The sequence below is a fragment of the Pomacea canaliculata genome, linkage group LG9 (assembly GCF_003073045.1).
Source record: "Pomacea canaliculata isolate SZHN2017 linkage group LG9, ASM307304v1, whole genome shotgun sequence".
Classification (NCBI taxonomy): Eukaryota; Metazoa; Mollusca; class Gastropoda; order Architaenioglossa; family Ampullariidae; genus Pomacea; species Pomacea canaliculata.
Genome location: NC_037598.1, coordinates 26550751 through 26622653, shown reverse-complemented (window position 1 = coordinate 26622653; position 71903 = coordinate 26550751). Strand labels below are relative to the sequence as shown.

Sequence of the window (71903 nt, the reverse complement as noted above, 5' to 3'; positions counted from 1 at the left end):
CTGGCTACACCAACTCAAGGCTCAATGAACCTTGTTCGGCACATCGTGACTCATGAAAGATTGGATTCAGGCATGTGGTATTTTTATGACTAATTTCCTTGCAAATGTAACCTTATGCCCTTGTGTGAATTTTTGTTTCAAAAGACCACCTTATTTCATAAAAAAGTTGTGTTAGTAAAGTTTACGGTGAAACTTTTTGAAGTGTTATTTCATCAGAACAGTGATTAATAAAATAAAGCTTTAAGGAGTATTATCTGTCTTAGAAAATAGGTATTATGGTGAAGTTTGTTATTTTCAAATAGATGTGCAAACATTTAGAATAAAGAGATTATATTTTGTTTTTGATCAGGGAAAGCTGCTGGTAATAAACACAACAGCTTTCAGTCTGTGAGTGCAGCCAGCCTCATCAAGCAACACAAGCAGGAGATGCAGGAGAAGATCCACCAGCGTAGATTACAGGCTGAGTGTGGCCTTCAAGCAGAAGGCAAGAGAGACCTCAAACCAAGACCTGATGAAGATAGCGGGAACACCTGCCAGTTGAAAGAGAGGCAGTTGAAAGGAAACAGGTCTGCAAAAAATCGTCATGCTGGTCAGTCAGCAAATGGTTCACTTGGAAAGAAACCAAGAACTGACCACACAAAATCTGATGGTACTCAGAACGATTTTGAGGTGAAACATGTTTCAGATTACAGCCAGCAAGAATTCCAGAATGATGCCAGTCAGCATCTACAATCACAGGTGTGTACTAAAGCAAGTGGAAACAAGCATGCACAAAGTGTCTCTGAAAACAGGACAGAGCAAGATAAGGTGCACAGTAGCCAATTTGAGAACACGTCCCCCAGTTTCAGCACCACACATACAGCGAAGGCTCCATCGAACAATCAACTTCATGGTGGGCTTCCTGTGCTTGGTAAAGGCTTTGCTCCAGGCCAGGATATCAGCATTTGCTTTGAGAAACCCTCGTCGTTACTTCTTTCCTCCTCAGCTAGTGCAGCTAAGGTGAGCAGTATGTGAAAAGTTATGCTAATTCTGGCATATTGTCTGGATGGCAAGCAGGTAATGGCAATGTGGACCGGTGCCTATATGTTTCCGTGGTGATGTGGACTGGTGCCTGTATGTACCTGTGGCACATGTAAAAAGAAGATGGATAAGGGGACATTTTCCTTGCTCCCATATGGGAAAAGTGTTCAACAAAATGAATTTTGAGGTCTGCCTCTGGGAAACAAAATTACTAGCATTTTTATAGACATCTTTGTTATTTTATTTTTTTATTTTCTGCATGCTCTAGCCAAATTTTTAACACTAAACCACAATTTGTTAAAGTCACTTTTATACACATTTCAACTTATTTTTAAAATCGTTATTTATTAAAATATGCTTCATGCAAGGCCTCTGTGCATGAGAAAAAGAAAAGTGCGTAGCATAAAGTGTAACCTTATCTAATTAGAGTAGAAAGTTATTATTCAGTTGTCGTGCATTTACTTCCCTTGATGGGCATTCTCCATTATGTATTTGAACATTATAATTTACCTACACAATCTTCTGCACTATAATCTACCTACGATAAGATTATGACTCTATACATAAAAATCCACCTGTATATAATTAAAATTAAATCTGTGTAATGTTTTGAGAAATTATCTGAAAAGCCATTTTTAAATTTGCTGAACTCAAAGATAAAAATTTAGTGGTCTATTTCTTGCTATTAGATATATGGTTCTGTGCTATACCTGCTGTTCAGAATTGAAGCCTTGTATGTGTGCTGTCATGAGAGAAAAATTCTGCATTATTAAAAGCTCTTTCACTTGCAGTAGTAGATAACTTTTCTAGTGATACTGACAGGGGCTTGCTGCATATTTTGGGTCTTTTTCTTAGGTATTGCTAATGTAAGCATACTGAAAGCAAGCCTTTAGTTGTGATACATAGATTGCTTAACATTTTCTTTAACTTTGATTCAGATTTCTCATCTTTTTTATTTCTTGAGAGATTCCGCTGTGTACTGCCTAAAATTCAGTTGGGTCAAAGTAGTAATGCGCAAGACTTGGAAGTTTTGTTCTTAGCACAAAAAAGAGGGATTGGGGAGGGAGTTTACATTTTTATTCACCTTTTCCTTTCTACCCTTTTTGAGTGAATTATAATGTAGTCACTGTTTTGCAGCTGAAAGCTATTAAGACAATCAGATCCAGTGGTGGGATTGACAAAGTTGACCCAAACTGCACCAAGAAGCCACCATCACTAGTTAAAGAGAATGTCAGGAAACGTCTTCTAGAAACTGAGGGTGTGTACACCATTATCAAGAGCATTTCTTTTACCGCTCACACTACAGCTACCAACGCAAGTAGACGGACTCATATTGGAGTATTAGCAGACAAGGAACTAGATGCAGCTGATGACTTTGAAAGATTTCGTTGCCCTCATTTCAGTAAAAAATTTACATTGTAATCTCTTAAAACAGTATTCTCCCAGTTTCTACCTGGTTGAGACAAAGGTTCGTTCTTAATTAAAGCCAATCATGAACTGGTTTCCATTTTTTAATGTGCCAAATTTGCCCTATAGTTGATGCATCAAAGATGGCTGCTTCCATCCAATGATGTTGCCGACAACTTTGTACTTGCCTTTCTTCTGACTTTAGTAGTAAAACAAATGGAAAAGTCCCCCTGCTGTATGTCTTCTACAGATATGGGCATGGGGCTTTCCATGTGTGCTACTACTCATTTATTTCATTTGATTGTCTATATTTGATTGCTTTAGTTACAGTGTCTGATGCAGTGGAGACAGTATCAGGAAGCAGAGGAGAGGAACCAAAGAAGAAAAAACCTCGTCTTTTAGGTGGTGTTGATTTAAATTCAGAAGAAGTTCAACGTCTGCTTAAAGCTAAGTCATCCCACAAGGGAGCATTATCTGAGGTTAGTACAATATGATGTCTGCAATTGTCAGAATTATTTGACAGGCTTATTCCATGAAAGAGATGAAGTATGGTTGATTCCTATCAGTAACTTTAATGCACACTTGAACAGTTTTGATTCTTGTGTGCTTGATCTTTTTAGTGAAAGTCAGGTACACAAGGAAAATAGCATGAAAGGGTCTAATACAATATGCTGTCATAAACTAGAAGTATTACATTCAACACTTGACAGAAATAACATTAAAACCTGCTAAATTTTGTGAAATACAGTCTTCACTTTTAATCTTTCTGCCCCATCTTTTTCTGTTCTTTCACTGTGCTGTCTGCACTGGAGAGTGGGGTTACCAGACTCATGACTCCTGATACTAGGAATCTTCTTTTGGCAAGGCCTAAAGATACTGGGTTCTTTATTATATTTGTATGTTTGCATCATGTGAAGACACAATGAGAATATTTATTCTAAGAGCTGTATTATAGATCTACATGTTTGTATTAGGTCGATTTAGAATGAGAAATCTTTATGTGTATCTATATCGGGCAAAGGCAAAATAAGCAGATAAGTGTTCATATTTTGTGAACTGTATACGTAACAGTAACAGCCTCCAGAACATTATATTCCCAGAACCATGTGCTTTACATACAAGAACAGACATACTTCTCATAGACTCATACATTCACACGGACATTCATATATATATATGTCGGTATGAGAGGAATAAGAAGATAAGTATTTTTATAAACTATATGTTAGTGTTTTAGATACAGTGATACCTCGGTTCTCGAACATAATTCGTTCCGGGAAGACGGTCGAGAACCAAATTGTTCGAGAACCGAAGCAATGAAACCCATAGGAAATAATGGAAACTGGATTAATTCGTTCCAAGCCCCAGAAAATGCCTATTTACTGGACTAATTTGTATATAATATGTAGAAAAACATGAGTCTCAACAAGAAATAAGAAATAAAAGTGTATTTATTAAAACAAAAAAAACAAAACAAACAAAAAAATGTACAGTACAGTAAATTGTCATTTACTGTACCTGTACCAAACTTTATGGCAGGAGGGAATGAATGTGGAGGAGGAGGGAAGGGGATGGTTATTTGTTTTGAAGGGGGTCTCTTCAATAAAAACAGAGGGTATATATATATAACTGCTCTTCGGGTGTTTCTGTGTTCTGTATCTTTTGCTGAGGAGAATCAGAATCTTGCTCTTCAGTTGCTTGTCTGATTTCTTTACGGAAGAATTTGTCAATTGTTTGCTGTTTTTTTCTCCTTTGCAAAATTTTGCGGAAAGTGGACATAACATTGTCATTAAAAATGTTAACTGCTCTATTTGCTACCACTTTATCAGGGTGATGTTGTTCAACAAAATTTGCGATTTCTGCCCATTTTGCACACATTTCATGACTCTCTCCACAAAAACGTCACTCTCTCTCTGCACTCAAACTGATGACGCAAGCAAGGCGCGCTGGGCTGAATGAACGCCATTCGGCTCAACTCGGACGTTCGGATGTTCGAGTTCCAAATATTTGTTCGGATTCCAAGACAAAATTTTCTCTAATTTCCTGGTCGAATACCGATTTGGTCGAAAGTCAAGGCGTTCGAGAACCGAGGTATCACTGTATATATATATTTGAATTAGTGAAATAAAATACTTGTGTGTCATAAAAATATACACGTCTTTATTAGGCAGAATCATATCTGTGCTGCATGCCTATGTGTCAGCGTCAGATATGTGCTATATGTGTGTATATCATCATTTGACAGAGGTAGCATTTCCATTAGCTGTATTATGCATGTGTGCGCATGTCTACATTAGATGTCGGCATCAGGCTGAGGCAGAATGAAAAGAAATATTTTCATGAGCTTTATTGTGTGTGTGTGTGTGTCTCTACATTATATATGAATATATTGTTACCAGGCTGAGGCAGAACGAGAAGATAAATATTTTCATGAGCTGCAGAAAAAGGAGGCCATGGAAGAAAAGATGCAAAGTATCACTTCTCTAGAAGTGACGGTTTTTACCTGTGACCAAGTGAGTGTCAGATAATTTATGAACTAAAGTATACTGGTAGTAGTGAATGGGTTTTTTTTTTTTTTTTTTCTGTTTTAGTTTATTCACTTATGTCCATTATCCACATTGTAATGTATATAGCATTCAGTTTCATGGTCTTAGAAACTTGTTTTTATTCTACCGACTTTGTGTTGCTATTTTGAGATTATAATATATAAGAACAAACCTGCAACACTTTAATTCGTTTAACTGTTTGGTATTTTATTTGTTGAATGTAAGCATGTTAATCTTTTGATTATGTGTAACTTGAGGAGAAAAAAATGAGAATCTACCATTTTTTACTGACAGTTATTAAATAATCAGTTATTTACAACATACAATACAATACATCTTTATTGTCTATGTCTGGTCGCAACAGAGATAGAAATTTTCCTTTGTTGCTGGGAGCTCCCACAATCAACTGAGAAAAATATACTGTACATAATAAACTGAAGAGATTACTCGGGCAGTTATACTCATGCTTAACCCTCTCATATGACAATTTTCAGATACACTTCCTCTTCCTCTCTTACACACACACACACATTTTCAGACTAGGTACATTTGGGAGATCTGTTTAAGAGTGCTATTGCGGTCGGTAAAAATGACTTGGCAAAGGCACTCTTCTTGGCGACCACTTGCTTCCATCTACGGCCGGAGGGTAGCATTTGAAAATGGCGTTGTAGTGGGTGAGAAGGGTCTGTGATGATGCTGACCGCTTTTAACCTCACAGCCCTGATGTGTAGTTCACCTGAAGGTCTTTGTGGAGAACCAATGATTTACTGGCACTCTTGACCACCCTCGTCAAACAAGCTTTATCTTTGACAGAGAGAACGCCAAACCACATCGGTATATTGAATGTTATGATGCTTTCGATGAGGCTGCGATATACTAACTCGAGGACAGGGCTACTGACACCAAAATTCCCTTCACTATTTAACTATTATGATCCAGGGCCGAGATAAACACTGTGATTAAGTCATAGAATTTATCTTCTTCTTTCTTTCATTCTCTTCGTGCATCAGGTTGCACATAAGGCCTCGACCAGCCACCGATGTCGATCGGCTGAAACCCGCTCTAGGTGACCCCATGTCCAGCCCTTTCCTTTCATCTCCCTTTCCACTGTTCGTCTCCAAGTTTCCTTTGGGCGGCCTCGTTTTCTTCGGCCGTCTGGAGTCCATCGTAGGGCGACTCTGGAGAGGTCTGCTGTCTGCTGGCATAGGATTTATGATTAGTTCAAAACAAAATCTCTTAAAAGTATTAAATAAATTGATGATACCAGTTGAGGTACATTGAGAATTGAGATAGCTGTGCACATTTTGCTGCAGAGATCTGTAATTTGGTGTCATCAGATGGGTGACACATTTTTATAATAATGCTTAAAGTGAAGTTTATGAAGTAATTGAAAATTGAACAGTCAGCCACATAATAAAAGCTCTCTGTATGCGTGTTCCTATGTGTGAATTTCAGAAGAGCTGTTGATGATTTATTATGTCACTAAGAGTTATTGATGTTTGATTATAAGTCTAGTAATAATAAATGAAGATTTATATAGTGCATATTCACACTCCTATGGAGCATACTCTTAGTGCTTATAACAGGAATGAGACATGGACAGCATACGAGGGATGGAAGAATAAACAACAATACTGAAAATAAATAGAAGACAAGTATAGAAAACACACAGAATAACCAAGTAACAAGAACTGAGAAAATCGCGATTTTGTAGAGGAAGACAAATAGGAAACTATCAAAAGCATCATGTGGCCTGCATTAGGAATAATGTAGGAAGGAAGTGCGTTTTCAGTGCAGATTTGAAGGATTCAGTTTTAGGTAGGTGGCGGATGTGGAAAGGGAGAGAGTTCCATTGTTTTACTGCACAGTAACTAAACGTCCTGTGACCATATGTTGTCCTGGTGACAGGAATAGTTAGGATATGGCCATCAGACAAAGAGTGTAGCTGTCTTGCAAGGACATAAGTGAAGAGAAGTTCAGAGAAATAGTCAGGGAAGGAGCCAGCAAAGAAATTAAAACACAGCACAGATATTTTGTACTGAATGCGAGAACGGATGGGAAGCCAGTGTAGAAAACTAAAGAAAAGAGTGACATCGTTACATTTCCTAGCTGTAAGCACCAGATGTGCAGTGGAGTTCTGTTCCTTATGAAGTCTCTGAATGAGGTATAAGGGGCAGCCTGAGAGCAGGGAGTTGCAGTAATCAAGCTAAGAAAGAACAAACGCACAGACAAAAGTGTTGGCGGTGTGTCTAGAGAGATTGTCGGATGGTGCTGATCCTATGTAACTCATAATAGGCAGACTGACAAGACAGCTGTAACTTATCAAGAGTCATGCCTGCAGTGAAAATAAATCCCAGATTCCTGACGGATGATGTAATGGTGATGTTGGTTTTTCCCACTTTGATGTGGTTTGGCAGACTGACAAGCGAATGTTGATTTCATCTTCTACAGTATAGGAGGGCTTCCACTTTATCATTATTTAGTTTAAGCTTATCCTGTCCTTGATGTTGCCAATGCAGGCTTCTATAGTGCTAGTAGCAGAGTGAGACTCAGCCAGTGGAGTGGAGCAGTACGGTTTCGTGTCATCAGCATATGATTGGTGAGAAACAAGGTGAGACTGGATGCACAATGAAAGTGGCTTGGTGTACAGAGTAAACAGAACTGGCGATGTTGCTGACCTCATAAATGTTCACAGTTGTTATACACAGTCCAATGTTCACAAATCACTTTTTTGCTTACATCAATACTATAACTTCACCCTGTCGTAGACTTCCAATATACTATACATTCATTAAGTCCAGCAAACAACTTTCTTACATCTCCTTGAGACAGACCTCCACTCGCCAGCATGCAAACTCGTAAAGTGAAGATTCCTAAATAGTTGAGGCCGACTTGCCTCTCCCTACACGTGGGGCGTCCCTGGTCACCCTCTGATCTTGGAGCCATTCAGGGAAGCCCACAGGCACTAAACTTATCCACCCCGCTGCCTTGTGTTTAGGCTAGCGGGTCCCGTGTCACTGGTCAGATTTATGGCCCAACCTTGACCATCCTGTCCTTTCATTAGCTGGAGTGGTGCCAACTTGACCAGTTTACGGTTGGTGGTCTAAACTCTAATTAAACTTTGTTAAAAGTAGAAAATACATTTTCTACATGGATCAAGTACTGGTCCTTGGGGGACCCCACCGTAAAGTGGAGCAGTGTGAGATGTTTGACCATCAATGAACACACGCTATCAGTGAGGTAGGAGTTGAACTGTGACAGTGCAAGACCAGATTTTTTTGTAGAGGGTGTGGAGTCTTGAAGGAGCAAAGAGTGGTCTAATAGAGTTGAGACAGGTCTAATAGAGTTGAGGTAGAAACCTTACCAATGTCAAGGGCAGATACTATGTCTGTTGTTACTATGCTGTTGTGCTGACGAGACAAACTGAGCATTGAATAGCCCAACATGGAGGCAAGTGTTCCATTGTCATGTTGGGAAAACTTGATAATCTCCTCTTCTCAGATTACCATGTTGATTTGGTTGCCAACATGTAAAGTTGTTCAACACAGTTGTCGTGTTGCCAGCTGGTGCTACAGATTGATGACATCAATTGGTTCATTTTGATCACACTGATGCTGGTGTTGCCGACAACCACCATGGTACAGGTGGTGTTTTCTTTAAGAAGTATTACAGTGGCTGTGAATGTTCAGAGTATGAAGCACTCTGCGAAGCACTGATGAATGATCAGAAATCTTAGGTTTTAGGGATAAAAGTTTGTGCCTACCATAGGTAGTTTTCTTGGATGATAATGCGCTATAATGAAAGCATCATCTTGTCTGGTGCACCGGGAGCATCAAAACAAATGCCACGAGAGAGAATCGGTAGCCATGTTGGAGCAGGTGGTGTAGTAGGCAGAAGAAGGTACAAAAAAATACTTTGAAAACTTCCTTCTTCCATAGGCAAACAATCTAAAAACATTCCAGAGTAAATGTTGTCTCACAAGGAAGCAGAAAATGCAGAACACATAAGAAAAGAATCAGTCAATCACTGAGAAATACAAATAAATTGTAAGACTGCCCCTTCAAGCACGAGGCAATAAGGGCAGGTAACTACTAAGAGAGGAGAAGAACAAAAAGGAATGGAAATGTCTTACAAACCTACTGAATACTTGGACTGTATCTACTGTATTACTAATTGTACTGTTTTGCATGTACAAACCTACTTACTATTTGTACTGTATTACTACCTGAACTTACTATTGCACTATATTCTGTAGTGCAAGTACACAGCACTTGCTCCTGGTGAAAACTGTAAACAAGAAAATCATGCAGTTCGTCGACATAAAGGAAAGAAACACTTTTTCAAGTGTAAAAGTTGCAGCCATCGCACTGTTACACTTCATCGCTATCCTACCTTGCCTTGCAGGTAAGTACATCTTCTCCTTTGAGTAAACAGGTTCATATATATCAGGGTTTGAGGGTCTTTTCTGGTCTTTACAAGTCTTTATATTCATATTGTTTCAAGTAAGACCACGCAAGTGCTTACATTTGCCCTGCTATCCTTACGTCATTACTCAAAACATTACAAGGCCATTTTTGTAGGCCAATCTAAAATGTCAAGCAAAGGCAGGCTTTGAGAAATGATTAAGCAGTGCAAATCACAAGGATATAAAGCAACATGAATGAGGATGACATTGGCTATAGTTTTAATTTTTGAATTAGTTTGCGCGAGGATAAGAAGTGCAAATGGGGCTGGATAAAACACACCGTGCACAAACCAGCTGACACCATTGCCAAGCAGGCACTTGAGTGGAACCCACAGGGGAAGACAAGAGTTGGGAAGCCAAAACAGACTTGGAGAAGATCAATAGAGAGAGAGTCAAAGGATGCCAGAACCACATGGCTCTGAGATAAACTTGTGCAATGATGACATTGGCTGTAGTTTGAATTGTTTTCAATTTGCTCAAAGCATTAGCACTTGCAATTGTTACCATCCTGACAACATGAAGGAGCAGTATTATGTCATTGGCCTGTTAGTGTAAGTCAACCCAAGTATGGAGCGCATGCAGTTTTCAGAGACTGATGCAGAAGTGTACTGACTGCTGTAGAAGTGCATTGAGAAATGTTTTATTTTTGTTGCAGCAAATGTGGAGATGAAAGGTTTGAAAAGACGTCAATGTGGAAGGTCAGTGGCAGTTTTCTCCTTAATGTTTCATTATTTTTCTTAATTTTGAGTTGACAGTCATCACCTGATAAATGTATGTGCATACATCCTCCTGTTCCTGCATGTGTGAATGCACACATCCACGCAAGACTGGGAGAGGGGTAGTTATGGATGTCTGTGTCTACAGTTTGGGTGCCCATATGTCTTACACTATCCTACTCTATGGTTGTCTTTATCTTGCATTATCCTGCTTTTGGGGTGTCTACATCTGTCATGCATTTATAATATGTGGGTGTCTATCTTGTGTTAAATGTCTATGTTTTGCATTATTCTACTTTATGAATGTCTGTGTTTTGTGCTATCCTACTTTATGGATGACTTTGTGGGTGTCTTGCATTATTCTACTTTATCACACTTACTGATTTCGCTCTTTGTCAGTTCCTTTCTCACTCCTAGCCCTATTACCAATATAAACCTAGCTGCAATTGATCTGAATACATACTTTCATATAGCAGTTAAGTTTATTTGTTTCTTATAGGTTAGGGTTACTTATTGCATTCACAGCAGTTTTACTATGATGGTACACTTACAGTGTTTGAACAGCTTCCATATAGCCATAGCTTATCACAAGGTCACCTTCAGTGTCTTGATACTTTTTGTAATATTGTCTGCCATCTTGCATGACCTTTGTTTGATTCTGATCTTCCATCGTCTGAAATCATTTAAAATTCGTTCATGCTGGCTTATTTCATTACTATTATGATAATTGTGCAGTCAACAAGACAACATTTAATCTGAAAAAAATTAAACCATATTTGCTTACAAAAAAGATTTCAGATATTTGTGTTGGAATGTGGGTTTTTTGTGTTTTTAGATTTTTTTTCTTTCTGGAAATCATAGTATCCAGGATTGATTGCATTCAGTTTACTTTGTATTCTAATGTTATAATATGCAGTGTGGCTTTATATTTTTTAAGTGTATTTGTTGTATTTTGCTCCTATAGGAAAAGTCTGGACCTAAACTAGATTCAGAGGTGCTATGTCTACGTGGGGATGAAGTTAAATTCCTGAATTCTCTGCATTCCAAAACGTTTGTGAATATATAGCATCTATTGTTGCACTGTATCTGATAGAAAAGTGTAGTTATGTCAGTGTTGTTGTGATTTAAGTGATTCAGACTTGTTGTGAAACATTGAAGATTGTTTCCTTTTCTACTATATTATGAGTCTACCAAGTAATTGTCCTTTGACATCACTGGTCTGATGCCTGCTGTTTTCAGTTTATTAAATTGTTCTTTTTTAACAGACTTATCTGTGAATCTCATGAAATTTTAATGGGCTTATTGTATCTGATACCATACTAATTTATGTTGTGCTTCGAGTGGAAGTTGAGAGAGCTTGATTTAGTTTAGGAAGGAGTCAGATAACAGGAAGTGTTTGCAGAATTTGTTTCTGTTCCACAAAATGTAAAGAGGAAATAACCATAAATATTTTTAAAATAGAAATTAAGAAATACCTCATCATGTAAAACAAAAATTGAGTTTGAAATAATTAACAATACAATGGAGGAATACTTTACACTAGTCACTTTATGTGAACAATTAAATGCTTGTTACAAAAATGGTTCTTTTTAAGAATGTTTGAGTCTGTAATATCATTCTTGTGTAGATGACTGAGTGTTTGACTGACAGTGTGAAATGAGCACATGATGGCTGTAGTTGTCAGGGATTTCATGAGGTATAAATTAATGGAGTTTTAGTTGAATAGTTTCTGGAAGACATGTTAAACTCACACACTTGCATCATATTACTTGCACACAGTCAAAATGCAATAATTTGTAAATTGAGGTATCTGGAAATGATATCCACAATGTAAAAGTTAATGATAAATGTGAAAAACAAACCTGAATTTGTGTTATGTCTGAAGCTCAGTTTTAATACCCCTAGAATCTGTTCAAACTTATTTATCTTTTGTGTTTAGATGGGCAATGGTTAACTATTTTTAATAGGATAAAGTCAGTTAAAAATATTTGTACTAAACCTGGTGGTAATTTGTAATTAATAAAGACCTCCAAACAATCACATTTAAAGGAAATACAACTTGGGAACAGACTTTTATGCTCGGTTATTTATGGCAACAAACTATCCTGCTCCTACATTGAATGGGTTTTGACTCTTAGTCAGGGACATTAAGCATTTGTTTCAGAAATTAAAAAAACTATAATAGGAGAATTGTGTGTGCATTGTCTTTGTGTTTTAGTGTTGGTCTTGCATTTCCCAGCCTCTAACAGTCCCCTCAAAGCTTATTAAACCCATTTGCACCAATCATTATGACCTGTTTTTAAGAACATTTGGCTGAAAAAACTTGGACAGTGTTTATTGCAAGCTGCAGAAAATTCTCTGATGTAGCGGGAACTCTTAATACTAATATCGGTTTCTCACCCCTTGATGCTCCAAGAAGGTCCATCACTATCAGACAAGCAGAAACGGAACTGTGATCAACGACTTGTCTCCCCAAGACTCCTGTTCCGTGAACCACCACATACTGGATGGTGTTTCTTGGTCCGTGAACCACCACATACAGCAGATGCTGGATGGCATTTCCTGGTCTGTTGATGGGAATGGGGGTAGGGGTGGCTAAATGAAAACGGTTTCCATCACATCATCATCTGCACGATAATTCGGCCACGAATTAAGTGAATTTTGGTGAAACATCCGTTCTCAGTTGACCTACGCACGTAATCATGCTTTCTCTTCGGTTGTGTGTATGGAGATTTATAAAAGAATATATTTGACTGTAATTTCAATTGTGTAGTTTTATGGATCATGTGAAGGTGTACTAAACAGGAGGATGCACAAAGACCAAGAGGTAACAGTAACGAAAAGCTTTAAAAAAAATAAATAAAAGGACATGGTCAGAACAGACTAATCAAGAGAGAGAAAAAAAAATGGGTTGGTAGTAATAAAGAGTAGTGCTGACAGTAAAGATGTGTTTTTAATGCATGTGTAAAAGACAGCAGTAGGGAAGTAGATGATATAAAAGAGAAAGGATTTCTGCCATTTGCTGCACAACAGCTGAAAAACCAAAAAGAGTACATAATTGTTTTGGTGACAGGAATAGCGTGCACAAAAGGCACAGTTTTGTGGTTGGAGTGCACGGGAAGAGAAGCAGGCAGAAAGCAAAGCATTGGAAACTAGCAGTGAACGCCAGCACGTGCACAGAAAGGACAGCGACATGGGCCCGTGTCTGCTTTGAACATCAGACATGCATCAGAGGCCTATACTAACCCTGACGTGCATCAGAGCTCTGTGCTGTCAAAGTCTGTGAATGAATTGTACAGGGCAGCCCAAGAGCAAGAAATCACAATAACCAACACACAGACAAGAGTGTTTGCAGCTTGTCGAGCAAGAACATGGCGGATGGCACAAATCTTGATGAACCCGTATTAGACTGACCAGCAGCTGCAAGGGTGAGAAGGACGACGCCAAGAGAATTTGGGTCTCATCAGCCGTCTATGACAGTTCAGCTGTGTGTCGTCAGCATGGTAGTGATAAACAGATTGACACTAAATACAGAAAGACAGTGGTTTTGTATGTGGGGCCAAGACTCGTTCCAGAGGGGGTTCAAAGATAACCTTGGCGCCCTTTCTGACTGCAGGTCACCTTGACTAACAGCTGCAAACCTGCCAAACCCTAACACCTTATGTCTCTAGCACAAAAAGGGTTCATATTTGCTTTCTTAATATAAACACATTCTTCGTGTAAATACATTTCTCATAAACCCTTTCCTCAGAAAGCGTATATCAGCTGTTCTCAACCTTTTACTTGTGACACCCCCCTGACGAACAAAGGTACGTCCGCGCCCCCCTTGTGCAATGTAAGCTAATTGCGCGAGCAATGTAAGCTAATTTCACTAATACCAGTATAAGAAACTTAAAAAATGACCACCTTCGCGCCCCACCGTTTGAGAACCGCGGGCGTATGCAATGCCGCCAGCTTCTGTGCCTTCTTGCTTTTATATAGGTATGCTTATATATAGGTGTACTTGTGTGTAGGTATGCTTGTATATATATATATGTAGGATCAGAGGCGGCGTTAGGAACACGCGGGGCCTGGGGCCGACCATCCGCGCAGGGCCATCCTGTACGTGTATCAACATCCCTATTGATATGATGCCTGAAGCACTGATTTATATACAGTTAGATAGGCTGGATCAATGTCGCGAAATAAGGCACGAATTTAGTGTTTTATTGTTCGTAATCTTTCCCACCGTTTGTGACAGTAGCGGTTTTTTCTTAAAGCGAAATAATATGGTGACAATAGCTTAATAAACTGCTTGTTATTATTGTTGGGCTTAACGTGAAGACATGGGTTCAATAATTTGCTTAATTAGAACTTAGAAGTGTTTTCTGAACGTCAGTTTTTTTTCACAACTTATTTAACACAGCTAGCAATAAGTCAGAAAGATGACCTCGGGGCTGAAGCGCGGGGCCACCCCAAACCGCTGGGTAGGATGCAAAGTAGTATGGCGTTCATTTTCACCAAAATGCTGAAAACAAAATTCCCTACTCCGATAAACCCTCGCGACTCGGCATGTTCAGTGATTTCTGTTGATTTATATGAATGGTTTTTTTTTCTTTTCAAAGGGTACTACTGACAGTACAGTACTCCCAAAAAGTTTTGGCAGTAGTGTGATTAAATTGAAACCATTGCCACTTTGTTATCGTCGTTGTGTGCAGTGATACGACATATTGCAGTAGCCTGGGATGCTGGATATATTTCACTTATACAGACATCATGATATGGAGATCTGCTTCTGGCGTGAAAGCTGAAGCACAACCAATGACTGCAGGTTGCGACGAATTTGTCACAAAAGCTACGAAGGAACAAAATATTTGCTGTAATATACTTACTGTATACTCCTTATGTCAACTATATATATATACAATACCAATCTGTCAACTGCTGTAATATATAATATACTACTGTCTACCATCAATTATGTATACTATTAAACTGTGAACTATGTATACTACGAATCTGTCAACTGCTGTTTTATATAGATACTACTGTCTACTATCAGTTATGTAACTAATCTCTCAACCCGTCAGTAGGTGTGTGTGTGGACAGTGCCGGACATCACCAAACTTGTGTGAGGATAGTGCTGAACGTCAGTCAGCGTGTGTGGACGGTTTAGCAGGCCGATAGGACCAACAACGTTTGCTATGAAGAGAAATTGTTAATGTACCCCAAGTGAGGCTGAAGATTTATTGTTCAATCGAAAGACTGCCTCTGGAATTCCCAGTCTGACGTGGCGTGGGCGTGTTCCGAGGGTGGTGGCAGAGAAGAGAACACACGATCTCCTGTCCCCTCCCTGCACACTTCATGCTGTTCACTTGGCGGCCTGCAATATCTATGCAGGCGGCACATCAAAGACAGCACCAGCGGCCTGTTTGATGCACGTGCTAAAGACGACGCTGGCAAGATTCCGGGTGTTTTTCACATCACTGTCGCCTCCCCCGCACGGCACTCGGTAATCTCCAGGCCAGTTTCGCCTCCCAGTGTCACATGCCAGTGTGCCGCCGCATACGTGTCTCCCAAAACATTAAAAAAAGAGAGATGGTGGTTCTGTTGTAGACGCATGACAGAAACAAAGGGCGATGGGTGGAGGGTAACGAGTGGCGACCACAAGATAAGGTGGCGAGGACGTGTCCGCTCATAACGCACGGCAGTTGGCTCTCAGACCAAGGTCAAGGCTGGGCAATGGGAGGAATATGCTGTCCAGCTGTAAACCCCACCAATTCACCAAGGAATGAAAATAATTGTGTCGGTGCTAAAGAGAGGGACGCCATTGAGGCTATGTCATAAAAGCCATGGTAAGATAGTGTGACTAACCTGTCAGGAGTATATATGGTGCGCACCCTGAGCGCCTGGGGCAGTAATGAAGTGTGGACAAGGCGGAGAACTCAAGACCCCGCAGATGTTTACTCAAGAGTCGTAGTTACAGAGTGGTGGCAAAGATGCCCTTAGGGTAAAGACAGGAAATAGTGTGAACAGGATCTAGCCTGAAACTACAAAAACAAGATGCTTTTCCTTGAATTCCCGTCTTTGCCCTGGGGAAACTTGTTCTAGCTTCGTAACTACGACCCATGGAGTGTAAACAAATCTTGATGGGGAAATCTAAAGACATACTCTTCATCAAAGTATATGTCTTTTTCCTTCTACACCTATACAAAGTATATGTCTTTTTCCTTTTACACCTACGTACTGTAAAGCTTTAGACATGGTGTGAAGCGATTCCTGCTATGTCGCTACCAATACAATATTTTTGGCATGATAAAGAGTTACATTTTAGTCGACTAGGTCTATTTCTCATAGACATTATTCATGTGACCATTGCTTTAAAAAGTCGTTTGATGTGCAGAAATGCATTCCACAGCATACATGAGACTCATACTGTCATTTTCAAAATATTTCTTTTATTTCACATGACAGTGAACGCAGCTCGCAAGGCCTGACGCCTCACACTCGCACGCTGCTCCGTTTGCCGAAGAAGCGAAGTGAGGAAGTGAGGCGGTGAGGGGTGTGGGCCAGCCTCAGGAAGCGCACGTGAGGGCACACGTTGTATTCCTGCGCCAGGCCACCCAGTTGCCGGCAAATGTCCGACAGCTTGGGCCACGTCAGCGCCGTGATGATGCTGTAGCGGTCGTAGGCGTTGTCGTGCGCCACGTGCCTGGTGTTGGACAGCACACCCACCACCTTCATGCCCTCTTTTGGTTCGTTGGTGAAAACCGCCGCCCCCGAGTTGCCCACTGCCGCATCGCATCTGAAACATGGGTTTGTATCTCAGTCTGCAAGCAGGGGAGGAAAACACTTGTACTTCTTGCAATGACTGTGATAGTAGTCAGGAGGTGCGCGTAGTGGCCACAGTAGCCAAGTGTCATGTCATCAAATAAAGTAAACAAGCGTCGTCTCCTCAAGTCTCAGTGGACAAGCGTGTCATCAAATCACAGTAGACAAGCATCGTGTCAACGGAATCACAATGTCATCAAATCGGTAAGTGAAATCAGCTGGGGTCGTAGTTACAAAGCAGTGGTAAGTTATTTAAACACTTAAAATTTATATACAGAACTGTAACTGCCCATGATGTATCATGATTTGAATGTGTAACACTAGATCACAGGTAAGATTGCGATTACGTGACATGCGAGTGACCCAATGTAAGGTCCATCTTTCTGGCAACTATAGAAAACACTCGTCTATACTCATGCTTAGTATATCTAAGTGTAGCGATGTCCATGAGAGCTGAATGTTACCTGGTGAGAATGAGGTTGCCGTCCAGTCCTGCCATGTGCGATGAAGCATGACACACCGACTGCCACAGGCCGTGCTCGTACTCTGGGAAGGCTAGGAAGTGGATGTTGAGGGTCAGCACGTCGGCGCGTGGTACAGCCAGCGGCAGGAAGCGCGTGCGGCCAGACACGGGCAGCTTGAGGCGCACCACAGCATAGTCGTAGGCCGCATGTTGGCTGGGGTCAGGCCGCCCCTTGTAGCTCTCGTTGCTGACCTCTCGCAGCCAGCCCTGCGGCACGCTGATCTTGTGGGCGTAGTACACGCGGAAGCCCATGGTGTCCGGGATCTCCAGCTTGAGCGTGTGCAGGTTGGAGTGGAAACTCAGGCCCGTGTGCACGCAGTGTGCGGCTGTCAGCACGTGACGGGGCGTGACCAGCGTGCCCGTGCAGCCCGTGGACAGGCGCGCGATGTTGGAGAAGGGGAACTTGCGCATCTGGGAAAGGAAGACACGCAGACGGTCGTCAGGGCCGTCCACAAACACCTTCTTGTCCATCGCTCCACCATGGCGCTTTTCAAAGACTTTCTTGTTTTCCGAATCGACCATGTAGTTGTCTGTATCTTCACCCAGTCGTTGGTATTCTGTCATGTCGTCTTCTACCGCCGCCTCTTTCTCTTGTTGTATAACGTCGCTGGAATCTTCATTTTTTGTCTCATGCAACCACTCATCTTTCATCGTTTGCGACTGTTCATCATCTATCATTTGCGACTGTTCGTCATCCATGACTTGCGACTGTGTATCATCCAGCTGAGCATCATGCAGATCAAGCCACTTGGAGTCGGTGTTGTCCCCCGGGAATAGGCCAAGGTCAAGAGGCTGCTCTGCCCACCTGACTAACTCGTCAGGGTCATCTTGTCTCTGCCCGTAGTCTTTATTCCACATCAGCCAAACCGCAGAGGGACTATGGAGGCCAGTAAAAGCTTGACTCCAGTCTCGCAAACTTTCAGTGTCCTGCTCATCTTCGTACCGTCTGACCTCACTAGCTTCCCAGTGGTCTAGGCGGCTTTGGGGGTCAAGGCCACTTAAAGGTTGAGAAAGACTATGTACATCCCACTGTACGGCACTATGGCTGTGTGGGTGACCTACACTGCTGGCAAGCTTCATCTTCTTTTTAGCATCGACAGGCAAAGTGTCGGCGCTGACTGGCCAGTCTCTGTGGCCCCGGGCATCAAGTAAGTCACTGATGTGCAGGTCCCTTGTTCCCTCCTGCCTGCTGGGTGCCTCCTGATGTCTAGGATTACCCTCAACTTCCGACACCGTCCGGTACTGAAGGAAGGTCGCCGCCATCTTGTTGGCGTTGGCAATGCTACGATGGTCATGTTGGTGCATGAAAAAAGTTGCAGCTGGCGAAACGAGGCCCAATAGAACAAGGAGCTGCACGGAGGGGCTGTATTTCATGACTAGTCTTCCTTGCAACATCCAGGGTCCCTTATTTTCCTTTCTTGGAGTAGGACATACTTTGGTGGACAGTCTAAACGATTTACTGCTGTCTCAAGGCCACGTCCTGGAGAGCAGTCTATCTTCAAACAGGTGAATGGCTGAGTGTTGATCAACCCTTAATTTAATTCTGTTGGTGAATGGTTATCTTTGGCCCCCAGTGCGACTGAAGGCACTCATTGAATCCTGCCGCCTCTCCATAAACTAGCGTTACAGACGATGGCTCTGACTTGTAGGATATGGAGGGTATCTTTTAGCAGTTCCCAGGAAAGAACGAAGTCTTCTGACTTGGACTTCACGGCTTACAACGACATGCATTCCTTATGGATGGCCATCCAGTTGTCCGCTTTCACCTGTAACATGTGTAATGCATCAGACCTCAGTTCCAGTCAACAGTGAGCTTTGAGTTTTATATGAAAGGTGTATTACAGTAAGTCCTTTAGATGTCAGTTAACGAAGTAACAAAGATGCCGTGCACAAACAATAATGCTGAAAAACTTAAATGTGTAAATAAGAAACTTGTGGCGGAATTTCAAACTGTGCAGCAGGTGGTGGGTTAGTTCACATCTCTGGCGCTTGATGGCGGCGAGCAGAGCTTGTTATTGTTTATTAAGTTTTAGTCAAGCACATGCTTTATTTCTATAACACATTTGTGATGGCGATAACTCTAACCTAACCTTCTGTGTTAATATTGCTTTGTTAATCAACAAGTGATTGTGTTAGCAGCTGTGTACCTTCTTGTATTAACACGGCGCTTCGTTGAAGCTAAGATTATGGGATAATAATATTCTCATAATATAATAATAATCTCTTTCACCGTTCCTTTGGGTGTCTTCTGCGTCTCGGATAACATTAGAGGCGTAGATCCCACATTCCACATTATTCCACATCAGCCAATGATAGCAGGATGTCACCTCGCGGTTTGACATGCGCATTCGTTCACGAGACACAACGAAAACAAATTATTTGTGGGGAGAGGCTTCCCGCCCAGCGCCACATCAATGTATTTTAAAGAATTGTTAGTTGTTACAAGACATAAAGACAGTCCTTTATCATCTAAATCAGGGGTGGGCAATTAATTTTCCCAAGGGGCCGCATGAGAAATTGGGGTGGTTTTAGAGGGCCGGACTAATATAGTTAACTCAGTTTTACCCAATACTGTATGTATAGTATATATACTATCCTTCGCCAGCGGGCGGGCCGGTCAGAGACAGGAGGCGGGCCGGATCCGGCCCGCGGGCCGGCCTTTGCCCAAGTCTGATCTAAATCGATTGTTGTCCATCTGTGCCTTATTTATCTTTCCTCCTGGCTGTCGGTCAGTTGGTCCATGGACGTGTATTGATGGACTGATGTCTATACGCCGAGACTCACTCTTGGCCTCTTGCGAAGTGATCCGCTATTTGTCTCGGCGAGCCGTAACAAAGAATGTTAATAAACCGGAAGCTATGTCGTCTAATTCCTCGCTTTAGCAGTTAACTGGAAAAAATCGTCTGCCACCAGTCAAGGGATATTAGTTCGTAGTTGGTTGGTCTGCGTTCCGTGTCCGCGGAGTCGTTATCTCAAAGAAATCCGTATGCAAAGTTCACGCTAGCCCCGTGCACTAACCGCAACCCTACATACACTAACTCTGTACACACGCTAAATCTACCTACTCACACTAACCCAATACACTCCAGTGCCAAAAACTTTCGCAACTCACCGAGATTGTCTGCTAGTCTCGCGCACTTCTCGTGTTTACGATATCAGAAACACTACGATCACAGCTAGGTTCAACCATATATTTTGCTGCAAGCAGCTGTGAGTGCACTAGTTATAAACATCTCTTACGACATTCATAGCTATCCAGAATTTATACAACATGCAGGTTTCCAAATGAGTTTTAACAGCAGTTATTGAAAACGTGTTGTAACAGTAGTAACATCATTCACTGTTACCTATAATTACGTGCAGCTAATATGTAAATAAATTAGAAACAGCTAAAGTGTTTATATGCTAGAAATAATGATAATGACAATGACCAACTTTATTAATCCGTTGGGATTATACTCTGCAATGTGTAGTCAGTTACAAAAATAATGAGAGAACCAGGTAAGACAAGTGATTCATCATACAAAACTTAAAAACATGCAGTTGACATCTACACCATTGATATAGTAACCTATTCCCTCAATAAAGCCAACGAGAGACAGAGGTCAGGGTGCAACGTGTGTCGACTGCCGAGTTCCTCCTCCTACTGCTACAGTCACGTGGCTATACCGTCTGGGGGAAGCCAACACCCCTTGTGACGTCACGGCGACGGACAATGAGGTGTAGCGTTACAGGTTTCCACGTCATCCTCTCTGTACAGTGGGCGGCAGGAAGTGGTTCATTTGTCTTATTCATCAGCTGCCTTCCCCCTGATGGTGTCGCTCTTACCACGGCAGCACGCGGCTGCGTATTCACCTGGTCTTCTATCATATTGTTAGTTATATCTCTTGGTATCTGCCAGCCATTTACCTCATCTAAAACAGGCTCTCTGTCTCTCTCTCTCTCTGTCTCTCTCTCACTCACACACATGCACACGCCATTCACCACACCACTCACTTGTAGCATATCACCTTCGTGGTCACATGACACATGCTCACAAAACGCACAACTAATGTCATAAAACAGGTTAGGGTTAGTGAAAGAGGGCGGGTAGACACTTTACCACATCACTGTTACATGGTTTAGCGTTGACTAAGCACTCTTACATAAGTTAGGGTTAACTAAGAACTCTTAGATGAGTTAGGGTTACCTGTAGAACTCTTAGATGGATGAGGGTTACTTGTAGAACTCTTAGATGGATGAGGGTTACCTGTAGAACTCTTAGATGGATGAGGGTTACCTATAGAACTCTTAGATGGCGGGAGGTTAAACACTTCATCACGACACTCTTAAATCAATGCTAATTAACTGACATTGTTCAGTTTCAGGATAGCTATAATGGTATTTGTCTTTTGATTATTTTTAACATCTTTGTCATTTAATTTTTACATTAAGATTCCCATACCAAGCTATGTATAGTAGTGTTCTTCATATTTGTCAAAGTAAATCTCAGATGAAAGGTAATGTGGTCAGCTGTTTTCAACTACTTTTTTTCTAAAACAAAATCAGAAAAACAATCTCATTAAGTTAGAAAATGATACTAAATACGCCCTGCTGGACAAGGGTTCTCAACACCATCAGAAGTCCTACGAAATGGTTCACGTAGATATGTGATGAGATTTACCAGATAAACAATGCTGCCCTCCTCCCATATCTCATTCAGTCATTGTTCATCAGTTAGGAAACTGAGTTTATTTTGAGAATTTTCTATTTTATTTGGATGGAGGAAGAAAGAGAATATTTTAAACATGCATTAGCGGCCTTAGTAAGCGCGAGAGAAAAGAGAATAATGGGAAGGAAGGGGCGATAATCAGCGGAAATAAGGCCGCTAGGGTGCGGAAGGGGTTGACGTGACATTCCAGTCATATCAGTAAATGGAATTACACTGGTCCCGAAATAACTTTTATTTTCACGCAAATGGCAGTTATACAGGCGCCACTTGCAGCTCACCACAGTCATCTCATGCACTGGAGAGGACACAGATGGTGAGAGCAACTTCAATCTCTGGCACTTCTACAGCAAGAATGTCGACACCTTGATGACAGTGTCATCTACCACAAGCTCTACAGCAAGAATGTCGACACCTTGATGACAGTGTCATCTACCACAAGCTCTACAGCAAGAATGTCGACACCTTGATGACAGTGTCATCTACCTCAAGTTCTACACCAAGAATGTCGACACATTGATGACAGTGTCATCTACCTCACGCTCTACAGCAAGAATGTCGACACCTTGATGACAGTGTCATCTACCTCACGCTCTACAGCAAGAATGTCGACACCTTGATGACAGTCCCAGTACTTCTCAGCGTCAGCACTCCTACTCAGTATAGTAGGTGTTTTGAAAGAGATGTGTTTAAGTCCAGATTGGAAGGCATGTAGCGACTCCGCTGTACGGAGAGACGGAGACAGGCCATTCCAAACACTGGGACCGGAGAAGGAGAAAGAGCGACCTCTGAAGGTCTTCAGTCTGATATGTGCAATTGAAACCGGGCGAGCAAACTGATCTGCGATGCTGCTATGGCAACACGAGCACAGACTGAGACCAGGGCAAGGGGACAGCACGATAGCAAAGTATGGCGATCTTGAATTCCATGCGAGCCCCACCTGGCCACCAGGAGATGACGAGTTCGTGGGATGGTCAGCCTTCCGCTTATGGAATACAATGGGGGCAACACTTCTGAGCCCTCTGGACCCTGTCCAGCAGTTACAGTAGTCGACACTGGACGACACAAGTGGCGACATAAGCTGCTTGGTGGAGGCAACAGAGATCACATCTGCGCAGTTCAAGATGGAATTGCAAGTTGATATGAAGGACATTGATGTGTCGAAAAGAACTCTGAGATTTCTGAGTCTGGGAGAAAGTGATGGTGGATCCAGTGAGAGAAGGAGACGGAGGCAGATGTTTAAGCGTACGTGTAGAGGCTGTCTGGATGACTTTAGGTTTCTCCCCATTGAGCTTTAAAATGTCAAAATGTTGATGTTAGTGTAGATGATACCAAACTATTTTGCACAGTGTTCATCTTTGAAGACTTCATTGTTGTAATTCCTCCCACCTTTTAGACACTTCACAAATATTCGCTGGCCAGTGACTTGACTATTTAAGCAGAAAGCTTTCCCGGAAAGAACTAGAAAACGGCATACGTCTGTTACCAGACTGTCCGTGACATATTCACCTTTCACCAACCCTTCCATCGACACTCCCTCTCCATTCTTCTATGTTGTCGACACAAACAATTCAAACATCACTTGCGACGTTTTCCTCCTTTTCTCTTTGTGCTTGATCCTTGACCCTAGGTACATGTACCTTGTAAATTGTTGTACAAGATCCTAATGGCAAAACACATTGGGAGAGCGAGTAAACACCACTGTTTATGTCGGATTGTTGAATAAAGAAAAATCAAGACACGCAGCAGCTGGCCCACGTGGTTTACAGCATCAAAGATTGACAAGGGCCTTATAAACTCCGTGAGCTCTACACCATGTCACCCATGAACGTGTGTTGAGCTACACTAATGTCGCAATTAGCGTGAGTTGAGTTATATACAGTGTTGTTTAGTGTGTTGAGCTACACTAATGTCGCTATTAGCGTGATTTGAGTTATATACAGTGTTGTTTAGTGTGTTGAGCTACACTAATGTCGCAATTAGCGTGAGTTGAGTTATATGCAGTGTTGTTTAGTGTGTTGAGCTACACTAATGTCTCAATTAGCGTGAGTTGAGTTATATACAGTGTTGTTTAGTGTCTTCAACTACACTAATGTCTCAATTAGCGTGAGTTGAGTTATATACAGTGTTGTTTAGTGTCTTCAACTACACTAATGTCTCAATTAGCGTGAGTTGAGTTATATACAGTGTTGTTTAGTGTCTTCAACTACACTAATGTCTCAATTAGCGTGAGTTGAGTTATATACAGTGTTGTTTAGTGTCTTGAACTACACTAATGTCTCAATTAGCGTGAGTTGAGTTATATACAGTGTTGTTTAGTGTGTTGAGCTACACACAATGGTGTTTATTAACGCGTGTTGACCTACACAGAATGTTGTTTGTTTACATCAGCACACGTTAATAAACTTGTGTGTAGCCGTCATACGGCAGAATAGACAAAAGGAACAGAAAAACCAGACAAAAATATGGCATGCTTATTGCTGGTCAGAAAAGAGTAAAAAGACGACAGTAGACCTAGCAATACCTCTAGTAGGGAGTAAAATCCATGCCCTATGTCTAGGAGAAGCAGTTCTAGGTGATAATAGAGGCACATAAACATAAAATTGGACATCAACAAGAGAGACCTAGTCACCACTTTCTATGAGAATAGCTCGCTACACCTGGCCAAGAGGCCAGGCAACATATACTGTGTCTACACTCTACACCGCACGAATCTAGTTTGTCTACCATGTCCACTGTTTGTTAACCCAGACATGAATCCAGCTTGTCCAGTATGATCTGGACCACTCAGAGTTTGGTGAATGTGTGTTTGAATAGAAAATGACAGCTACAGGTACTCCAACTGTGTACGCCAAGTAGAAAAAGCCAGCTAGTTGTATTTTTATGTAGTCTGGACGGATTTGTCAAGACTAACTATTCACTGAAAACAATTTCTCGAAACAGCTGTTAGCCTAAATCCTGGATTTGTATAATTTCCACCTGCCATAGTCCAGCACAGTCCTGCTAATAGCCATTCATGATAGTCATTCATGATATTCTGACACCACATGACTGGAAGTGTCGATACTCACCTTTTGTTCGATCAGTCTGCAGCTTTCGATACATCCATCATCTGCTCAGTGGTCTTGGTATTTTTATTTCATATCGTCTTCAGCTGTGGTATAGTTTGTCTTATCACCTTGTGGGTAAGACCCCGACTGGCCTCTTTCACGGACAGCTCTCATAATTAACATCTCTGACCTTTAAGGTCCTCCAAGGTTTAGGGCATTTTGTTTATTTTATATACCAAGCCTCTTTTGATTCAGTTATGTGCTATTTCCATTCTTTTGCCTACTTCATGCTTCTACCTCACCTGGGATACTGACTTTTGAGGGATGCATATTAGAGGTCAAGTCAAGGCAGAAGGTCTAACGATTAACAAGTCAGTCAAGTAACCAGAATCCATGCTTAGATAAATCCGACGAGGCTAGACAGATGCTTCACTTGTTTCTTTTTGTGACATCAGATATGCCTGTTGACAAATTGGTTTCCTACATGTACAGAGCTGCATATTTTGAGCTTCTTGACATCAGCGCCATCTGTCATGATCTGTCCAAACTTTCCACACCTTCGTCTGTGTCATTCTCTTTCATCTAGCTGTCTTCTATATTTCATCAGAAACTTAACTGTTGTGCATTCTTGTTGGACTGTTCTCTGTGTTTCCTAAAAAATAATAACCACCACATACAGAAGCTCTAATACACTGCAGTACAATTTATACTTCAAGCAAACAGATCATGCGAGACCTTTTCTTCATATTCTCTCCATGTTTCTGTCCGGACTAGCATAGAATATAAGCAGGCTTCACTCTGTCCTATGAAGAGATGTAACCAGAAGTAAACAACAACAAAAAAACGCACTGCGTTAGGATCAGCGTTAGTCTGGCTACACTGAAGGTATGGCTGGATGATGATGATGAGGAGGATGATGACAAGTGGACTAGACTAGCTGATACTTTATGTGTGACTATGTAAGCTATATAGTGTAGGTATACAGGCCATACAGCGATATTTCTAGATTCTCCATCTTAACAACAATCATCAGCTGTTGTGTACACAGGAGACTTTGCTGCTAATCAATCCAGTGTTAAAGTTCAATTTCTTAAAAGTTATAATTTTCTTGGTGTTTTGTTAACTTTTTTTTTACTTCCTATTTGTAGAATAGCAAATATGTGCCTTACTGCGAAAGTTAAGTTAAAAAAATAAATTTGCCGTCAGACGACATGCCATTGGAGTTTATCCAACTGTTCCCTTCACCTCTCAGTTCTTCCTCGTCCTTACTGCATTGACGCCATGTTTGTCACGGTTCATCTCTTTGCTGGCGATCATATGTTTCATCGCTTCGTTTGTCGTCTTTCATGAGAACTCGGATCCACCCGGAAAAAAGCGGTTAATGAATTCTATTCTATCATTATGATTACTTTTAAGCATTCCATTTTGAATGATGGTTCAAAATAATAACCTTTTTCCAGAACACCAATGTTAAAGAAAAATGAAAAAAATGCGTTGAATATTGTATTTAGTAGAACATTCCAGCAACCGATAGTTAACATAAGTCAAAACTTATTTAAAAGTCAAAACAATTGCAGGATATTATCCTTCAAAGGTAAGACATACAATCAGACACGCAGGTAGGCTTAGTGTAGTTGTCGTGACTGTCAGACACTGAGCATGGAAACCTCGGTCAGACAGCCAAACACGTGACTAAATGACATCAGTTGAGACCGCTAGGCACAGTGTGACGTGTCATTATCAGTTGAGACCGCTAGGCACAGTGTGACGTGTTATTAACAGTTTAGACCGCTACGCACACAGTGTGACGTGTTATTAACAGTTGAGACCGCTACGCACACAGTGTGACGTGTCATTATCAGTTTGGTAAACATGTTCAGTTTGATGTCGGTATCAGTGACGTTGTGTGCAATGACGTCGCAAATGGGTGACGCACAAGGACATCAGGCTGTTTGCGTGACGTATTTTGCAATGAAGTGCGCAAGTCCGCTCGGCTCGTCAGCAGTGAGGGTTGACGGGAAGACTGATGATTAGTGATTAGTGGAGTCAGTAGGGGACGGGGCGGGCAGAAGAAAGGCCACGCATGCGCAGTCTGTGGCTAACCCCATTGTCTGGCAGTGTGACAAGCACATCTATTCACGCACAGAAATGTATGTTGACAGTTTCTGCCTCAGTCCACAGCTAGCTGCACGGCCATGCCTTGTGGATGAAGATGGCAATAATACAGATAATACATAATACAGTAATTCAGACGCTAATACACACGTAGGGGTACACAGCAGTTATACACACTGTAGGGTACACAGCAGTAACACACACTGTAGGGTACACAGCAGTAACACACTGTAGGGTACACAGCAGTAACACACTGTAGGGTACACAGCAGTTATACACACTGTAGGGTACACAGCAGTAACACACTGTAGGGTACACAGCAGTAACACACAGGGTACTGTAGGGACAGCACACGTAGGGTACACACACACTGTAGGGTTACACAGCAGTAACACACTGTAGGGTACACAGCAGTTATACACACTGTAGGGTACACAGCAGTAATACACACACAGCTGTAGGTACACAGCAGTAACACACTGTAGGGTACACAGCAGTAACACACTGTAGGGTACACAGCAGTAATACACACAGTGTAGGGTACACAGCAGTTATACACACTGTAGGGTACACAGCAGTATACACACTGTAGGGTACACAGCAGTTATACACACTGTAGGGTACACAGCAGTAACACACTGTAGGGTACACAGCAGTAACACACTGTAGGGTACACAGCAGTTAATACACACTGTAGGGTACACAGCAGTATACACACTGTAGGGTACACAGCAGTTATACACACAGTGTAGGGTACACAGCAGTATACACACTGTAGGGTACACAGCAGTAATACACACTGTAGGGTACACAGCAGTAACACACTGTAGGGTACACAGCAGTAATACACACTGTAGGGTACACAGCAGTAACACACACTGTAGGGTACACAGCAGTAATACACACAGTATCCACTGTAGGGTAACACAGCAGTATACACACTGTAGGGTACACAGCAGTAACACACACTGTAGGGTACACAGCAGTAATACACACACAGTGTAGGGTACACAGCAGTAATATAGGTACACAGCAGTGTAGGGTACACAGCAGTAACACACTGTAGGGTACACAGCAGTAACACACACTGTAGGGTACACAGCAGTAACACACGTAGGGTACACAGCAGTATACACACTGTAGGGTACACAGCAGTTATACAGACTGTAGGGTACACAGCAGTAACACACTGTAGGGTACACAGCAGTTATACACACTGTAGGGTACACAGCAGTAACACACACTGTAGGGTACACAGCAGTTATACACACTGTAGGGTACACAGCAGTTATACAGACTGTAGGGTACACAGCAGTAACACACTGTAGGGTACACAGCAGTTATACACACTGTAGGGTACACAGCAGTAACACACTGTAGGGTACACAGCAGTAACACACACTGTAGGGTACACAGCAGTAATACACACTGTAGGGTACACAGCAGTTATACACACTGTAGGGTACACAGCAGTTATACACACTGTAGGGTACACAGCAGTTATACACACTGTAGGGTACACAGCAGTAACACACACTGTAGGGTACACAGCAGTTATACACACTGTAGGGTACACAGCAGTAACACACACTGTAGGGTACACAGCAGTAACACACACTGTAGGGTACACAGCAGTTATACACACTGTAGGGTACACAGCAGTAACACACACTGTAGGGTACACAGCAGTAACACACACTGTAGGGTACACAGCAGTAACACACACTGTAGGGTACACAGCAGTTATACACACTGTAGGGTACACATCAGTAACACACACTGTAGGGTACACAGCAGTAACACACACTGTAGGGTACACAGTGTGCTCAGTGTGACATACTATGTTGATGATAAGATACAACGTTGAAGGATAAGATAGTATGTTCAGGGATGTACTCTATTCGGACTAAGATACTTTGTTCAGGGATGTACTCTATTCGGACTAAGATACTTTGTTCAGGGATGTACTCTATTCGGACTAAGATACTTTGTTCAGGGAGGTATGTTCGTAGTAAGATACTTTGTTCTCAACTTTGGGTGAATGCCTCCTTGCCGTTCTCAACATACACTGGTAACACATCAGCAGGCGCACAGAAAGATGTCAAGGACTACATGTAGACATGATTCAGGACTATACATGGCTACGTTCATGTCGTGACGGCCTCAGCCAATGGAAGAGCCGCAGCCATATGTTAATAAGGCGTGTCTGTGTACACACCTGACGTCATTCTAATAACTTCTTGCCATGCATGGTGATGTTTGTCGGCCTGTACCTCAGCATGCCAAAGCTTCTCTTCACCCAGACAAGGGGTGAAAGCACTGAGTCTTGCACTAACCCTTACACAATTATGAAAAACAAACTTCGCACTCACTAGCCATTGACAGTCGCCTTATACTCCGTGTGTGTGAGAGAGAGAGAGAAAGACAGAGAGAAAGAGAGCAATGAGGGACTGTCAGAATGTTTGTAGCAATAGCGGTAAAAAGTGTTTTTGTTGACTGAGTAAACAAGTCAACGAATTATCATGTATCTTTAGAAAGAAAGCAATGATAAACAAAGTTAAAATAAAATAACATTTAAATAAAAAATCTTAAGAAGCACCACTAATTAAAACTAATTAGAACATCCGGTGTGCGAGACTGAGCTGCACAAGACTTCTGCTGACTGACAGAAGGAACTGGTTACATGGATGGGATGGGATGGGATGGGATGGGACATTGCAAGACGTATGTTGATTGGGTGGCTCTATCCGTTATACAAGGTGGGACAGTCCTTGAGTTGTTCTCATCTTTCAGAGTCAGTTTCAGTAAAAGGATCAAAGCAGCAGACCAGGTAATTGAAGGAAGGATCAGACTCACAGAAAAAAACAGGTAACATTTTTCTTTGATAAGGACAGGCAAAAGAGTAGGAGTCGTATTTTTACGACAAGCCATTGCGTTTCAAACCACAGCCAGCGAGCACATCGTCTTCCACAGACAAAGGAGACGATGGATGAGACGAGGGGAAGCTGGAAGATCTACGACCACAGCGGGCGACTGACGAGAACATTAGAGACATTGCGACCAAGACAAAGGAAAAATCCTCGCTGTTAAAACTCTAATATTACTCCATGAAACACGCTGTCTAGCTTCGTCTTACATTGAAAGAACCTAAGTTGGCCTCATAGGTCAGCCAGCCACTGGTGCTATTGCATCAGGAAGACGTGGCTATGGTAACACGATCTAATGGACAATGTCGCCATTTTCCTGCAGTGAAGAACAAACTTCCCTGGGGTACAAAACACTGCTAGCAATGTCTGACAAAAACGGGAATCTTCAAAGACTTGAGGAAAACCATATTTAAATTACGTATATATGGCATATATTATATGTATACATTATACACATATGTATGTGCACGCACACAAACACACATACACATGGAACATACAGGATCAGAGAGAGAGAGAGAGAGAGAGAGCGTGCAGAGGTTTTTAAACAAGGAAAGCAGAATAATGTTATTTTGCTAAAAGAAAACAAAAGTCGGGGTCTTGTAGCTGCTCATTTCACCTCACTGTCAGTACGCCATGAAGCTTTCCCTTGTCAGTTATTCTTGTCAGCCATTTTTGTATTCAGGCGTCCATTAGCTTCCGTGGGGAACTGCTTACAGCCTATTTCAAGGGTACAAAAAAACATTGCAAACAGAATACATATGCATCACAAACTACATATGAACAGACACAAAATACTCAATTGATAATTTAAATTTTGAGCTTCGAACGCCTCATAGATGTAATCTGCTACATTGACAGATTAATACCAATATCACGAATATTAACTAATAATAAGGACAAAGGTAAACAAAGACAGATGCTGGATACATTGTCCAGGAATATGCCTCTGTCTCAAGTTACCGTACCTATTTTGATTTCGTAACACCTGGACAAGACAAACATTATAGACATAATTATTTTCAATACAATTAATACAAAACCGCAAATGATGTGGATTGAGACATGAAACGCTGAGCCGAAAACGAATGAAAGCACCATGGACCTCTCTATGTCTTTAATATCGGTCAGATGTATACAGAGAAAAACGGTTTAAATGTTTAAGAAAAAAGACAACGATCTTGAGCTGAATTTTGTTATATTTCCATGTCAATCTTGATGCCAGTTGTCAGTAAGGTTTTGCTTAAAACACGCTCAAGAACATTAACTTTTAATGTCACCTACCCCGTGATGACCCCACACGCACCTAAAGCCATATTTATTAATAAATAAAAACACATCTGATACCCACTGAGGAGAACATGATGACGACGACGATGATGATACTAATGATGAAGAACCTATCAAAAAGCCTCACCCTTTTGTTCGCTTAACTGATATTGTAGAAGTAGACATGTTCTAGCAGGTAGCTTACTTCATTCACTCATTTATCGCTTGACCGCTGCCAGGTAGCAAGCAGTTATGCTGGTCTGTTGTAGTGGTTGCCGGTGGAGCAACTGGACGGCAGCAGCGACTCACAATGGTCGCCACAGACCTGTCCTGGGTGGTGGCAATGAGGTCAAAGTACACGCACACTATAAGACAGCTCATTACAGAGGCCATCACAGACTGTAACCAAGTTAAGGGTGCTTGGACTTGCTTGACAAGCTAAACCAGCGGGGTACAGGCGATGACTGAAGTACCCAGTGGTCCAGACATGCACTCATTTTGCCAGACAGTATTACAATGATAGCTGTTTCATCTGTTTCCTCACCGACCATCGTTTTTCGTTGAGCGAAACTGTCGAGACCAAGATTTCGTCTGTCAGAGGACTGACAAAGATCCACATCAACGACTCTGCAAGTGATTTCGTGCCCCAGATAACTGAAGTCAGCAAAGCGTTTGATGTAGTTAAAGTACGACAAGGACCCACTAGAGGGCCGACAGAGCCCCTGTGGCGGTGGTTAGGCCAGGACGCCTGTTGTGGCGAGCGGCTGAATGAAGTCAATGAGACAGGCTGGCGAGGGGGAGTATAACGACGTGACAAATTGTTTAAGAATGGCTGGGACGGAGCGGTGTATTTCAGGCGAGTTTAGCGGCAAAGCTACTGGTTAGACGCAGGCGATGTCAATAATTGTCTCCCCAGAGACCCTTAGCGAGCTCCAGCACGACTCCACACGGGCGCCTGCACGGCGAGTCTTTTCTTCGTGGGGATGCGGCCTGGCTGGCCACTCAACGCCCACGCCGCCCACGCGCCTGTGTATGCTTAGCACCGGTGATGACTAAACTTCGAGACCCCTCTCCACAACTTCAAAAAAGACACTGCTCCTGATTTTTGTCGCTTAGCTCCAGGAGCTCACAGTAGACCATTATTCTCTCTCTCTCACACACACACACACAGACACACACACACCTGTATCGCGCATAAATCCTGTAAAGGTGAAGCAAGTCATGGACGAAGTCGACTGACAGACTAAACTCAGCGATCACAAGACAGGCAAGTGGTCAGCAAGCACAGCAGTTAGCAGATCAGCTCATACAAGTCCGCCTCCTCACAAAGCTCCACACAATATCCACCTACAAGGCTGGCAGGGTCGATAACCATACATCAGCTTCCTGCCTTTCAAGTCCTGCAATCTATTTAGAACCGAAAAGTGATAACATTGATGACAGTAATATTAGCTTATAACCCTCCTGCCAAAATGGACTCAAGACAAAATGATTTGAAATTTTCTTTCTTTTTTCTCTCTCTTTCTCTTTCTCCTAGAAAAACCAGTCCTGAGGCTGCCATCCTGGAGACAGAGAGTACAGCGATGGGTGCACACAGGGTATATAAAAGATGTCCGCAAAAGCATCAAAGCTGTCAAGTGAGAGAAGGCTCTTTTGCGTCAACAAAGAAGATGCAGTTGTCAGGTTTGAAAGGCTATTTTGCTTGTCAGTAGAGTGATGGAGTTGTCAGGTGCGGACTTTTTTTCCCCCGTGTCTGTAGAGACACGCAGGTGTCAGGCGCTAAAGATTATTTTGCGTCTCTGTGGAAGAAATTCAGGTTTGAAAGAAGTAGCTGTGTCTTTGCTGTGGAAGCTGCCAATAGGCTTATCAGTTTTATAAGTTCATATATATATATAGTTATATATAGATATTAAAATACATTTGATTTTGTTTTTGCTCTTCTCAGAAGTAGAGACAAAAATTGCAGGTGCAAGCCTTGTCAAGGTGTTGTCAGCAATCAGAACAGAGACATGCTCACATCTCGTGACCCGACTGTCAAGATCCAGCAGAATCATTGCCAGGATTGAGTGACACGACTGTGAAGAACCAGGGATACGAATGCCAATATTTATATGTTTTACAACTTTGTAGTGACACGATTGTCAGAACCTAGTGACACGATTGTCTGGACAGCCACGCATGCAGTTGTTGGTGTTGTTGTTTACACCACCTTGTCCGCATAGAGAAGAAAGTCACATAGCTGATGTGGTAAAAAAGCCAAGAAGCAAAGGTCATCTGGACGGTATGTGGAATACTTGCCGTGACCTTGCTTCTCCTGCACGTGCTGGCGTCATCACCATATCTTAGCAAGTGGGATTCCCGTGGAAAATAACCGTAATTATCGAGTAATAGACGGTTGGCTTGAGTGAAACGACACGCTGCAATCAGGATATGAAGTAAACAAACAAACAAACAAACAAACAAACAAAACAAAAACAAACAAAAACAAACAAACAAACAAAAAAGTTCTTCACTTTATCAAGTCTTGATTAATTTGCACAGAGCATGAAAACTAACGCCATTGCTCGTAGCCGTGGTGTGTGTGAGTGTTGGGTGTGAGTGTTGGGTGTGTGTGTTGGGTGTGAGTGTGTGAGTGTTGGGTGTGAGTGTTGTGTGTGAGTGTTGGGTGTGAGTGTTGGGTGTGAGTGTGTGAGTGTTGGGTGTGAGTGTTGTGTGTGAGTGTTGGGTGTGAGTGTGTGAGTGTTGGGTGTGAGTGTTGTGTGTGAGTGTTGTGTGTGTGAGTGTTGGGTGTGAGTGTTGTGTGTGAGTGTTGGGTGTGTGTGTGTGAGTGTTGGGTGTGAGTGTTGTGTGTGGTGTTGGGTGTGAGTGTGTGAGTGTTGTGTGAGTGTTGTGTGTGAGTGTGTGTGAGTGTGGTGTGTGTGTGTGTGTGAGTGTTGGGTGTGAGTGTTGTGTGTGAGTGTTGTGTGTGTTGTGTGTGTGTGAGTGTTGGGTGTGAGTGTTGTGTGTGAGTGTTGGGTGTGTGTGTGTGTGTGTTGGTGTGTGAGTGTTGGGTGTGTGTGTTGGGTGTGAGTGTGTGAGTGTTGGGTGTGTGTGTGTGTGTGAGTGTGTGAGTGTTGGGTGTGAGTGTGTGAGTGTGTGTGTGTGTGGGTGTGAGTGTGAGTGTTGGGTGTGAGTGTTGGGTGTGAGTGTTGGAGTGTTGGGTGTGTGTGTTGGGTGTGAGTGTTCGGTGTGAGTGTGGTGTGAGTGTTCGGTGTGTGTGGGTGTGTGTGTTGTGTGTGAGTGTTGGGTGTGTGTGTTGGGTGTGTGTGTTGTGTGTGAGTGTTGGTGTGAGTGTTGTGTGTGTGTGTGTTGTGTGAGTGTTGGGTGTGAGTGTTGTGTGTGTGTGTGTGTTGGATGTGAGTGTTGGGTGTGAGTGTTGTGTGTGTGTGTGTTGGTGTGTGTGTGTGGGTGTGAGTGTTGGTGTGTGTGTTGGTGTGTGTGTGGGTGTGAGTGTTGGGTGTGTGTGTTGTGTGTGTGTGTGTTGGGTGTGAGTGTTTGGTGTGTGTGTTGGGTGTGTGTGTGTGTTGGGTGTGTGTGTGTGTGTTTGTTTTGGGCTTGATGTAATGTCTGTGATCAAGTGCAGCCACTGTTGTTGTGTGTCAGTTACAGTTGTTGTGTATTACCTGTGCTTGTTGTGCATAACACGTGTTCACTATCACGCTCTCTCTCAATTGTCAAGCGCGACTAGCCTCACTGTGGCGAAGCCAGAGGTCAGGGGTCACAAAGAGCCTTAATTTCTTACTGTCCAACATTTGACTGAGTTTTAAAATTTGGCATGAGACTCAAAGAAAATGCACAAAATGTAGAAAAATAAACCACAATATAAGTTCCGTGCGAAATAATTTGACACCAGCAACCATCATGGGAACTTCCGTCTCCTTGGTAATGTCCTGAAACTGCGTACTATGGAGCAAAGACTATCACCTCAACCGTGTTGCTAGTTACAAGATTTCCTCTGAGTGATGGTCACAAACTACATGCTACAGGTTATACACTTAAATCTTCACAATGTTTCTAGTAACTTTGTTTTGTTCTGCCTTTCTGCTTTAAAAAAAACTGCATTGGCGTGTCAGAATGTCTCCTCCAGCTGCTGCAGTATGTTTCCTGTCATAATATTCTGCAGCTGGTTCTCTTACTGACACCTTCATACTGAAATATATCACCGTCAACATTAACAAGTGCAGCATATTTAGTACTGACATCAATAAACTGGAGTGTCTCACCAGCGACATTAACAACTGAAGCATGTTTGTAGTCGCACGATGCTTGTGCTGCCTTACAAAGGACGTTCCGCTTGAATACACTGAGCTGGAGAGTTGACTGACAAGGACATGAGTGTGTGTGTGTGTGTGAGTGAGTGTGTGAGTGTGTGTGTGAGTGTGTGTGTGTGTCATTTCTATTTACAGAAATAAAATGTTCTAGGTCTCAACTTAGGAAATCCACAAAGAGAGATGATATCGAAACAAGTTTGACGCCAATGGCATGGTTTTGTTAACATTATTAACATTACTCCATCTGACACTGTATATGGTATCTACATCCCTTGATACCTTCATCCATCGCTTTACATTCTACTCTTGTACCTCATCTTTATGTTGTTATTATTATTAATAATATTATTATTGCCTGTAACGCAATGTCTGTGTTGAGTGTGATGTTGTAGCGGGTGGTCAGGGAGCAAGTCCTTGTTATGTTGTAGCAAGGTACAAGTTATGCATGATGATAAAAGTGTTTTCATGATTTGTCGATATTATTGGTAAAGAATATTGCTTTGTCACCTGCAAGAGAGATAACTACTCCACTGGCGTGACCCTGTCCTGTGGAGGAAGCAGGCGAGCTAAGTGACTCACCCTTTACAGAAGTAAGTGTGGAAACTCATCTTCACAGAAGAAGGGCGAGCATTTCCTATCCACCGCTACAGTCCATACAGTCGCCTTAAGTGGACACCGATGGTTTATTTACAATTGCAATGATGTTTAGAGATTACCAGATACTCTTAATCCAAACTCACCTCCTGTCATTTGCTGAGCTTATTTACAAGGTACATTCACTGTAGATACAGCAAAGCTACTAACTGGCTAAGGATGGACGAATGTTAGGAGGCAAAACCTAGAGTGGACTTTAGATACAGCTGACATGCTTTGAGGCTGTGCGGTCCGCAAATGTGAAACTGTGTGATTCACGAATGTGAACATATCAAAGAACGAATAAATGACCAAGGTTACTGACACTGACATCACTACAGTCCACCTTCAGTGCTGTGAACAGCTACTCCTGTAAAGTGCGCGGAGTGACAAGTGCTGTGAAAGGTGTCAACTATAAAATACGTGGAGTGACAAGTGTTGTCAAAGGTGTCAACTATAAAATACGAGGAGTGACAAGTGTTGTCAAAGGTGTCAACTATAAAGTACGTGGAGTGACAAGTGTTGTCAAAGGTGTAAATATAAAGTACGTGGAGTGACAAGTGTTGTCAAAGGTGTCAACTATAAAATACGAGGAGTGACAAAGTGTTGTCAAAGGTGTCAACTATAAAATACGTGGAGTGACAAGTGTTGTCAAAGGTGTAAATATAAAGTACGTGGAGTGACAAGTGTTGTCAAAGGTGTCAACTATAAAATATGAGGAGTGACAAGTGCTGTGAAAGGTGTCAACTATAAAATACGAGGAGTGACAAGTGTTGTCAAAGGTGTCAACTATAAAGTACGTGGAGTGACAAGTGTTGTCAAAGGTGTAAATATAAAGTACGTGGAGTGACAAGTGTTGTCAAAGGTGTCAACTATAAAATACGAGGAGTGACAAAGTGTTGTCAAAGGTGTCAACTATAAAATACGTGGAGTGACAAGTGTTGTCAAAGGTGTCAACTATAAAATACGAGGAGTGACAAGTGCTGTGAAAGGTGTCAAACTATAAAATACGAGGAGTGACAAGTGTTGTCAAAGGTGTCAACTATAAAATACGAGGAGTGACAAAGTGTTGTCAAAGGTGTCACATGAGAGATGGCGTGACAAGTGGCTCAGGTACTCACCTCGTTGTCCGTGTTAAGCGTTAGCCTGTTAGCCTGAGCAGACACCATGGACAGGGAGGCAGTCGGCAGGTCCTAAGATGCTTGTCAGGGCAAAGTGGATTATGGCGAGGGCTATGGTTCGGACACCGCCTGCCGGACCTGGCCCGAGATGCCTGGTGTGAGGCTGAGGGACTGGAGGTAAAGCAAGGATGCACACGACTTTTGGATATCAAAGTCCCTGCTTCCCCCCTCCCCACTACGGGCCCCCTTCCCGGCTTCGTAATGACCACATCAAAGTTCTCTCCCCTGCCGCTCTGCCACGACCATCAGCGCTGAGAGTGGCTGGCGGCCAAACGCGCTGTCGCCGGCGGAGATGGTGGTGGTGGTGCGGTCAGCTTGGTGCCGCCGCCGCCGCCGCCGCCGCCGTCGTTGCTCAAGTCTGCCTGTCGCTGACGTCACGAGTGCAGGTGACAAGATGGCGGGGTGCGGCTAAGCTCATGGTCCGACAAGAAGTCAGTTTTACCTTAGTGTTTGTTATTTTATCTTACTTCTTTTTCACCCAAGTGCTTTGTTCAGAATTTTAAAAACCAACTTTGGGGCAAAGTGAGGCGACAGGTGCTAAAGAATAGACACAGTTGTAGATAGAGATACAAGCAGACAGCATCAGACTGAAAGTTTGAAGTGAACTACATGTTCGCACAGTTTTGAGGGAGTCAGTCGACCTCAAATATTAAGGTTAGGGTTAGGGTTCAAACATCATGGGATGCACACATGTTTGTACTTTATGTCTGACACCGCCCTATACCCTGTACATTACTCTGGTCAACAAATTTTTGCACAAGTCATGTTACTGAAATAAAATGATTCAATATCAATTTGTATGGGCTCAACACGAATATGACAATCAAAATGCAAATCGGCTGTACTTTGCAATCTGCAATAATTATTGTGTACATCACCATGCTCATAGTCACTGACCTCTGGTTAACACCTGTAAACAAACAAGTCATAGACTATGTCTCAGATTTCTTTGGCTGTCATTTGTACAGCTGTTCGGGAGCATCTCTGGGGAGTGTCCAGCAGTAGTTTTCTCTGGTATCTTTTTTCATTTTTGAGAAATCTTGATGAAATCTTCGCCATATTCATCACTAACCATACCACAGTTGTCAGGAAGGAGATCCAGACGAGAATGAAGGAAGAGGACCTTTAGAGACACATTGCAGCCAAGTTTCTGATACTGCATCAGCATGTCTTCTACTACAGTCAAACTTTTATGTAAGTCAAAGCTTCAAGGGATTGAAGAAAAAAAATCGAGTTGCGTAGTTCGTAGAAAAAGAACATTTTTTCACTGTAGACCTATCTTTATTTCTGCATGTGCTCACACATCATTGTTCCCAGCAAAAAAGGTCTATTATGGACATCTGATGATAATTTCTCATCATTTCAACAAATGAGTTGATGTCAAACAGTGAATAAAACATGGTCATGGGTACCTCTTCGCCAGATTCGATCAACGAACGAACATCATTCAGTATGGTTCTTGCCTCCTTCAGGGTCGGAAAGAGTACACGATTTTACACTTTTCCACCTATTTTCAAATGATTTCAACATGCCGACGGGCTTAAAATTATTCGAGTTGTGGAAGTTTTTTGTCTAGGCCGATTTGAGCCACGGAAGTTGAATGTGCTTGTTTCGCATCACCCTACAGCCAGTTGCTGAAACGGTCATCTTTGTAGAACTCTCCAATGTGAGGACTACAAAAACTCCCTCTTTAATCTTTGCCTCGCTGAGTCGAGGGAACTTTTCATGCAGGAATTGGAAAGCTGGTGAAGTCCAATCCATGGCTTTCATGAAGTTCTTCGTCCAACTGAGTTTGATGTCAAGAGGATTTTGTCAGCCTGGACCAGATGTGATACTTTTCTTCTTCTTGGCAAATGTCGCTTGCCCACAAATGCAGCATTGTCCCCGGTATTCACGCACTTCGGAGGCATGCTGGCTTACTATAAGGCGACACATCCTAATTGTTAATGAACAAAGAAAAGTCATAAAATTGAAAGATTAAATTTCATGGAAAGTTCAAGTTTAATACATAGTGTTGATTACTAAAAGACACGATAGTACAAATGACAAAAATAAAAATACAAAGATGCGTTTTGGTAAAAATATAAAGTAAACATAAAACACTAAAGACAAGTAAAAAGAAAGGAAGAGAAATAAAATTAATACTTCAGTATAGAGTAGTATATAAGGTCAAATTAATAATGGTAAGTAAACAATGCAGAGTATTAATTAAGTGCTGTGTTGACAACAGTAAGTGAAAACTGAGTTTAGTAAAAGACTCTGAATTCAATATTAAAAGGCATTTAAGGTCATTAGACACATTCAGATGCGTTAGAAAAAGAGAGTAAAGGGAGACATCAACATGTCCAGAGATATCGTGTCAACTAATGTTAGGCTCAAGACTATCAGAAAGGATAAGAAAGTTGTCTGCGCTCTTTACAATCTTATGGGCGGGAAGCTTTAATAATGTTAACTAGTTAACCAGCAAGCATTCGTCCATGGTTTAGCTTTAGAAGAGCAGACTAGCAAGAAACTCAGTAAATATTCTCTAAACACTTATAGGATCCTGGAATGAAGTTGAGAACAAACGTTAAATCGTTAAATAGCCTTCAAAAATCTTCTAATGACACAGATGATCGGAGTTTATCTCCCGGATTTTAAGTAAACAAAAAGATTATGAAAGGAGGGACAAGAAAAAAATTGGAAAGTGAGAGAATAGGACAGCGCAGTGGAACTGATGAGACAGAGAAAGAATGACAACTGACAGCGGGATAACCGGTAACAGAGCGAGACAACTCGTAACAGAGCCAGACAGCTGCCAAAGCGAGACAACTGGTGAAAGGAACAACAACTCTCTTTGTTCTGAAGGTAATTCTAAATGAATGGATTTGGCTTTTTTGAAACCGTATTATCGTTGACAGTGTATTTCCTGTTTAGTGTTTTGGAATGACAGCAAGGAAAGATGAATGACATCATCCCACCAAGTTAACTCTACCCACAATTCCACTCACTCAGTGGAAAATAGTTGAACACTTCAGTCATCTAGGGGAGGATTCTGCTGTTTCTGCTTCATCTGCCTTAGGTTGACTTGGTCTGTTATTACAGCTTTATTCAGTTAGCTTAGCTTTAGGTTTAATCAATCTGTTACTTCAGCCTTTAGTTCCCACGGTCTTGATGCCGAGTCACCTCCTGATATGTGTCACTGACCTTTGACACATACCACTAGCCACTGCCCGCTGTATGTGTCACGTAGGGTCCGTGAGACCCTGCGGCAGAGAGTGAAATGTGAGAGGTCAGAGTGCCCCGTATGTTGCCCTAAACTTTGCCCTCATCATGGTGGCTGGTAATGAGAGCCTGCAGGGGACAAAAACAAGAAAAGAAAGGCTTTACAAGTAGGGCAGGGAACTAATGAATGGGCAGGGTGTCAGTGCCTTTAGCTTTAGAGAAAAGAGTTCCACTCTGTTGTCAAGTGTTACAGTTACTGTCTAAAGTATATGATAAAGATGGTGTATAATATCAGGGATGAACACTGCAAGGTATGCAATATTTCTTTACCGTAATGTCAATATAAAAAACCTATTTCAAACCTATTTATTGGAGAGCTTTGTTACAGAAAGCGCAAATGGTGCAAGTATGTATGTATGGATGCGGTCGATTATATTCGGCTATTGTTTGTTTTTTCTCCTTCCATTGATGACAGCCTGAGGCCATTTGTCAATAACGTGTTAAGTAGTTTAGGAACTTTATATACATCACACAGACGCAGGAATTAACAAATACATTATATCCTAATTCTGGAATGTTCTTGCTGTAGTCGGCCTCGAGGTTACTGTGTCGCTGCTGTAGTTGGCTTCCCGAGTCCTATTCGTCCATTCTCTAACCTATTCTTCTTTTCTCGAGCTCTTCATTAAACCCAAGAGACTCTATCTTGATCGTCTTGCACAGCTCAGTCAGAGATTTTTTGGCCAGTCGCGCCCTCTGTAGGAGCAAACAAACGGGGTGAACAAGCATCCCACAGAGACCAGTGTGCATGACACACATACACACAATCACCACACAGTATGAGAGCATGAATGACACACACCACACATACACACAATCACCACACAGTATAAGGGCATGAATGACACACACACACAATCCACACAGTATGAGGGCACGAATGACACACACACATACACACAATCACCACACAGTATGAGGGCATGAATGACACACACACACATACACAAAATCACCACACAGTATGAGGGCATGAATGACACACACACACAATCCACACAGTATGAGGGCACGAATGAGACATACATACACAATCACCACACTGTATGAGAGCATGAATGACACACACCACACACACACACAATCCACACAGAATGAGGGCATGAATGACACATACACACAATCCACACAGTATGAGGGCATGAATGAGACATACACAATCACCACACAGTGCAAGGGCATGAATGACACACACACAAAATCACCACACAGTATGAGGGCATGAATGACACACACATAATCCACACAGTATGAGGGCATGAATGACACATACACACACAATCACCACACTGTATGAGAGCATGAATGACACACACACACACACACACAATCCACACACAATGAGGGCAATAATGACACACACACACAATCCACACACAATGAGGGCAATAATGACACACACACACAATCACCACACAGTATGAGGGCATGAATGACACACACAATCATCACACGGTATAAGGACGTGCATGACACATACAATCACAGAAATAGTAAGTTAAGGCTAGCCTTTGTTTAAGTTTACAATTAAATTTTCTCAGTCTCGTTTTTTATTGTCGGTTGTTATGTTTTTGTAACATTTTATTGCTTTTTTTTTTATCTTGGTCTCTAAGGATTACTGTTGCATTGTCAGCGCCGAGAACAAATATTTTATTGGAATTGTGCTTTTAATAAAACTTATTATTTACACAAGATTATCAGACAAATGTGTACACTGATCATACAAGCACAACACGCACACAGTTCACACACATTAGACACAGAAACGCACGCTCACACACACACGTGTGAAGATTCTCTTACTTTGGCGGCTGCATCAGCGACAACGCAGGGGTCCGCCTGGAGGTCAGAGGTTGGCCAAGCCCAAATAACAACCTCTGCGACGACTGTCAAAGTGAGGACGATGCTGGTGATGCCGAGGACGATGGTGGAGAAATACAGTCTCTCGGCTCTCTTCCCATTTCCCTCTGCAACAGCGCAACGTGCCAAGGGGCATAAGTGAGGAATGAGTGTCGGACACGTGTACATAGAGTTATGACCCTTGGACTGGGCTTCAACAGGAGAGTCGCAAAAATTAATAAACTTTGTGATCATCGGAAATACTGTAGGACTGTAGCGTAAGCTGCATTTATTTAAACGATAACATATCCTGTTTATCTGAAGTATATGAGCACCAACATAATGTGTTCATCTCAAGTCACATAAACCGTGTTTATCTACAACAAGCTGCATCACAAACTGTATTCAATGAACGTTTCAACTGAGAAAGTATCCGTAGTGTTCACACTTACATCTGATGTTATTTCTATGTTTATGTTTTTCAATCATGGATTGATTATGTACTATATCGCTTTTAGGCACGGGTTGAGATCTTTCACGATTTTAAATGTTATGTACATATAAGGTAGCACAAGCAAAAGGCCTAAAGGACTACAGAAAAAAACATGTTGGGGAGGATGTTGCTTTTGTTTTGCAGGTTAGAGTCTGGGCTAGAGTGTCCGGGTGATAGGTCATGATGACTGCCTGATGACCGACACTACAGAAGATGATGCTTCTTACCTCGAGCATTCCTGACGGCCGCTCTGTTGAGAAAGTAGACAACGACACCCAGGGGAGGGTTGAACAGGATGGCAAGTAAACCTAAAATACGATAGCTGGGTAAGTTTTGCCGAACTCTGGACCTGAGCAAAATACAGACAGAGCATCGGATGTACACAGAATACAGAACATTTGATATAAATATAATACATTCAGAACTCTAACCTAAACAAAATACAATCATCTTTAGCGCACACTACAACATATTTACACACCTAAATAGACCAAGATTCTGAAAAAAACAATGCTTCCATTCCTATGGCCTGGCATTGGATGATTGTGGAATATGCGATGGTGTGAATGAGGGAGTGTGTGACAAGTGCTGCTACAAGCTCAAACTGTCAGACCAGTTTCTTGCCCTGCACCACACAGTGCCAGTAAATGTGCTTTTAGTGCTAAAGCCCAGACTTCTGTCATCTCAAGTCTTGGCTATGAAGTCTGTGTTTTAGTCTTTGCATCAGCCATAGTGACATAATGAATATTGAATTTTTTTCTGGTAATCACAAATCCTTTTCTAAAAGTTATGTTGCAACTAGTTAAACAAACTTGAAATGACATGATCTGGCTTCTTCTTTCTGCTGACCACGCATCCACACACTAAGACAGAGCATAAGCAATTAGAGAGTGAGAGAAAGAAACAAAAAGAGAGAAAAACAGAAAAAAGTAGATATAATTATATATGGAGAGAGGGTGAAGGAGCTGGTTACCATATATTAGCGTAATTACCCCTTCAAATCAGACAAAACAAGTTCATTTATTTGAAACTAATAACACAAACTGTCCACAACTGCTACTAACAATATAGAAGGACCATCATGAAACTGATGAGAGATGTAGCCTGCCAAGTAAATTTTATAAGGCAAACAACAGCTGTAGCTACAAGTAAATGTAATAATACAAACAACAGCTGTAGCTACAAGTAAATGTAATAATACAAACAACACCTGTAGCTACAAGTAAATGTAATAATACAAACAACACCTGTAGCTACAAGTAAATGTAATAATACAAACAACACCTGTAGCTACAAGTAAATGTAATAATACAAACAACAGCTGTAGCTACAAGTAAATGTAATAATACAAACAACACCTGTAGCTACAAGTAAATGTAATAATACAAACAACAGACTTCTCGCTGTAGCTACAACTCCCACTGCTGCTCTTGTCTGAGTGCCAGCGAAGATGCTGCATGGTCCTCAAGTCCCCTCAAGAGAACTGTCAGGTGTAACCAGGGTCACAATGAGGTGTAACACAATGGTAACGCGAAGAGTTTTCCTGATTTGTGGCTCGTGTTTGACTGAGCTGTACCCAAGGAGTCAGGTGTAATACAGTGTGTTCCAGCCAGGGTTAGCACAAATGTTTCTAGTGACTAAACTTGTTATGTCTCCCACATCAGATGTTCAAGGAGAGGGCTCACCCTTCCTGCTATCGTTTACCCTGTCTCCCGTTGCTGTCATCACCATGAACGGAACTAGTCACTGTTAAAAGTGTGTGCTCCTCCCACTTCCCAGTGGCATCTGTTGACAGAGCTGCCTGTCTTCTGTCATTCAGCCTTTGTTTCTGGTGTAAAACATCAAAACTACTCCCACTTCTCATAAACACCCACCTGCTAGCTCACAACATTAAATTTCAGTCCACTTGTTGCCTCCATGGATTTGACACAATTTACCCTAACGATGAAAACACTAAACAATGTATCCTAGAGCTGAGCACAGTAAACAATGTATCCTAGAGCTGAGCACAATAAACAATGTATCCTAGAGCTGAGCACAATTAAACAATGTATCTTAGAGCTGAGCACAGTAAACAATGTATCCTAGAGCTGAGCACAATAAACAATGTATCCTAGAGCTGAGCACAATTAAACAATGTATCCTACAGCTGAGCACAGTAAACAATGTATCCTAGAGCTGAGCACAGTAAACAATATATCCTAGAGCTGAGCACAATTAAACAATGTATCTTAGAGCTGAGCACAATAAACAATGTATCCTAGAGCTGAGCACACTAAACAATGTATCCTAGAGCTGAGCACAGTAAACAATATATCCTAGAGCTGAGCACAGTAAACAATATATCCTAGAGCTGAGCACAATTAAACAATGTATCTTAGAGCTGAGCACAATAAACAATGTATCCTAGAGCTGAGCACAGTAAACAATGTATCTTAGAGTTGAGCACAGTAAACAATGTATCCTAGGGCTGAGCACAGTAAACAATGTATCCTAGAGCTGAGCACAGTAAACAATGTATCTTAGAGCTGAGCACAATAAACAATGTATCCTAGAGCTGAGCACAGTAAACAATGTATCTTAGAGCTGAGCACAGTAAACAATGTTATCCAGAGCTGGTGTATGCTAGCGCTAAGCACAGTAGACAATTTATCTTAATACTGAGTACAGTAAACAATGTATCCTAGAGCTAAGCACACTAAACAACTAAAGAGTAACCCCGGTTGCCTCAGGCAGCTTTGTGCCGACAGGACGAGTATATTTGAATCATTTCCACCCCAGGTAGGGGGAGATAGACGGAACCTTCCATGAAGCTGCTACTCCAGACACATTTTTACATCATTTGTTTTATTTGTAGAATGTGGAATAACAACATTTCACATTAGCAAGACAACTCATGAACCATTCCGAAATGCCAAGACAATGTCATGCAGTAAATGTACTGTGAACTGAAGACATTGTAATATAGTAAATGTCAACTGAAGACATTGTAATGTAGTAAGTGTCAACTGAAGACATTGTAATATAGTAAGTGTCAACTGAAGACATTGTAATGTACCGTAAACTGAAGACATTGCAATATAGTAAGTGTCAACTGAAGACATTGTAATAGAGTAAGTGTCAACTGAAGACATTGTAATATAGTAAATGTCAACTGAAGACATTGCAATATAGTAAGTGTGAACTGAAGACATTGCAATATAGTAAGTGTGAACTGAAGACATTGTAATATAGTAAGTGTCAACTGAAGACATTGTAATATAGTAAGTGTCAACTGAAGACATTGTAATATAGTAAGTGTCAACTGAAGACATTGTAATATAGTAAGTGACTGAAGACATTGTAATATAGTAAGTGTGAACTGAAGACATTGCAATATAGTAAGTGTGAACTGAAGACATTGTAATATAGTAAGTGTCAACTGAAGACATTGTAATATAGTAAGTGTCAACTGAAGACATTGTAATATAGTAAGTGTCAACTGAAGACATTGTAATATAGTAAGTGTCAACTGAAGACATTGTAATATAGTGTAAACTGAAGACATTGTAATATAGTAAGTGTCAACTGAAGACATTGTAATATAGTAAGTGTCAACTGAAGACATTGTAATATAGTAAGTGTGAACTGAAGACATTGCAATATAGTAAGTGTGAACTGAAGACATTGTAATATAGTAAGTGTCAACTGAAGACATTGTAATATAGTAAGTGTCAACTGAAGACATTGTAATATAGTAAATGTCAACTGAAGACATTGTAATATAGTAAGTGTCAACTGAAGACATTGTAATATAGTAAGTGTGAACTGAAGACATTGTAATATAGTAAGTGTCAACTGAAGACATTGTAATATAGTGTAAACTGAAGACATTGTAATATAGTAAGTGTCAACTGAAGACATTGTAATATAGTAAGTGTGAACTGAAGACATTGTAATATAGTAAGTGTGAACTGAAGACATTGTAATAGAGTAAGTGTCAACTGAAGACATTGTAATAGAGTAAGTGTGAACTGAAGACATTGTAATATAGTAAGTGTCAACTGAAGACATTGTAATATAGTAAGTGTGAACTGAAGACATTGCAATATAGTAAGTGTGAACTGAAGACATTGCAATATAGTAAGTGTCAACTGAAGACATTGTAATGTACCGTAAACTGAAGACATTGCAATATAGTAAGTGTCAACTGAAGACATTGCAATATAGTAAGTGTGAACTGAAGACATTGTAATATAGTAAGTGTCAACTGAAGACATTGTAATAGAGTAAGTGTAAACTGAAGACATTGTAATATAGTAAGTGTAAATTGAAGACATTGTAATATAGTAAGTGTCAACTGAAGCACAACTTTCACTGTGACACTGGTGTAACGCGTTACATGCTATGTACTTAGTAGACACCCTTCTTGCCTTGTTTGCTCTCTGTTGACGTGTGAGCAAAAGAGACAAGAGTATAAGAGTGTTGATGAGAGAGAGAAAGAGATGACGATGTGTATAAAGCAGAACTGCTTTCCGCCAGACAAGCCTCCCAGCATCTGCAGACTGTGCCCCATGGCAAGGAGGGAGAGAGTAAGTGTATGCGGTGGTTAGGGGGTCCTCATTGGAAGTCATCGAGTGTCCCACAAGAGAAGACACATCGAAACCATCGGCAGCAAGTGCTTTGTCCTGTGCTCGTCGTTACGATGGTGCAAAGCGTCAGGGTCGCATTCTTGTTGCCGCAGTCATTTTACTTTGTTAGTGCCTGCACGTGGCAAGATGAAATAAGAGATGCAGATGTCGGCTACAATTGTCCTTGTCCCGATATGGCCTGTAGCCGTCTCATCTCAATGGTTGAAAGAAAAAAAGTGTTAGAGAAGAAAGATGCTGTGAAATGCCGGCCATCTGTCACGTGGTGTTCACATGAATGTTTTAGTGCACGAGAGTCACTGCCTTTAGATATGTCTGTCATTTTTAAAATGTTGACCATCAACATGTCACTAACATGTGGAGGAGGTGGCAGAAGTGAAGGTTTCAAAAACAAACTGCTGTCTGACAGCTGTCACTGGCACCTGCGTCACTGGCGTCATACTGACCGTGATGACACTGAGAGAAAGTCATGAGTCGTCTCGCTGTGCACACACACACATACACGCTGACCAAAGTTAATCAGACGCACGGTCACGAGAAGAGTCACGAGGTTGCTGCTGCTGTGTTTGGAGGGAAAGTGCTTCCACCTCAAGGCGATTTCCCACTGTGAGGGGGGGGGGGATATGCGGAGTGAAGGATAGAAGGGAAGGATGGAAAGAGGTTTGGAGCGGAATGAGAGGGAAAGTCGCTGATCCGTGACGTCACAGGCGTTGTTGATGTGACATCTGTGTGGTCTGCCACCATTTTCATAGTTTAGTCCTTGTTATTCCTCGAGGAGCATAGGGCCGTAACTTTACTGCTGCGGTTTCTGTAAATAAAGTTTACTCAACATGGGAGGCTTGTTAGCCCAAAGCAAAACCCTCAGCCTAGAGAGCCCGGGTGCAGCATTTCAGTCTGGCCTCTCCCCTCCATGTACAAATAAAGCTGTCACAGAAACCGCAACTACCACAACAAAGGCCCGGATCCGGCCCGCCTCCTGTCTCTGACCGGCCCGCCCGCTGGCCGCCCACCAGTAAATATACTATATATACAGTATTGGGTAAAACTGAGTTAACTATATTAGTCCGGCCCTCTAGAACCATCCCAGTTTCTCATCCGGCCCCTTGGGAAAATTAATTGCCCACCCCTGCTCTACAGTCTTATACTAAACACACCATGGGTGACGTATACTGTGTGATGCCAAGCACACCATGAGTGACGTATACTGTGTGATACCAGACAGACCATCTACACTCTACAGTCTTATACCAGACACACCATGATAACGTGTTATACCTCCAGGTTGCATGTGTACTAGAAATTAGAAACAAAGTGACACTTTGCTAGACACAGATTGCGAGCCTGACACAAATGACAAGGAATCCATGCTTGTCGTTAAGACCTAATGAAATAGTCAAACCTACCATCACTTTCTTGCTAGCCCTTGCGATGTAGCTAACAGTGAATGTTTAGTAGCTAACAGTGAACGTTTAGTAGCTAACAGTGAACGTTTAGTAGCTTACAGTGAACGTTTAGTAGCTAACAATGAACGTTTAGTAGCTAACAGTGAACGTTTAGTAGCTAACAGTGAATGTTTAGTAGCTAACAGTGAACGTTTAGTAGCTAACAATGAACGTTTAGTAGCTAACAGTGAACGTTTAGTAGCTAACAGTGAACGTTTAGTAGCTAACAGTGAACGTTTAGTAGCTAACAGTGAACGTTTAGTAGCTTAACAGTGAACGTTTAGTAGCTAACAGTGAACGTTTAGTAGCTTACAGTGAATGTTTAGTAGCTAACAGTGAACGTTTAGTAGCTAACAGTGAACGTTTAGTAGCTAACAGTGAACGTTTAGTAGCTAACAGTGAACGTTTAGTAGCTAACAGTGAACGTTTAGTAGCTAACAATGAACGTTTAGTAGCTAACAGTGAACGTTTAGTAGCTTACAGTGAATGTTTAGTAGCTAACAGTGAACGTTTAGTAGCTTACAGTGAACGTTTAGTAGCTAACAGTGAACGTTTAGTAGCTAACAGTGAACGTTTAGTAGCTAACAGTGAACGTTTAGTAGCTAACAGTGAACGTTTAGTAGCTAACAGTGAACGTTTAGTAGCTAACAGTGAACGTTTAGTAGCTAACAGTGAACGTTTAGTAGCTAACAGTGAACGTTTAGTAGCTTACAGTGAACGTTTAGTAGCTAACAGTGAACGTTTAGTAGCTAACAGTGAATGTTTAGTAGCTAACAGTGAACGTTTAGTAGCTTACAATGAACGTTTAGTAGCTAACAGTGAACGTTTAGTAGCTTACAGTGAATGTTTAGTAGCTAACAGTGAACGTTTAGTAGCTTACAGTGAACGTTTAGTAGCTAACAGTGAACGTTTAGTAGCTTACAGTGAACGTTTAGTAGCTAACAGTGAACGTTTAGTAGCTAACAGTGAACGTTTAGTAGCTTAACAGTGAACGTTTAGTAGCTAACAGTGAACGTTTAGTAGCTAACAGTGAACGTTTAGTAGCTAACAGTGAACGTTTAGTAGCTAACAGTGAACGTTTAGTAGCTAACAGTGAACGTTTAGTCGCTAACAGTGAACGTTTAGTAGCTAACAGTGAATGTTTAGTAGCTAACAGTGAACGTTTAGTCGCTAACAGTGAACGTTTAGTAGCTAACAGTGAGCGTTTAGTCGCTAACAGTGAACGCTTAGTAGCTAACAGTGAACGTTTAGTAGCTAACAACGTGTTTCAACATCAATATTCTCCAGAAAGCAACACTTATGTCTCTAAAATATGTATTGTAGAAATAATTAAGACCTGACCTTGCTTCATTATTTTAAGATCTGACAAGAGTTCAGCAGGTCACTTGGCTTTACATGTTATCAAGGAGTCCACTTGGTGGCGCTCGCTTCGCTGTCAGCGCGGGAATTTCTTGTTGGCACATGTTGTGGTATTTAGTAACTTAGCTACTATACTCTGGCCAGTCTGTGGTGACAAACAATGGTCTTCCCCAGGTCAACCCTGTCAACACGACTCCTGTGTCTTACCTGCCTGGCTGACGACATCACAGGTAGCGGAGAGTCTCCAAGTCCACAGTCAACGGTGTGTTCACACCTGTACCTGTCCCAGTGGTGACGGGCGATAGCTGTAGGTTCACATAATGTTGACATGTATGTTCACACGAGAGCTGCAAGTTCACTTAGTAAAGCAATACAGCCGTGTATCCAATTCTATAACAAGTTGTCAAATAAACGCTAATAAACAAAGCTAATAAAACAACGCTAAAACAAGTAGCTAACTGCTATTAGCTGAGACAAAACCATTAGCTAGCTAAAACTAACTACTACAACTACCACGGACATTGAATACTGCTACAGCTACCACTAGCTAGCTACTATTATAGCTGACACAACTACTATGTAGCTACTACTAGGCTACACTAGCTACTGGCACAGAGACTTCCTAGCTCCACATGTACTGTAGCGGCCTCCCAACGCTCAAGTGTCTTACTCCACAACTAACAGTTAATTACTTCAGTTAATTAATTCGAGTGTTCATGGCTGATTGATGATGTATGCAAACTCATCATGTTCAAGTAGATGTCATGGTCCTGTGACATGTCAATGTTGCGGACATGACCTGCTAGTGCTCTCGGCGTTTTCATGTTTTCAAGACTTTGTCCTGATTCTGTGAAACCTTTCTCTGCATGTGTCATCTGCTTACAGGGCTAGCTGTCTCTGGTTGCCTTAGTTGCTGTAAAACCTTAGTCAAACACCAACCCACCAAACGTAAATGAAGCTGGTCATACCAGCATCTGCCTCTTGCTTTTGGAAACTGATTGTACCGAGAGGTCAAAGAGCATCTGGCTTACAAAGGAGCCTGAGGTAAGTGACATCACACTGACTTCAACAGTCACATCATGCGTCGATGGCGTAAAAGGAATCGTCTGCTCCAAAAGGTAGGAACGAGAGGGATAAAATGGAATGGGGAGGCTTGCGTTGGTACTAGATTCGATGAGCCACCCACAATTCACTGTCGTACATCAAACATCTTTATTCATTTTCCTCTTGATGGGTATAGAGAAGCTGAATTATACATAATTTGCAGTTCGCCCGTACAATTTCCCCGTAACAGCTTGAATAGATGCTCTCAGTTTGAATAGAAGTAAGTATAGGGCAATGCAGTACAAGGCGGTGGAGAGGCCATACAACCTTTCACCCACCTTACCTTCCTAAAGCATGAACCCTGCAACAGACTTTGATTTCCTGACACAAAAGATTGCTTCTCGAACAGAAATCGTGGTGAGTACAAAAATATTTTTCTATAACATCGTAGTACTTTGCAAGTCTTAAACACAGTCACACACAAGTGCGCACACACACTACACCCTCCCACCTTCACACAAGAACCAGAAAGGCGTGGAAGGAAGGAAAGAAGGCAAAGGGAAAGAAACTGGCGAAGAGGAGAGCTACACAAAGAAAGAGAGACAAATACTAGAAGTTGACAGGTCATCAGTGCCATGCGGCCATGACAGCAATCTAGGATATTGGTTCGCATGATGTTCTGTCATCCAACATGATGTAGAGGTGGCGGACGAAGAGTTTGGTAATGTGATGAGAGTTTCCTCAACTGATTCTACTAATGGACACGCAACGCTGGCCTCAGTCACCTCGGCTGGACTGTCGGGCCTCTGCGCATGCGCTCACAAGCTGCAGGACAAAATCAGATTTAAAGCGAGAAAACTGCGAGAGGTGTGTGAGAACTGCGAGCTGCCAGCTTCTCTTGTCCTTCGTCATTGACTTTCATCATCCAATTTCATCGCTAACTCAGCGGAGCATCGCCAAGCGGACGATGTGGCACCAGTAACACGTGTCAAGTATGTTTTTAAATTATTAGTTCTTCCACTTCCGAAGTATAAACATGATATGGTTAATAATAATATCATTAGAAACACAATAGCACTTCATTGTTTATCTCTCCGTCTCCCTCACACACGCACGCACTGGGAGGTGTAGATAATGTGTTAAATACCTGTGTACAAATCGACATGTTGGTTGCTGCAGAACATTGCAGGTCAAGGTGAGAAGATGGCGAGCTCGGCAGGTGACTTGGATGGTGAGTCGAGTTCACTGTCAGTGCTGACCGTCAGCGCACAGGACGCGGTGTCTGCAGGGGATGCTGTGCACCCTGCACGCATGTCCAGAGCTGGGTACATGGTAGTGGGCGCCACCCTGACCCTCACCTGGGTGCTGGGCACCTTGGGAAACGCCACGTGTCTGGCGGTGTTCACCCTGCACAAGCGCCTGAGGTCGCCCACCAACATGTTTGTCATGTCACTAAACACTAGCGACCTGCTCATGTCCAGTGTCGCCTGCTTCTTCTGCCTGTCGTCCGCCTGGCGGGGCGGCTGGCTGTACGGACACGCGGGCTGCACCTTCGAGGGCTTCTTGGTCTACCTGCTGGGCATGACCTCCATGTACTCACTGGCCGCCATTTCCCTTGACCGCTACATCGTCATCGCTAAGCCGCTGCTAGGCCCTCGCATCACCCCCCGTGTGGCGGGTGGCAGCATCGCTCTGTGCTGGCTGGGGGGGTTCCTGTGGGCAGCGCTGCCCTTGGTGGGGTGGAACGAGTACAGGCTGGAGGGTGGGGGCATTTCGTGCAGCGTGGTGTGGGAGAGCACTAGCACCCTCTACACCAGCTACATCTGGGCCATCTTCTTCTTCTGTTTCCTCCTCCCCGTCGGCGTCATGTTCTTCTCCTACTACCACATCTTTATGACGGTGAGTAACTGGGTGAGCATCCTGCGCGTGCGAGTGAGAGATGAAATGTCACACGTGTGTGTGTGTGTGTGTGTGCATGCACACGCATTATTATGCTTGTAAGAGACATGCCATTTTTAGAACAGTAAATGTAGAGTTTGTTGGTAACAGATTCGGGTAGTCTCCAGAAACCAGACGTGGGACAAGAACAGCCGCATCGCACGAAGGAACCAGAAGGTAGAGAAGAAAATGGCTAAAACCATCGCCGCTATGCTAGGTGAGAGAAGGGGTTAGGTTAGGCAAGAAAAAAGTAGGTAGACTGTAGATACAGGCTAACAGTAGTAGGTAGACACAGCCTAACAGCAGTAGGTAGACTGTAGATACAGCCTAACAGCAGTAGGTAGACTGTAGACACATGCTAACAGTAGTAGGTAGACTGTAGACACAGGCTAACAGCAGTATGTAGACTGTAGATACAGCCTAACAGCAGTAGGTAGACACATGCTAACAGTAGTAGGAAGACTGTAGACACAGGCTAACAGTAGTATGTAGACTGTAGACACAGGCTAACAGTAGTAGGTAGACTGTAGACACATGCTAACAGCAGTATGTAGACTGTAGACACAGGCTAACAGTAGTAGGTAGACTGTAGACACAGGCTAACAGCAGTATGTAGACTGTAGACACAGGCTAACAGTAGTAGGTAGACTGTAGACACATGCTAACAGCAGTATGTAGACTGTAGACACAGGCTAACAGTAGTAGGTAGACTGTAGACACAGGCTAACAGCAGTATGTAGACTGTAGACACAGGCTAACAGTAGTAGGTAGACTGTAGACACATGCTAACAGCAGTATGTAGACTGTAGACACAGGCTAACAGTAGTAGGTAGACAGGCTAACAGGAAATAGTAGAAACTCCATTGCGCATGCTATCCAGTATCCAGAGAACACGTGACTGGAACATGGGTGCCAGCTGTTTTTTTTTGTTTTTTTTATCTAGAATAAACAAACGTCCGGACAGGCCACCCGGGCGCCATCCCAGCTAGATATACAGTAGCTTAGAGCTCTCCATCTCATACACTAACGACCAAACTGACCAAAAGCTAATAATTGGTGACAACTTATTCTGTTACAAAGGTCTGCTGACTCGACGACTAAGTAGACCATGCAAACCATGTTTTCCTGAAAATAAACCCTCGACAGATTTGTCGTGATACAAACCCTACCCCGAATAGAAATCCTTGTTCAAATTTTCAGCCAGATTTGGTTCATCTGTTGAAACATACGCCGGATGTATTGAATTATAAAGTAATAATACTAAGAATGAAATAGATAAGATTATTACATTAATCCTTAAAATGATAATATAAATCACAATTAAGTATTTGTAAATGACCCAGCGGGCGCCTATTAACGAACGGTGCATGCCTGTGTACAAATACCGTAAAACATGTCTGTTTAAAAGTTTCATCATAAATGTAGATTTTTAAGACACGAAAAATAAAAATGAAACATCTCCTGAAAATAAGCCCTCGTACTTCTTTTCGAACACAACACCCCCCCCCCCCCAAGACCGGACTTATTTTGGCGGAAACGCGATGCATGATGCAAGATTCAATGGTACAATGGTGTAGTACTTTAGTGCAGGTACCACTGTGTAGCACGACCGTGGTCAGTTTTCTTCTATACTACAGATGACATTATTTAACAGTTCAAAGTTCACTTCCAGACGCGACACGACCTGCACGACTATGAGGTTATGATGTCTTGTTTACTGTAATCAGCTTTGTGGAGAGCTGAGCATTACTTACTGCCGGCTGTATGATCTTGTAATTGTTAGTGACTGTATAATCCTCTCTAATTATTAGTGACTGTATAATGTGCTGTGATTACTGCCGGCATTATAATATTCTGTAATTTTTACCGGCTTTGTAATAATTCTGTAATTACTGCCGGCTTTATAATATTCTGTAATTATTACCGGCTTTATAATAATTCTGTAATTATTACCGGCTTTATAATAATTCTGTAATTATTACCGGCTTTATAATATTCTGTAATTATTACCGGCTTTATAATATTCTGTAATTCTGTAAACTCCGACTTATGGTGAGGAAATGGTGTGTCTGGACACTTTCAGGTGCATACCTTGGATGCTGGATGCCATACACGGTCTTCTCATTTGCCGTCTGTTTCCTTGGTAACCTGCTCAGTATTCTCAGACATTGGTATTTTTGTGGATAACACGTTCATCCAATTATTATAAGGCTTTGGCCCTAAAGGCTGTCCTTTGTCAAACTGGCTTCTCGCTAACACCAGCAGATGATGGACTTTGGCGACAAGTGACACTGTGACTAGCAATCCACTCATGTCACATTTTGTTTTCTCCTAGGGATTCAGTCCCCTCTTGTGGCTCTCACTCGTGTGTTGTTTGCTTTTGTTATGCCTCTTCTTATCTAAATAGTTTCATACATTTCATTGCCCTGCAGTTCTTCAACTACAGCTGATACACTTTTAATATTATGTCGTCTTTGTGTACTGTCAATGTCTTTTTATTCGCTAAGTGTTTTTGTAATGCTGCATATTTTCAATTATTGCTTTATATTTGTCAAGGTGAGTCTTTTTAATTACTGATTGCATACTTTGTTTACATGAATTATTGCGTTATATTCGTTAAGTAAACCTGTTTTTTAATATTACATAGTATTTGTCTATTTTTAAATTATTGATATCTGTCAAATGATCCTATTTCAATATTATATACATCCCTTGAATGTTTTCTATTTTCAGCTAAATAGTGTTTGATGTTATTTAGGAACACTAATTTTAATAGCACATACCGTATTTGTATATTTTCAACTATTCTTACATATCCGATAACTTTTTTTTACTTCGGTAGCCCAGCAGTCAAGTTCTCGTCACCTGCAAAAGAGTCTTGAGGGTCTGGGTTCACATTCCAACTCCCACAAATTGTCTAGAAACTATTTAACTGGCCTTGGTGTAGTCTATTCTGCTCACCGGCGTCCAACACCGAAAACAAACTCATTTTTTGCATGGTGTTGACATTACACACTCCTTAACCTCAGGCAATGCTAGTCGGTGTACAATACTAGTCTGTGTACAATACTAGTCGGTGTACAATGCTAGTCTGTACAATACTAGTCTGTGTACAATGCTAGTCGGTGTACAATACTAGTCTTTGTACAATACTAGTATGTGTACAATGCTAGTCTGTGTACAATACTAGTCGGTGTACAATGCTAGTCAGTGTACAATGCTAGTCTGTGTATAATACTAGTCTGTGTACAATGCTAGTCTGTATACAATACTAGTCTTTGTACAATACTAGTCGGTGTACAATGCTAGTCTGCAGACAATACTAGTCTGTGTACAATGTTAGACTGTAGACAATACTAGTCTGTATACAATACTAGCCTGTAGACAATACTAGTCTGTGTACAATGCTAGTCAGTGTACAATGCTAGTCTGTAGACAATGCTAGTCTTTGTACAATGCTAGTCTGTAGACAATACTAGTCTGTGTACAATACTAGTCTGTGTACGATGCTAGTCAGTGTACAATAATAGTCTGTGTACAATGCTGGTCTGTGTACAATGCTAGTCTGTAGATAATACAAGTCTGTGTACAATACTAGTCTGTAGACAGTAATACTCTGCAGATAATACTAGTCTGTGTACAATGCTAGTCTGTGCACAATGCTAGCCTGTAGACAATGCTAGTCTTTGTACAATGCTAGTCTGTACAATGCTAGTGTGTGTACAATACAAGTCTTACAATGCTAGTCTATACAATACTAGTCTGTGTACAATACAAGTCTGTACAATGCTAGTCTGTACAATGCTAGTCTGTGTACAATGCTAGTCTGTATACCATGCTAGTCTGTAGACAATACTAGTCTGTGTACAATGCTAGTCTGCAGACAATACTAGTCTGTGTACAATGTTAGACTGTAGACAATACTAGTCTGTATACAATACTAGCCTGTAGACAATACTAGTCTGTGTACAATGCTAGTCTGCAGACAATACTAGTCTGTGTACAATGCTAGACTGTAGACAATACTAGTCTGTATACAATACTAGCCTGTAGACAATACTAGTCTGTGTACAATGCTAGTCTGTGTACAATGCTAGTCTGTGTACAATGCTAGTCAGTATACAATGCTAGTCTGTGTACAATGCTAGTCGGTATACAATACTAGTCTGTGTACCATGCTAGCTTGTATACAATACTAGTCGGTGTACAATACTAGCCTGTAGACAATACTAGTCTGTATACAATACTAGTCTGTAGACAATGCTAGTCTGTGTACCATGCTATCTTGTATACAATACTAGTCTGTGTACAATACTAGCCTGTAGACCAGGGGTCTCAAACTCATATTAGCATGTGGGCCGCAGTGGAAAGTAACAGCCAGTCAGCGGGCCGCACCACGAAAAGAAAATGTTTTTTCATTAAATTTTACGAACACTACTGTCACTGCAGTTAAATGCTAAAATAAAATTTTTATAATTATTAATTACATTTAGTGTAGTTTATTACATGCACAGGCAGTTTAGTTTATTAAAATAAGTTGACGTTGTCTCTGTCACTAATAACGGGGGTAATTTTCACTGCGGGAGTTAATCACCAAGCACAACATACATATACACCGCGGACGTGGCCGAGGGCCGCACAAAAATGTTTCGCGGGCCGCATTCGGCCCGCGGGCCGCGTGTTTGAGACCCCTGCTGTAGACAATGCTAGTCTGTGTACAATGCTAGTCAGTATACAATGCTAGTCTGTGTACAATGCTAGTCGGTATACAATACTAGTCTGTAGACAATGCTAGTCTGTGTACCATGCTAGCTTGTATACAATACTAGTCTGTATACAATACTAGTCAGTATACAATGCTAGTCTGTGTACAATACTAGTCTGTATACAATACTAGTCAGTATACAATGCTAGTCTGTGTACAATGCTAGTCGGTATACAATACTAGTCTGTATACAATACTAGTCTGTAGACAATGCTAGTCTGTGTACCATGCTAGCTTGTATACAATACTAGTCTGTGTACAATACTAGCCTGTAGACAATACTAGTCTGTGTACAACGCTAGTCTGTGTACAATACTAGTCTATAGACAATACTAGCCTGTAGACAATACTAGTCTGTGTACAATACTAGTCTGTGTACAATGTTAGTCTGTGTACAACGCTAGTCTGTAGACAATACTAGTCTGTGTACAATGCTAGTCTGTATACAATGCTAGCCTGTAGACAATACTAGTCTGTGTACAATACTAGCCTGTAGACAATACTAGTCTGTGTACAATACTAGCCTGTAGACAATACTAGTCTGTGTACAATACTAGTCTGTGTACAATGTTAGTCTGTGTACAACGCTAGTCTGTGTACAATACTAGTCTGTGTACAATGTTAGTCGGTGTACAACGCTAGCCTGTAGACAATACTAGTCTGTGTACAATACTAGCCTGTAGACAATACTAGTCTGTGTACAATGCTGTTTCAGTTTTTAATATTATTTCGTTATTGAACTTTATTGTGAAAGTAACCCACTTCAAAGAAGAGTCTGGGTGGTGGAGTAAGAGTGTGAAGGAGAGTCGGGTGGTAGACTAAGTGCAGCTTTGGGAATTGTTTCAGGGTCGGGGAGCATCTCTGCGGAGTTAGCTACATACCCCGCTATCATCGCCAAGAGTCAGGGAGTACTCAACCCCATCATTTATGTGGCCAGCAACAAGCAGTTCCGACAGGTAGGTGTCTCCCCTCATTCAGGGCGGTGTGGTGTCACCAATACAGTGAGGGTTGACTGTCCTGGGTTCACCTCTCGTCTCGGACACGCTGTTCTTTCTCTGTATGTGGCATCTGTTTACAGGGCTGACTGTCTTGTAATGATGTAGCCTTAGTTGCTGACACCGATTTCCTGCCCCTCCCCCACTCAGTCTCTTGTTCTCTTATAATCTCGTGTACAGACGAAGTGTATAATAACTGGAGGGCGACGATGTTTAACTTTTGTTTCTTAGGCTTAATTGGTGTTTGATGTTGATGAAAGTCTGACAGTTTCTTGTCGATGCTTTCTAAAACACTTGTACGTGAACACACAAAGTCTATACTTTTCATGTTCAGCCTTTCTATGAATCTGTTTATGTAAATACTTATATTCATTCTTTCTATCGGTTTCGTAATGCAATGAGCAGGCTTTCTATAAACTTACAGTGTTACTGGTACTTGTGTCTGTAAGCTTTATGTAACACTGACACCTGTGTCTAGGCTTTCTGTAAAATTACTGTGTTACTGGTACTTGTGTCTATAAACTTTATGTAACACTGACACCTGTGTCTAGGCTTTCTATAAAATTACTGTGTTACTGGTACTTGTGTCTATAAACTTTATATAATACTGACACTTGTGTCTAGGCTTTCTATAAACTTACAGTGTTACTGGTACTTGTGTCTATAAACTTTATGTAACAGTGACACCTGTGTCTAAGCTTTCTATAATTACTGTGTTACTGGTACTTGTGTCTATAAACTTTATATAATTACTGTGTTACTGGTACTTGTGTCTATAAACTTTATGTAACAGTGACACCTGTGTCTAAGCTTTCTATAATTACTGTGTTACTGGTACTTGTGTCTGTAAACTTTCTATAATTACTGTGTTACTGGTACTTGTGTCTATAAACTTTATGTAACACTGACACTTGTGTCTAAGCTTATTAGAAAGTCACCAATACTGATACTTGCATCTAGACTTTCTGTGAACATGAGTTTGTTATAATCATACCCAGGGTTTCTAGAACCAGTGTTGTCATCAATCTCACGTGCAGGCTTTCTATGAACTCTTGCCCTGTCTGGGTCTGCGCCGAGCTTTAGTCAAGCAAATCGAGAAGGAGGGGGAGTCGGAGGAGTCAGATGTGGATGAGGACACCGCGGGCCCCACCACAAGGGCAGAGCGAGCAGGCAAGAACAAGGGAGGTAAGCAGCCACAGAGTAAGCAGAAGGCTTCCTGCATGGCCGTCCACCCGACACCCGGCAACCGACACCCGACACCTGACGTGGACAACCAGCCAAGCGAGACCGTCGTGGAGGACATCTTCCTGGTCAGCGACGCCGGAAGTCAAGGTCACGTGGAAGAGATAGAGCTCAAGGACAAAGGTTGTGTGGTGACCGGAGGCTGTGACCTGGGGTCAGCACCACAGTGAGGTGTCTGTAAAACTGATGTTTTGTTGGCATCTTGGCTGTCCCTTGGCTGTCCCTTGGCTAGCAGTCAACTGGCCTTTGGTAGTCTTATGGAGGTCGTCTCTTGACTGGTCATTGTAAGCAAATTGTCTTGCTGGTAGTTTGTAGGTTTACTAGTAGTTTGTAGGTTTACTAGTATTTGAAGGTTTGCTTGTAGTTTGTAGGTTTACTAACAATTGGAAGGTTTGCTAGCAGTCTGTAGGTTTACTAACAATTGGTAGGTTTACCAATATTTGAAGGTTTGCTAGCAATTTGTAGGTTTGCTAGTATTTGAAGGTTTGCTTGTAGTTTGAAGGTTTACTAGCAATTTGTAGGTTTACTAGTATTTGAAGGTTTACTATCAGTTTGTAGGTTTTTTTAGTATTTGAAGGTTTGCTAGTAGTTTGTAGGTTTACTAGCAATTTGTAGGTTTACTAGTATTTGAAGGTTTGCTAGTAGTTTGTAGGTTTACTAGCAATTTGTAGCTTTACTAGTATTTGAAGATTTGCTAGTAGTTTGAAGGTTTGCTAGCAGTTTGTAGGTTTGCTAGTATTTGTAGGTTTACTAGTAGTAGATAGAAATCTGGTCGCATTTTGATGAACGCATTCATCAGACTGGCTGTTCTGTGTGAGTGTGTGTGGGTAGGGATGTAACTGTTTTATTCTGTGTGGGAGATGGTATTTATTTTTATGTTGTTTATAATGTTTGTATGGTTCTATTCTTACTGTTATTTGCCTTCAATATCTGCACGGTTTTTTTGGTATTAGTACATAATTTAGAAATGCAATTATTGAGTGTTTTTCTTGTCTCATGCAGTCGTTATTGTATTTAGGAATGTTTTTCTCACTCGTCTCAGTATTTATCGTAAACTAAGTAAATATAGTTCTTCTACCACTCCACTTGAATTGTTTTACGAATGATGGCACTGCTTGTTATCTCCAGGTGGTTTTTGAAATGGTGTATCACTTATAACCTCCTATCGTATTTCCCTCATGTTCCTCATTTTCTCCACCTATTAACTTTTTTATAGGTAGCTTCTTAGTTTTTAGGAACTTAACTAAGGAAGATTACTCTAGCTTTTGCAAGTTGAATATTGAGCAAACATCCTTGTTGTGATGTGATAGGCCATTATGTTAGAACACTCCACGTCGACTACTACTACTCTTACCCCGGAGAAAAATCGCAAGTCATTAAAATTGTAGTCTGCCTGCTCAAGTTGTGATTTCAAATGCGGTGAAAGCATGCCACAATCTTTTCTCGAAGACAAAGAATGTCAAGGTGCGGTGAGATGACCAGAAGTACATGTGGTAACATGATGAAAGTACAACTATTACAATATTACAACTATTGTGACTGTAATCACGACTACGCCATGTCAGAGCAGTCTCAGGTTATCTGCGATGTTACTTGCCAGAAGATGGTCATGCTAATGTCCCCATTGAAAAACTTCATAATCTCGAAATTATCAATGATATTTAAACAGAATGAAAATTTCATTTAATGTCTAGTGTCTTTTTATGGGAGGTAATCAGACATTCTCATACGTTCGGTCGATAGAGTTGTTTCTCTTTGATCACACATTACACTTAAATCTTGTGGAAACCACACACACAGAGAAATAAACATTTCAAAGAATTCCTGGTTCAGATATTTTTTGTGGTCCTACTATGTTTTTATTCTGAACATTAATACCTTCCCCAAGAAATCCTCAAAATTTTCCAAAACAAAAAATGGGAGGCGAAGAGCAAGTGTGACGCACGGGACAATCTTTCCCAGGATCGATGGAGCAAGACCTGACCCTGACCCTGACCCTGACCTCACCCTGGCAGTGAGTTTTCTGGAGGCCTCTGGTCTCAACAGCAGAACACTCCTAACCCTCTAGAATGAACAACAAAACAGCAACTAAACACTAAACTTACCCTCTGGCATTAACAACACAAAAACCACTAATCCTAATCCTCTGATACTAAGAACAGAACAAAAGTTAACCCTAACCCTCTGGCATTAACAGGAGAACAATTAACCAACAACTAAACTACTGTGGTATCAACAACAGTCAGGTTTCACCTTAATTTTTGCAAGCGGTGCAGCAAAACTTGTAATTTGTCTACCGAGCCCAGCGCTGACGTTGAGGAGAGGTCTCACTGTGTGGAGTTATGTTTAGCTATGTAGTCATCGCAAACAAATCACCAGAAACAAAAACATGTAACGCTACCCTGACACTAATTGACAGTCTGTGACTAACGCCACCCTGACACTAATTCACACAGTCTGTGACTATCGCTACCCGGACACTAATTGACAGTCTGTGACTAACTCTACCCTGACACTAATTGACAGTCTGTGACTATCGCTACCCTGACACTAATTGACAGTCTGTGACTATCACTACCCTGACACTAATTCACACAGTCTGTGACTATAGCTACCCTGACACTAATTCACAGTCTGTGACTAACTCTACCCTGACACTAATTCACACAGTCTGTGACTATCGCTACCCGGACACTAATTGACAGTCTGTGACTAACTCTACCCTGACACTAATTCACAGTCTGTGACTATCACTACCCGGACACTAATTCGCAGTCTGTGACTATCGCTACCCGGACACTAATTCACAGTCTGTGACTAACTCTACCCTGACACTAATTCACACAGTCTGTGACTATCGCTACCCTGACACTAACCCACACAGTCTGTGACTATCGCTACCCTGACACTAATTCACAGTCTGTGACTAACTCTACCCTGACACTAACCCACACAGTCTGTGACTATCGCTACCCTAGCTTTAAAAGAAGAGGAAAACAGTCACAACTGTGTGACACAGACCAATGCTTACAGGTGTAAAACTGTCAACCTCTCCTACATAAGGTGGAGCTGATCTGTCGTGGAGTGAACATCATCTGCTCATCGAAGAAAGCTTCGGAGAGGAAGCTTCAATACCTGAAGTGCTCAGCATCTCGTGCTACCCCTAATGAACACGACACTTACCTGACACTTACCTGACACTTACCCCCACCCTCATTCAGGAGAGAAACCTTGCGGTGCGGGTGTGTCACCATGTCAAAGATGTCACAAAAAGATCAGGAAGGACGGGATCACTGCCGTGCAGCACCATCCGCAGCTGATTAATGGCACCCAGAGACGAGGCTGACAAGCTATACACGTCACGTGACCTGCCACTCCCAATGCTACCATTGTGGCCAAGCTTATGTGACAGAGAGATACAACTAAGACTACCAGAAGATGGAGGGGAGTGTTGGCCGGTGAGGGGGCATTTGCAGCATGGCGGACATGTCTTGCCTACAGGAGGTCAGCATCTGGGACCACCAGGCCCTGTGGTGTCACACAGGAGTGAAGGAAGCCATTTACATCACGACTGCAACTCCTTTTCTCATAGACAGAGGGCGACACCAGCTGCCGGTAGTCTACCACAGTCTTGTGGACTTGCCTTTAGTGTGGACTGTACAGTCCACACTAAGCACTTAGCGTTTAGCTGCTGACATGTAGACACACCGAGTGTTACATTTTATCTTGATGTAAAGATACAGGTTTCCTTGAGTGGGAAACTTTTGTTTTCTTTTAGTGTAAAGGTTTAGGTTTCCTTCTACTGTAGGGTTTGTAGGGTTGACGCTTGTTGCCCCGTTGTTTCCATCTTGTTGTGGAAGTTGTGGAGTTTGTCTTCCTCTGCCGCTTGTGCTGGATCTCAGTACGACTTGTGGATCACAACCATTCTTATTCTATGTCTCATGTCTACACGGGTCTATACTATGTCTTATGTCTACACCCACACGGCTTTATACCATGTATCATGTCTACACACTATACGGTTCTGTACCATGTCTCATGTCTAGACGGTTCTATGCTATGTCTCATATCTACACGGTTCTATACCATGTCTCATGTCTGCCAGGCTCTATACTATGTCTCATGTCTACACGATTCTATACTATGTCTCATGTCTACACGATTCTATACTATGTCTCATGTCTACCCGGCTCTATACGATGTGTCATGTCTACACGCAACACGTTTGTAAGTGTAAAAGGGAGGAAGTCACACATCCCCTGCTGCTTTCATGTCAGAAGAATAAAAGGCGCAGACAGGCCCTGACATGCTCTGTTCTAGAACCAAGTCTCTGCGCATGCTCCAGTCTGGAACAGGAAGTGAAAATATTTTCTCGTCATCCTGCATAGGCGTGCAGCACGCAGGACCAAGGTCTGAGTTAATTCCCCTTCGTTGCCAAGACAAGACGGTTTCCGGTTTGGGTAAGGCTGCACGGGAAGCAGAGCTTTGACAAGAGTTGCCGTACCTGACCACTGGAGCCGTGTGTGTGGAGAGGTTTTAACGGTCTCACAGACGGCGCTAACGTAATTTGAGCCCCTCCTGGTCATGACATAATTTACAGCCATTGTTTTTAAAGTGGCTTGTGGCCGTAGTTCAAAGTAGAATGTATTGTGACACACCCATAACTCATGGCTCTAAGCCTCCTACCCTGAATGCAATTTCACAATTTACCGTTTTCTCTGGTGTAGCTTGATTGATGTTGTTCTTCGCGACATGTAATTTCACAGTTTACAGTTGTTTTTCTCAAGGTTAGCTTCATCTACGTTGTTCTTCACGAGGTTTGCTGGCCATTGTTACCTCTACTCTAGACGTCTTTTGTTGGGTCACGTGATCTCAGGGGCTTTAATTAATATGGAAACAATACGAAAGCTGGTGTTTGATTTCCAGTCCATTATCAAGAGTGGTATAAAAGAGTTTTTCAATATGTTGTTTTGACGAGGAAAATGTCGCATTATTCATTATTTACAGCTATCTGTCCTGTGGTCTTCTTGTCAGGAATGGACCGTGCAAGGAAGTCGACTGTGGCAGACTTTGTACAAATTACTTTTACAACTCGCCTTTCACCTCGCAAAAAAACAAAATCTATTGAGGGCCAGGGAAAATATGACATAAAAAGAAATTTCTTTCGCCTAAGATGTTGAATTTTGAATGGAAATTTTGGGTTGAACTTTTTTTTTTCTAAAGCAATTTTTCAATTTTTATTGCTGCTTTTCCTTTTACACACATTCCACTTTAAACCAGTTTTTAAACTCTAACACTAACCCTGATAAACCAGGTGTCAATAGTTACAGGGTGGCAGGGGCAGTGATCTAGTTACTAGGTGTCGCTAGCTACAGGTTGCCATGGACAGTCATCTAGCCACCTGCTGGTAGGGGTAGAATCCACATTGGTGCCAATGGTCTTTCACCTGCGCTAACAGAAAAAGTCTGGTTATCTGTCTATCTTTTAAAAGGTTTCTTTTATTGTGCTAATGTGGTTGATAAAATGCACGAAACCTAGCTTTATTTAATCTGCTGGACAATATTATCATAGTCTGCTTCAGTCTACGTAGGCCACAAGACCACCGACTATTTCAACCTGGTGTGCAGCTTCAAACCGACTGTATATTTGCATCGTTCTGTATTGCCTCCTGTCTAGTGCCTGTATAGGCGTTGTCTATATCTGTAGACACCTCGCTGTCGTCAAATTCTTACTACACCACTTCTCTTGAAGTCGCCAAGATGATGCTTTGTGTCAAAAGTAGTCCTGCCGAAGCGCCTGTGGATGAATGGCAGAGTCAGGGAAGGGAAGTACCGCACCCAAAGTCTCACCTAATCCCTACAATCATGTCCAGCAGCCAGGCCCAGGGGGGACATGATGGCTTGGTTGCAGTAACAACAGGTCAGCGCATGCAGCGCCGTGATGGCGGAGACAAGGCGATGGCGTGTCTGTGATGCATGCTGCCTGACCCCACACCACAGCTCTGTGAGCACCAGACCAGTCGCCTTTCACTGCATTCACTGGCCAGTGCCGGTCCAATCTACTCCAGCGGAATTCAAACATTCTCGCCCACCCCAAGAATGACAGGCGTCACGCAAGACGGGATAACTGGATCGACAGGTCCAAGGACGCTGGGGAGCATTGTCGCCTCATGCCAACGACAGTGCAAGCACGAAAAGGCCGCAGATATCCAACAGATAGACAGACGTATACAAATACTGGCTAGTAGATGGACAGAACAAACAATAAATCAAGCCGAAAACAAACTAAGAAAGAAACAAAGTAAATAAAATAAAACACATATACAGATGGGTTTATTTTCAATCGATGGATGATAGATAAATAGAGATACTTTTATATAAGAAGGAAAACATCTGTTGTCCAGCAAAATACCAAAGACTATTGTATAAAACAGTGGAGTTTCTTCTTATGTACAACGAATAAAGGTCAGAACCCCCCCCCACCCCCCACCGAAAAAAAAAACCAAACACAAAAAAACAAACACAAAAAACAAAGCCCAGAGCGCTTTGTAAAGATGATAGAATTTACTAATAAACATTGGGAATTTCAATTACTGAGAAAATCTTCCTACTGGCTGTTGTGCGCGTGCGAATCATACTCGATTTCAATTGAATGATTATTGTGCTGATTACTTGAAGGTGACATTCTTCCTCCATAGCTAGTCATTATTGCACTACGTCACAGTCCCACATGAGCTATGAGACAGTATGGACACGAACTACGTGACAGTCCCACATGAACCAGTGGCAGTGAGACGTGCATCACGTGACAGTCCGACATGAGCGATATGACAGTCCGGACATGAACTGTGCGACAGAGATTAATTATGTGACAGTCCGGACACAAACTTTGTGACAGTCCCAATATAGATCATGTAGCAGACATAAACAGTCTACCATTGGTAGGCTTACAGTCTCGACGTGAGCTGTGTGTCATCAGTAGGTCTACAGTCCAGACATTAACTGTGTCATCAGTAGGTCTACAGTCCAGACATTGTGTCATCAGTAGGTTTACAGTACCGACATTAACTGTGTCATCAGTAGGTCTACAGTCCAGATACGTGTGCGGACGTTTCGCCGACGGACGTTTTGGAGCCGGACGTTTTGTCGACTGGACGTTTCGCCGCTGGACTTTTCGGAGTCGGACGTTTTGCCGACCGGCGTTTCGCCGCCGGACGTTTCGCCGCATTATGTCAGAGAGAGAGAGAGAGAGCTTACTTACTTCTCAAAGAATGAAAGTAACTACTAGATTACACAACAATTCTTTATTTCAAACAAATTTTACACACAGACTTCACAGACAGTTCACTTTGATTGTCACAGATTATGCGCAACAGCTTTGAGAAAAAACATTGATACAATGGCGAGAGAAATGTGTGAGCTAACGGTTCACATGAGGAGGGATAGTGAGAGAGAGTTCACTGATACATTGATACAATGGCGAGAGAAATGTGTGAGCTAAGGGGCGTCACACACTTGACTTCGCCTAAAGGTCCCGCGTGAAATGCCGAAATGAAGTTCCCCGCGCCGAAACGTCCGGCGGCGAAACGCCGGTCGGCAAAAGGTCCGGCTCCGAAACGTCCGGCTCCGAAACGTCCGGTCGGCAAAACGTCCGGCTCCGAAACGTCCGTCGGCGAAAAGTCCGTGTACCGTCCAGATATTAAATGGGACACAGATACGCTCAGCTATCCCGGCGCTCGTTTGGTAAAGGGCAAAGGTTAAGGTAAGCTCACGTAACCAAGACAGTGAGGGTCCAGTAGGCAGGGTCTGCATCTTGTCTCGGGTACTTTTCTTGTTGTGCATGACATGTTTGCAGAGATCATTGTTTGCCGTGATGTGGCCTGTAAAAGAGCAGTTCTACTTCACTCTGCTTTGACACCGTGTGCTATCCTCTTCCATTTTACTCACTTACTCGAGATGAACAGAGCTAAAGCATGCACCAGGACCACAGCTGTCTTACAGATGACACATTTCATTAGAGTTGAGAGTTTGTTTGTCAGTTATCGAGCAAGTCATTAGAAAGAACAGAGCAAGAATGCTCCCGATAAACCTCCGCAGGTCAAACAAGCTGTAGAAACTGTTTGCACCTCGAGTCACCGCGCAGGTCACCACACTGCACGAGCTTCACATCACCGGCCACGTGCACGAACAAGAAAGGCTCTGAGATCGTGGAAGAAACAGCTGTTAGTAAGGAATCAGCTGAAGGCGTAGAAACAAACCATCAGGGTCACCACAGGCCAGCACATCACTAGGATCACAACAGGTCAAACGATGGACACCACATTCAATGGACACCACACTCACAAAAATGACAAAATCCTAAGAAATCCAGAAATCTAGTTGTCTCAAGCCGATAAGGTGAAGGGACATCACATCATAATATGGATGTTGCCATAGTCATATCTTTCTACAATATTATGTCAAATATAACAGTTAAAATAATAAGACACCAAACTAACACATTTATAGTCACGTATAAACACAAGTTAAACTCAGCTTATGGATCATCAGGGGGGATAATGCACACCATACAGTTCCTGTGTGGACAATAGCTATGACAATGTGAGAGCCGTGGACAATAGCTATGACAATGTGACAGCCGTGGACAATAGCTATGACAATGTGAGAGCCGTGGACCATAGCTATGACAATGTGAGAGCCGTGGACAATAGCTATGACAATGTGAGAGCCGTGGACAATAGCTATGACAATGTGAGAGCCGTGGACAATAGCTATGACAATGTGACAGCCGTCGCAACGACATTAAAATCTGAAAAACTCGGGGTCACATTATCGCTGTCGCTACAGCAGGGGTAACAGTGGCAGTGGTGACTAGTGGCTGACAGCATGCACGCCCCGCTCCCCCCACACATCGACACACCCCCACTCCCCCCACACATCGACACACCATCTAACCTACCTACAGACTGTATGACAACACTTGTCACCTATCTGTATATGAACACACACACGCAGTCTAAACTACACAAACCCATAGCTATCTGTATAATTTATATAGACACACTCCCACACGTATGTACACAGTCACACGCATACCTCAATACACAAACCCATAGTTATCTGTGTATATATATATATAGAGAGAGACTCACCCCCACACGTATGTACACAGTCACACGCATACCTCAATACACAACGCCAGTTATCTGTGTATATAGATATAGACACACACCCCCACACGTATCTACACAGTCACACGCATACCTCAATACACAAACCCATAGTTATCTGTGTATATATACACACACACACACCCCCCACACGTATGTACACAGTCACACGCATACCTCAATACACAACGCCAGTTATCTGTGTATATAGATATAGACACACACCCCCACACGTATGTACACAGTCGCACGCATACCGCAATACACAACGCCAGGGCCATGCACACTCTCCCACACGTATCTACACAGTCACACGCATACCTCAATACACAAACCCATAGTTATCTGTGTATATATATATAGAGAGAGAGACTCACCCCACACGTATGTACACAGTCACACGCATACCTCAATACACAACGCCAGTTATCTGTGTATATAGATATAGACACACACCCCCACACGTATCTACACAGTCACACGCATACCTCAATACACAAACCCATAGTTATCTTTGTATATATATATACACACACACCCCACACGTATGTACACAGTCGCACGCATACCGCAATACACAGCACCAGGGCCACGCACACACTCATTCCCTGTGACACACGCGCTGGCAGACACCAAGGTGAGGGAGGATGAAGTAATTTGCACGTGGAGTTGTTGCAGTGCCAGCATCTTCAGGGCAGCTGATTTCCCAGGGGAGGTAAACATCGTTCGTCACTTGATCGTCAGCTAGGGCTGGGAAGGGGACCGGCCGGGGTAAATGGAGTGCTGTCCCCTCTCTACTGGCTCCGCTCGCTTCAAACCTACGGGGAGGACAGCCAAGGGACACAAATATAGGGAGATGCGAAGTGGCTGGAGATACACGGAGCTGGAGGGATTCTAATGGAATGGCTTGATTAGGTTAGAAGATATTCCCTCAATTTTATTTCCAGACCTCTGAATCACTTCCAGGCTTAAGTGAATCAGGCTTTGCAAAACATTGCTTTGTATGGGCGGGGGAGTGAGAGAGGGTCGGGGGCGCTTCCTTGCCATCCGCCATGTACCCTACTTCCTGAATGTGTCACCACAGCAAAGACTGCGTCACTTCCGCTCCATGCTAGGGCTTGTCACCTGTAAAGGTGGATATTGTCCTCTAGCATGTGTGCCTCCTGTACAGTTTTCATGTGAAAGACTGGAACATTCTGATGTTTCTTTCAATTATATCATTCATAAATATGAAACATTCTTATTTAGTCACACACACACTCTCTTGCAGCTTACTTACACTACACCAGTTCTCTCTCTCTTTCTCTCTCTCTCCTGGCTACCCACGCTGCACCACCTTGGTCTCTCTCACACGAGTATATAGCAAAGTGTTTGACATTGTCTACTTCCGCCACTCTGCTCTTGCCACTTACCTGACTATGAGTCACGTGTTAGTATCCTTGTTAGTAACACTAGTTCTAAACTTTAAAATTGTGCTTTATTTGTTTGTAGACGAAACAACATAGGGCTGAAATAAAAACCACAAATATAATTACTATGACTATCAATTACTATTGAGATTGATGTTGATATTGTTGTGTATCTTGTTTAGCACTAATGATGTAAATTTAATCATAATGATGTATACGAAGTACTTGATGTCAGAAGTATGTCTTTAAAATGCCACAGTCTGAGTTATTTATGTGATCAGTACTAGAAACACAAGTTGTGACTACGAGCTGATCAGCAATGGAGTCTCTCATACCTAGCTGACAGGCACATCTCATCCTCCTGCCCCCCTCAGTCTCTCATACTTGGATACATGGATGTCCTGTGGATCACATCAATCACCATTCCCATCTGACGCTGCTTTCATATATAATGATAATGTTGATAATGAACCCATGTTCAAATTGCTCACTGGGACAAATAAAGTGGGTCAGTGTCACTGTATGTTGTGGTACATTTCACTAGTTGTACTAACTTAACACTTTACTTCATAATCAGGATGTTTGTTGTTGTTGTTGCTCACTTCCCCCCTTGAAACGGGCCTAGACCTGATCAGTAAA

The 71903-nt window shown here is 42.2% G+C and overlaps 4 protein-coding genes and 1 long non-coding RNA gene across 9 annotated transcripts in view; 3 read left to right on the top strand and 2 right to left on the bottom strand.

The window, feature by feature from the left end:
- LOC112572531 (protein MCM10 homolog) overlaps positions 1 to 11736 on the top strand; it is a 13671-nt gene extending 1935 nt beyond the window's left edge. Inside the window, exons 2-9 of one of the 2 annotated variants that reach the window (XM_025252255.1) lie at positions 1 to 70; positions 350 to 999; positions 2158 to 2278; positions 2758 to 2906; positions 4827 to 4940; positions 9229 to 9377; positions 10094 to 10136; positions 11119 to 11736. The exon at positions 1 to 70 is cut by the window's left edge and continues 10 nt beyond it. In XM_025252255.1, coding sequence (XP_025108040.1) covers positions 1 to 70; positions 350 to 999; positions 2158 to 2278; positions 2758 to 2906; positions 4827 to 4940; positions 9229 to 9377; positions 10094 to 10136; positions 11119 to 11220 — 1398 coding nt within the window. In that variant the 3' untranslated portion in view covers positions 11221 to 11736. Of the gene's footprint in view, positions 71 to 349; positions 1000 to 2157; positions 2279 to 2751; positions 2907 to 4826; positions 4941 to 9228; positions 9378 to 10093; positions 10137 to 11118 lie in introns of both variants that reach the window. The other variant, XM_025252254.1, reaches the window with a different exon arrangement.
- Positions 11737 to 16574: 4838 nt separating this feature from the next.
- Positions 16575 to 38568, bottom strand: LOC112572758. 2 transcript variants are annotated; one of them, XM_025252622.1, is made up of 3 exons: positions 37621 to 38568; positions 17429 to 19253; positions 16575 to 16938 (listed from the first exon to the last, which is right to left on the bottom strand). In XM_025252622.1, exons 2-3 carry the CDS (start codon positions 18880 to 18882, stop codon positions 16635 to 16637), a joined length of 1758 nt encoding a protein of 585 aa, XP_025108407.1. In that variant the 5' UTR covers positions 18883 to 19253; positions 37621 to 38568; the 3' UTR covers positions 16575 to 16634. The 2 variants fall into 2 exon arrangements, with proteins under 2 accessions (XP_025108407.1, XP_025108408.1); XM_025252623.1 differs by lacking the exon at positions 37621 to 38568 and adding an exon at positions 30907 to 30939.
- Positions 16967 to 34106, top strand: LOC112572760. Its single transcript, XR_003101066.1, has 3 exons — positions 16967 to 17168; positions 33094 to 33239; positions 33523 to 34106. It is a non-coding gene; the product is annotated as an uncharacterized LOC112572760 (long non-coding RNA).
- Positions 38569 to 41166: 2598 nt separating the features above from the next.
- LOC112572759 lies at positions 41167 to 44971 on the bottom strand. Its single transcript, XM_025252624.1, has 4 exons — positions 44671 to 44971; positions 43501 to 43622; positions 42745 to 42908; positions 41167 to 41637 (listed from the first exon to the last, which is right to left on the bottom strand). Exons 1-4 carry the CDS (start codon positions 44730 to 44732, stop codon positions 41536 to 41538), a joined length of 450 nt encoding a protein of 149 aa, XP_025108409.1. The 5' UTR covers positions 44733 to 44971; the 3' UTR covers positions 41167 to 41535.
- Positions 44972 to 52623: 7652 nt separating this feature from the next.
- On the top strand, positions 52624 to 62479 carry LOC112572084 (visual pigment-like receptor peropsin). 3 transcript variants are annotated; one of them, XR_003100940.1, is made up of 7 exons: positions 52624 to 52738; positions 52926 to 53645; positions 53796 to 53901; positions 55768 to 55827; positions 59296 to 59405; positions 60482 to 61001; positions 61302 to 62479. XR_003100940.1 is itself a non-coding variant. In XM_025251611.1 (6 exons), the coding sequence occupies exons 2-6, from the start codon at positions 52950 to 52952 to the stop codon at positions 60854 to 60856; spliced, it is 1347 nt and encodes a 448-aa protein (XP_025107396.1). In that variant the 5' UTR covers positions 52624 to 52738; positions 52926 to 52949; the 3' UTR covers positions 60857 to 62479. The 3 variants fall into 3 exon arrangements, 2 of the variants coding, with proteins under 2 accessions (XP_025107396.1, XP_025107397.1); XM_025251611.1 differs by having other exon boundaries at positions 60482 to 62479; XM_025251612.1 differs by lacking the exon at positions 55768 to 55827 and having other exon boundaries at positions 60482 to 62479.
- The last annotated feature ends 9424 nt before the right edge of the window (positions 62480 to 71903 follow it).

Excerpts from the sequence above, each read along its gene's own strand:
- LOC112572758 (XM_025252622.1), bottom strand. The coding sequence starts at position 18,882 with ATGTTGCAAGGAAGACTAGTCATGAAATACAGCCCCTCCGTGCAGCTC. Across the intron at positions 16,939-17,428 it reads GGCAACCTCATTCTCACCAG|ATGCGATGCGGCAGTGGGCA; the intron begins GTAACATTCAGC and ends CCCATGTTTCAG.
- LOC112572759 (XM_025252624.1), bottom strand. The coding sequence starts at position 44,732 with ATGCAGCATCTTCGCTGGCACTCAGACAAGAGCAGCAGTGGGAGTTGT. Across the intron at positions 43,623-44,670 it reads AGTTGTAGCTACAGCGAGAA|GTCCAGAGTTCGGCAAAACT; the intron begins GTCTGTTGTTTG and ends TATTTTGCTCAG. Across the intron at positions 41,638-42,744 it reads TCGCTGATGCAGCCGCCAAA|AGGGCGCGACTGGCCAAAAA; the intron begins GTAAGAGAATCT and ends TTGCTCCTACAG.
- LOC112572084 (XM_025251611.1), top strand. The coding sequence starts at position 52,950 with ATGGCGAGCTCGGCAGGTGACTTGGATGGTGAGTCGAGTTCACTGTCA. Across the intron at positions 53,646-53,795 it reads ACTACCACATCTTTATGACG|ATTCGGGTAGTCTCCAGAAA; the intron begins GTGAGTAACTGG and ends TGTTGGTAACAG. Across the intron at positions 59,406-60,481 it reads GCAACAAGCAGTTCCGACAG|GCTTTCTATGAACTCTTGCC; the intron begins GTAGGTGTCTCC and ends TCTCACGTGCAG.